The following is a 55,126-nucleotide window of genomic DNA, read 5'->3' on the forward strand; positions in this document are numbered from 1 at the left end:
ATGGCTGTAATTATCTACAACTCTAAGAGACTTAGACTAACCATAGAGGTGTAAATCGGGTCGGGCCACCTACAGCCCGGCATGAAAAACTAGGGGTCGTGCCAGGCCTGGCACGGAGGTCCATGTCATGCTGGGCCGGGGGTTCGAGGCCCATGGGCCAGCATGACACGGCACGAAGCACAGCCCACCCGGGAATATAGCCGTTGCCCCCCCCCCCCCCCAAAGGGGCCCAATGGTTAGTTTCAGCTTTTTGGGGGGGTTTTTTTACAGAAACACCCCCAACAACTATAAACAATCATATTAGGGGGTATTTGTGTATTTTGCTTATGGGGGTTGAAAAAATGACATAAATGCGCCCCTAACAACTATATAACAACTAGTTTAGGGGCATTTTGGGTAAAGTTATAAGTAACTTTACAATGACCAGAATACCCCTCACAACAACTAAATAATGGATAGCTTTTTGTGTATTTTGGGCAATTGAATTATGTTCAATTTCTATAAATATCCCATTAGCCCTATCCAGCTATGAACTATCCTCCACCATTCTCATCACACCAATTCAACAATCAACATTCAACAATTCTCCTATTAAGTTATTACTTATTCTCTTGACCTCTTTAGTCTTTCCTCTCTCAATCTCTTTCAGTCTCTCATACATTCTCTACAATCTGAGTGAATTCTGATTGGTTGATTGTCTGATTCTCCAAGTTAGCAATTTGGGAGGTTTGGAGCCTTGGACATTGTCACGTTGAAAGGCTTTAACCGTTGAAATCAAGTTGGGATTCTGAACCGGCAATTCGGGATTCCGGGATAAGTCCAATTAAATTAGTTTTATTTTTTAGAATTTGAAAAAAAAAATGGCTAGCTCTTCCCAAAACCCTAAGTTTAGTAGCCCAATTTGGAGAATATTTAAAATAGAGGATGTTGAGGGGAAGGGGAAAAGAGCAGTTTGCCAAAAATGTAGAAAAATTTTAGCTATTGTAGAAAGGGTGGTACTGGCCATTTGACTAGACATTTTCTCACACATGAGAAGGAAGAAGAAATAACCCACAACTTAAATGAATTTTTGAAATAATATTAATGAAAAATAAATTTTAAAAATATTGGGAGAAGTCGGAGTCTCGGAGAACATTTCTTGCCACCAATCCTGCCATGGCATGTGATCCGTGATCTACTAACCCCTCCGGTGTCTATAGGCTATAGTTCCATTGGAGTCTTGCTTAGTTGTTTTAGTTCAAGACCTACAGGTACCACACTACGACACTACCACTATACCAACCTACCAGGGTTGGGTAGATGCAGTCATGACTCATGAATCATGATGCAGAATATAGATTACAACTTTACAATTACAAGACAAAGGAGGGTATGATACTACAGACTACTACAGTACTACATACACCGGATATTTGGTTTTTCACCTGAAGTAGATGATGAAAGTGTGTGTGAATGCTTTCATCATAATGTATATGTAATTTTTGTTTAAATTGCAAATTTTAACAAATAACCCATAATTTTTTTATTTTGTCAAATTATTGTAAATTTTATTTTAATTTTATTTAATTTATTTGTTATTAATGTAATTTTGTATTTTCAATATGTAATTATATAGTCTATATAGTCTATAATTCTATATTGTATTTTTTATATTTTATTAATTTATTCCATTTTCATATTTCATTCATCCAACTATCCAAGTATGAAGTTTATGAAGTATCCAACCATTATGTATTTCATAACTTCAATATTTGTATAATTGTATGCTTTGTAATCTGTTTCATTATTCATTCAAATTTAAATAAAATAAAATTCTTAAATTCCTATTTGAATTGTTTTATACTTTTATTTATTTATTCTTTGAGTAATCGTAAATTCATTATTAATTTATTATTTGTATCTTGTCCTGAATCCTGATCCAATGATCCTAATATGACAATAATCCATTCAGTGAGTCTAGCCCGATTCGGCCCAGGCCCAAGGCCCGCAGCACGGCACGGCACGGCATGGGCCAGGCTAGGCCTGGGCTGTGGGTCGTGCCGTGCCGACCCCCAAAATTTCCACCGGGGAGGGTAGCATGGCCCATGACAGCCCGCAAGCCAACACGGTATGGCCTGCCTTTAGCGCGGGCCGCCAACAGGCTATGCCGTGCCAACTCAGCATGGCCCAATTTACACTTCTACTAACCTAATTAGGCAAAAACCCTAAAACATTTCCCCTTTACCTTTTCTAAAATCAAAAGGAACTTTTCGAAGAAAGATGCACCGACAAAACTGACATTGTAGTCTGTAGATCGGAGATACAGTCGCACATACCATTTTCTCAAGGCAAGCTCAAGGTATATACATTAATCTTTTTTCCTTTTTAGTTCTCTTCTTGTCTTTAGCTTTTCTTTGTCTTTTCTTTATTTTTGTTCTTGTCATCTTGATGTATGATTGTACTATTTTATTTATTTTTTTATTCTTGTTTTTCTTGCTTTACCCAAATAGTACTCTGTACTCATGCAGATGTAAAAGACTAAAAGTAGTTGCCTTGTTTTAAACTTGAATGGTTACATTTTTCATTTAAATGAAGTTCTTTCAACAGGTTTACAATAGGTGTAACGATTGATACTTGTTATTTCTTAATTTGTTCTTCTTCAATTTGAACACCACTTGATTTTCGTGTTTTGGATACATAATATCCAACACCATTTGCCTTACTCTAGTTACTTATATTATTCTATTTCTATCTCAAAATATAGTTCTTTTAGCCAATTTCCTTTTCTTTCGATTCTTAAATTATTAACTAGGTTGAAGTTTGATCACACAATGTTAATAATTTAATTTAATGTTGGCCGAGATGGTATCATTTTCAACACCAAAGCATTTTAGAATGCCATCCTCCACCTCATGTCATTGATCGGGTCAACTCAGGTTGGTATCGAGTTCAACCCTATAGGGTCGGGGCAGGCTCGAAAAATTGGCATTGCCCACTCAGGGCGGGGCGGGTTCGGGTGGAAGTAGTGGAGGATTGGGTTAAGGTTGAGGTAAATCTATTCTGAACCCAACCCATTGACATCCCTAGTTAAGTCTAATGTCCATTTGTAAGGGTGTCAATAGACCATGTTTGGGTTGAACCCCATAGAAATCAAAATCAATTTAAATGGATTAGACAAACCAATAAGGCATATTGAATTGAACTAGTTCAGACTTACTAGTCCAAAGTATTTATTGGATTGGATTGGACTTTGTCCATTTGAAATAAATTTATATTGGATTGGAGCGAATTAAACAAATATTTAGTCCACTATCATAAGGTGAGAATACGAGTGTTAATGAACCAAATTTGGGTTAGACCCAATCTAAATTAAGACCAATTTTAATAGTTTGGATGTGTCTAGACATTGAACTGAACTAGTCCATAATGGTACAAAGTATTCATCAAATTGGTTTAGACTTAGTCAATCTATAATGGACTCATATTGGATTAGACCAATATCTAATACATTGACAACCTTACCCATTTGTACCAACTATAATACCTATTAGAGAATTGAACTGTATCACTATCTCACATTGAATCAAAGCATGATAAATACTAGTCTAAATGAGTTGGAGACAAATCCTACATACCAAATTGAGCTACCTAGCACGAGTGGACATGCTAATGTTCACCCAAATGGAACCCATAGTGAACACTGGCATGTTTATTCGTAATAGGTAGCACAACCTGGTATGCATGATTTTGTCTCCAACTAATCTGGACTAGATAAATACATTCAACTTCTTTATTACATATTTGGAAATATGACTAGAACTAGAGCCATTATTACAAGTCCATTGGCAACCAACCTAATAAGGAATGCTTGCTAAATGAATGATTTTATTTTTAGAAAAGTTTATAATTTCCACATAAATTTTTAGAATTGATTTTGAATTCCTTTTAAGCTAGGCTCTAAGTCAAATTGTTTGTGTATGAGTAAGATTTCATTAAAAACAAAATCTTCAATTTTTCATAAGACAAATAAATAATCCTAACTCCAACAAGTAAAAATGGCCACTTAGAAGAGTATTTGGTATTGTGGAAGATGATTGTGATGACTTATTTTAATCCACGCCATGTCTTTATTGGCATTCATTTCACACTATAGTGTGGATCAAAGTAATCTTAATCCAAACAAACATAAATATAAATTTTAGAAAATTCTTTGGTAAATAAAAAAAAATTATTGAATCACATTTAGGTCACACTTCTTGGCATTATAGCCACTTAAGAAATTGTTTAGTGTTGTAGAAGAAATTGTGAATGGATCATTTCACTCCAAGTTATGCCCTTGTTAGATTTATTTGACACTATGGTGTGGATCGATCCACATTATCTTGCAATTTCTATATCTACAATAAAATCTTGTGCATTTGTTCATACCACAATATGTTCAATTATTCTTTCTCACACAGTTTTGTAATAAATGATAAAAATAAACTTTATTGACAATGCATGTACATTATAATACAAAGCACATCACAGAGTAACCACACTATAATGTGGCCCAATGATTACTGTAGTATGATTTCAAATGCACCACATAATATTTTATCCATATTTCCAATTTTATGATCAAACATTTGTTATATATTAGATTTATGCTAAAATCATTTGTCAAAGGTATTTATATGTCCTTTTATGATTTAATTAAAGACCTATTGTTAATTCAGAAATAACTTTTTAGCACTAATGCCTCATTCGTTTTTCAATAAATAGAATGGGGAATTTGGTTATTGGAAAAATTATTCCCATTAACCAACAATTCAATAACTGTTTTTTAATAATTATGGATCCTATAGTAAATTGTTTTTCCCATGTATATCATTTATTATTTCTAAGAAGATAAATCTGAAATAAGGAGAGAAGAAATGAATTTATCCTTCTCATATAAGTTTAAAATAGATTCCAGGTCTACAAGTATATAAGGACTTAACCATTTAAAATATTTATTTATTTTTTTCTAAAATACTCATATCTTACTAATATACACTTTGTTTATGGAATGCTTAATTAATTTACTGAACCATATGCTAATTTGTTGTACTACATGTATAACACATAAGCTATGTTACTATTTTACACTTTATTTTGTTTTCTTTATTTTTCTCTTACTTAAAAGGTAAGGGGTCTTGGTCGTGCCTTGTAAAATAAAGTTTGAAAGTGTGAATGGAAGAGAATAATTTGATAATAAGGATAAAAGAGGTTAATAGGAGAAAATGAAAACATATTACATCTTTAATATGATTTATTTATTTTTATTTTATTATATAATTTTTATACAATATATGCACTCTTAAAAGAATTCTCTTTGAAAGTTTAAGAAGCAATCTAAATAATTATTTAACCTATTAATTCTTAAGAGTTTTACTTTCTATTTGTAAATTTGATTATATTTGGTTTTATGGTCATTTCTTAATAAAATAGTTGTACGCGAATTTGATTTTGAAAATCATTAAAGCAATTAATGTTATATAAAAGCTAATGCATAATTATTTATTATTATTTAAGACACTTAGGTGTCATTAGATGCCAAATGAGATAAAAAAATATAAAAATATTTTTTAAGAGCAAAAAATGCTAAGAAATGTATTTCAAAAGATTACTTTCACATAACCGTAAAAGAAATAATCACTTTATTTAAACTAGTCAAAAAAATTATTTTAACAAAAATTAAAACATCTAAATGTCATTAATGTGACAATATTTCTATGTAAAACAACTATAGTACTAAACATATATATTGTTAAAAATGCCTCTAGTAAATTTAACTTTAGAATATTGTAATTCAATCTTTTAATCAAGAACTTTTCCATAAATTCATAAGGAATTCATGATCATTTTACCCTCATTAGTGAAAATAAATATAAATATCATTTACAAAAAACATATAAAAAATAATTACATTTTTATGATTGATTTTTATTCTTAAAATTTTCTTTTCTTTTTAATAATTATATATTTGAGATTAAATGGCTTTTTAACAAAAAAAATTGAAATAATGGGTTGTACTATCTTGATCTTTCTAAAGAATACATTATTATGTTATACAAGTCATTTGCCAGTATTTTATAAGATATTGTTAATACATTGAAAAAATCAATTCATATAAGGCCACACATTCACTTATGCCGTATTCACGTTTTTAATAAAAAAAGTATATAAGTTTATTGGCATGAGAGTTGACCAACTAACCTATGTTCATTTTGTAGTATTAGTAAGTTCCAAAGAAAAAAAAAATCTTGAGTGTATCTATTACTTAAGTAAGTATTACCCTTTGGCCACTTGAGTAAAATAAGGTGTAGTTTATTTTCATGTATATCTTATAAAAGAAAACTATTTTATTCCATCCCACGAGAGAACGATATATTTGACTTAATGTGGACGGTCTCCATCCACAATATTTCATTTGTTCAACACTGTCTATACATAATTGGCCAAACAACTTTTATATTTAATACATCATATATGTATCATAATTTCAAAATTTTAACCATAATAAAAAAATAAGACACATTTTTATAACTAATATGTATGTGAGATGTATAAAATCAAATCAATATTTATTTTATCTATTATTATTTTATATTATCTTTCTAACTTATTTTATCTTTAAAATATAAAAAAATCTTTCATAATCAAATATGTATATTATCTCACAAGTTGTATGTAACATATAAATAATCAAAAGGTATGATGTGACCACACCTTCCAATTTTTATCCATGTTACATAATACTCATTACTTTTCTACCTATATTTAAATTATTAATACATGATGAAATAATGTTATATTTCAAATAATAACACTTTATAAGTAAAATATATATTATTTAATTTTACTTAAGAAAACAAAAAAACACTAATAAATACACTTATCTAGGAATATGATCATTTCTTTAGATAAATGCAGTTACCCATATTCTTTTGTCATTATATTTTTTCTCTATTAAACTTTTACGATTGTCTCGATCATTTACATGTATTTTTATTAGGACATTTTAATTAATTAATTATGAACATTTTCATATTGGGAAAATAATTTATTTATTTAGGAAAAATGGTCAGTTTTTTTTTTTTTTAAATTTAACTACAAAGTTAATTTAAACAAAAGTAGAACCCACGTGAATTTTCAAATAAATGCAAGATTCCTATTAACCAAATTTTTCTTTAACTTACTGATAGGGGTGGATTCGAACCGAGCTTAGCCGAACCAAATAATGCGAGGCTCGAGACTATTCTACAAGGCTCGATATTGGTTTAAGCTAAAACCTTGAGCTCGAGCTCGATTTTGAGAAAAAATGTTTTATAAAAATAAAAAATTACATATAAAAATATTTTTTATTTGAAATTTTAAAAATTAAGAATTATAATATTTTTATTATACGAGCTGGCTCGCGACCCTTACGAGCTAAGCTTTAGTAGGCTCAAGCTCAATAGAAGCTAAGCTGAGTCGAGCTCGAGCAGCTCATGAAAAGCTCGGCTCATTGGCACCCCTACTTATTAATAAATAAATTAGACCTAAGTATTGTTAAAACTAATATTTTTAAGCACCTTATTCAAAACGACTCATTCCACCATATAATATGTTTTCCCATATCTAGTTTGATAACCATATATTTATCTCCCCTTAGCTTTTTTTAAATAATGCAAAGTTTTATATGTTAAATAAATATTATTATAAATTTTACTATTGAAAAATATATAAATGTATTTAAAAATGTCTAATTAAGGTAATGTTTGAAATTACAAATATCTTGTAAATTGATTACTTTGATCTACGCCACATATGTTTCAAGCATTTGATTGTACCTTAACATGGATTGATCCACTTTATATTGTGAATCAATTCAAACTAATGTATTCAATTCTGTAATTATTTTATGAATGTTATAATCATATATTCATTTTATTATACACTGCCCTCATCTACAAAATATCGTGAGTGAGAATGGTCTACACAACAAAATATTGTAATTGAGCCATTTTATGGTGTGAACAACCCATAAATACGATTCAGTGTAACACATACACTACCTCAATCACGTTTTACCATTTAAAACCCTAAAATCCTTAATTACTATTTTCTTTTCATCGTTACACAAATCAACTGCCATGCATAGATTTGTCTCTATGATCCATTTCACTAATAAAATTGATTACAACAAATATCATTCTCTTCCTCTATTTCTTCTATTATCATTTTTTTTATTTCATCTTTACTTCATTGTTTTCAATCAAAAGAGATGTTTTTGTCTTCAATATTTGTTCCATTTAACACATTTTATTGTCATTCATAATACATGCTCTTTTTTTTCAAATGTATATCTACCCTTTATATTTATTTATTTATGTTTTTCATTAGTGTCTTATATGAAAAAAAATTGTTTAATTTAACAAGTTTTCTTCTACAAAACGCCCCTTGGGGGTGTGGACATTTCTAGTCTATACATTTTTGTCAATTGTTCAAAACAATTATAAATAGTTGTGTGGTGTAGATTGGTCCTTGTCATAGAATGTAGTGTGGAGTAATCCATACTCATTAATTTCTTAACCACATTATAAAACAAGCCCTAAATCATAAAATACTATTAATAGATTTATTTTGTATATAATATAAAATAATTCTAGAGAATGATATGATGTGATGTTACATAGTATATTACACAAACTAATGGGTTAATACTAAGAAATCTTTAAAGCATTTGGTGGGTATATGGTAACCCCCTATGCTCAACACATGTAACATTTGGCTACCTTCCCCTTCGTAGCACACAACAAATCTTAATTCAAAAGAAATAAGCCTTCAACTTGTTTCTGGTCATAATTCAAAGGAAACAAGTAGGGCCTCGAGATGTGTAAAAACCCTAACATTTTTTTACAAGTTACGACAGACACAACGCTGAATCACAGCAATCGCCCCTTTTAGAATGGCTTCCTTCCTCCCCCTGCAAGCCCCGATTCAACATTGTGTCTGACAGACATAGTCTCTAACAAACACAAAGACGTGAGCCCCAATTTTGCCTCTCTCGAACTCTTTTTCTTTCCCCTTTCTCATAATTCTAGTTTTCTCCTTTTAACAGTAGTGATAGTGATGATGAAACTCCCCTTCTGGTAGTAGTGACAATGATGGTGAAACCCAATTCTGAAGAGAATTTGTTCTGTTCATGAATTTTTTTTCTTGTTGTTTGATCTGAATTCCAAATAATATTCCATTTATTATTTGCCCTCTTGGTTTTTAGCTTTGTTTTTATTGAGTTTTGTCTTGCAGGGTTCGTCTATGTTCTCAATTTCAAGTTACGTTCCATTTATTGCAAGTCCTCTTGGTTTAGCTTTAGGTTCCTAGTAATGTTCCATTTAGAGCCTTAAGTATTTTGGATGTGAAACAAAGCAGATGTAGATGTTTCTCTTACAAATGCTAAATATTCGCTATTTTTAATGTGAAACAGGACATAAGAAGCATCTCCGAACATTGGGTTTCTTCAATTTCCTTTTCTGATGTACTGGAGACGCTATTGATTTATTGCTATTTATTTTGTAGATGTATCGTAATCATTTAGGTTTTCGATTGGTTTTTAAAGTGTCTTCCTATTACTATTTTTTTTTTTGTGGCGGTTAACTTTAGGATTTTGGTTAAGCATCTCCCACTCTTTCCCTCCTCCAACTTAGAGACGGTTTTTTTAGATGACTTTGCATTTTTCATAGTTGTGTAATTTTTCAATTAGTGCTTGGTTTCTTAGCCATTTTTCATGGCTATTAAGAACCAATCTCCATGCTATTTTTCGAGTTTCTTTCTTCTTTAAGCTCGAGTTTATACTTTTACTGATTTCTTTTCATTTTTTGCATGATTTTTTCTTACTTTTTAGCTAGGATTTTTCCCTCTTTTGCAGGACTTGTGTTTATTGGGTGTGGTTGGATTATAGCTATTTCTGGCTTGAGCTTACAAGTTTTCCAATGGCTTCCTTTATTTTCTTGGTTTTTAGCTTAGATAGTAATGAAATTAGTAAATTTCTAATCTATAACCATTAATTTGCATAGCCCATTTATAGGATTTTTGCTTCATCGGTTGCCAATGATAGCTTCATTTGCTTTTCTCCATTTATAACATCTACCAGTGAGAACCGGTAGATTTAAGTGTTGCTTTAATCATTTCTAATTTTCACTCTTTAATAATCTCTAATTGTTAATACTTCCACCTATTATGATTTTCTTCCTCTCTATCTCCAATATTCTAAAAATAGAGTTGGCAAACTCTTCATCCCAAGAGAAGTTTAGCAATTTTTTTTTTTTTATTTGAGCTTCATGTTAAACTACATGCTCCATAAGCAAAGCCTTATTGATTTTAAAAAACCTAATCCACCTAAACCTCTTTATCCAAAACCACAGCCATCTCCACTGAACCTTTTTCTGCCACCTCTGGCTTTCGTTGGCCTTAGAGGCTTTTTCCCACTCCCGATCATCCTCTTCAATTATTTTGAATGCATGCTCTAATTTCTTCTTTCCTTCCACTTCTTCAACTCTCTTCTCTGTGTGTTCTAAACACTTTGTAAAGGTATATCCTGATTTCCTGATGCTATTTGTAGTGCTAACACTTTGTAGAATTATTGGTTTTTGGTATACACAGGTTTTCTCTTGGTGTTGTTATTACTCTTACAATAACCTTTACTTTCACATGTTTATTGTCTTTTCTTTAATGTTGGTAGTTGTTAATGCATTTATTTCATTTGTAGTGTTAACATTTTGTAGAATTATTGGTTTTTGGTATACATAGGTTTTCTCTTGGTGTTGCTATTACACTTACAATAGCCTTTACTTCCATATGTTTAATGTTTTTTCTTTAATATTGGTAATTGCTAATGCATTTATTTCTTGTATTTGTTCTTTTTTTTGTTGTCTTTTATTTTATTTTTGGTTGTGTTTTATTTTATTTTATTTTTTTATTACATGGGAGCAATGATGCAAAACTCTTTTTCTTTTGAGTTCTAAGTGTGTAGTCTTTTCTAACTTGTATTACATGCTACAAAATGTTTTTTTTTTTTTTTACTTGAACTACCTTCTATTAATTCTTGTTTCATAATCTTTTTGCACTTTTCATGTTCTCTTTTCCTTCATGTAACTATATTTGCATTTTTTTTTCACTTCTTCTTAAGTTTTTTTTTTTTTTTTTGCATATTTTCTCATGATTTGGGAACAATAATGCATTTTTTATTTTAGGGAGAACATTTAAAATATGATTTCCTTCTTATTTTTTATGAGTTTTTTGGGTCTTACTTTCCCCTCTACTTTGTAATTATTTTTAATTTTTGGATATTTGTTGAATATTATCCTTTTGTATTCAACCTGAGCTCCCATACTTCTATTTACTAGGACTATAAGTTAGTAATGCAAAGCTAACTTATAGTTTGGTAGTCCAAGTTGTACAAAGAAAGTTAGTTTTACATTTGGAGTTATCTTTCCCATTTAGTTTGATAATCTAAAGGTACTTCTTGCTTGAGATTTGTATGCACCGGAGAAAGTAGAACTTAGGCTTTTTTTATCCTCTCTATTTTTTTTTTTTTAAATCCACTTGCTATTTCAGTTTCATTGGACCTCTATAAATTCAGACATTGGTTGATTGTGTATTCTTCCAACTATTTAAGATTTAAAATCATGTCAAAACTTGATCTGAACTATGTATTCTAAATGATTATTTATCTTGTAAAAATAGAGAACAGAAATCTTAAGAGAAGTATAGAATTAAGAAAAAAAAAAAACAAAATGATAAACCTATTAGGTTAGGTTTCTCTCTCAAAGCTATCAAACCTCAGGAATTCTGAAATCAATGACATATGATATTAATGAATAACTTCAAAAGAGATTTTACCTGGATGTGGGTGATTGTGACAAAAACATTTGGGCACTTGAATCTTAGCTATGTGAGGTTGGTGACTTGGTTTCATACAGATATATGCTGCTGTTTGATCACCTCATTTTGCATTAGGCTTATTGATTCCTTTTGTGTCTTTGAGGCATCTTTGGTTTCAGCCTCTAACATGTTCTTTTTTTTTCTAGATTTTTTTTTGATAGGTTCTTTTTTCTAATAAATTCTAGGTATTCATTAAAAGAAATAGAAAAGTAACAAAGATATTTAAGTTTCATATTCTGATTACCAAAACCATGATAATTGGAGTTTACACCATTCAAGAAAATGAACAACATTCCTTTTTCTTCTTTTTGACCTATTTACTACAGGTATTTGTTCTTGTTTTTTTGTTTTCTTTTATTTCATTTCACTTTTGGTTGTGTTATTTTATTTTATTTTTATTACCTGGGAGCAATGATGCAAAACTCTTTTTTTTTTCCTTTGGAGTTCTAAGTGTTTATTGTCTTTTCTAACTTGTATTACGTGCTACAAAATGTTTTTTCTTTTACTTGAAGTACCTTCTACTAATTCTTGTTTCATAGTCTTTTTGTAGAGGTGTAAATCATGTCGTGCCGCTCGCGGTCCAACATGAACTTAGACTGGCCCGGCACAACGGTCCATGGGCCATGCCAGGCCTAACACGATCATGCGGGCCATGCTTTGCCTAGGGTTTTAGGTCCATGGGCCGGCATGTCCCATATATATTATTTATATATATTTATATAAATTATAATTATATAATAATATATAGTATATAATATATTAATAAAATAAATACTTTTTTTAATTTTATTATACTAATTTATTTAATTATTGTATACATAAGCAATTGTATACACAAAATTCATATAAAATTAAAATTTTAACCTGTTGTCATTTTTTTTAAATAAATAGCTTTGTTCTGATGCATTACCCATAAACGGCCCGCGGGCCAATACGACATGGTTCGCAATGCTGGCCCGGCATGACCCACTTTACACCTCTATCTTTTAGCACTTTTCATGTTCTCTTTTCCTTTATGTAACTATATTTGCATTTCTTTGTTTCAATTTATTTTTTTTCATGCCTTCCTAAGATTTTTTGTGTATTTTCTCATGATTTGAGAACAATGATTCATTTTTTATTTTAGGGAGAACCTTTAAAATATGATTTCCTTCTTATTTTTTTGAGTTTTTTTAGGTCTTACTTTCCCCTCTTTACTTGTGTTTGCATTTGTTTGCTTTCCCCTCTACTCTGCAATTATTTTCATTTTTTTTGGATATTTGTTGAATATTGTCCTTTTGTATTCGGCCTAAGCTTCCATACTTCTATTTACTAGGACTATAAATTATTGGTGCAAAGCTAATTTATAGTTTGATAATCCAAGCTGTAAAGAGAAAGCCCGTTTTACATTTGGAGTTATCTTTTCCATTTAGTTTGATAATCTAAAGGTACTTCATGCTTGAAATTTGTATGCCTCGGAGAAAGTAGAACTTAGGCTTTTTTATCCTCTTTATTATTATCTTTTTTAAATCCACCTACTAGGTTACTATTTTGATCTCACAAAAGAGAAAGTCCATTACTATGTTACTATTTTTTAAATCCATAATTTGGCTTTGTTACTATTTTGCAACCACTTGGATCTCACATTTTGATCTAAATATTTCACGATGGGTGAGGATTTTATCTATTTGTTTCACTACAACTGATTTTCCATGGATAAAACAATAGGCTGCTTATTATGCTTTTTGTATTTAAGAATTTCTTATTGAAAATTCTTATTCTTAATAAGGGTATTCTCAAATGTTTTTCCTTTTTAATTTCCTCAAGGTTGGTAGTTTATATACTAAACTTAGTGGAACCAGTCAATTGATTGACATGGATGTAATTGAGTTCTTACATAAAGAAAATTTACAATATTATTGATTAATCTTTTTATTAATATTATAATGTTTTATTATTTTATAATATTAATATTTTGTTATTATTTTTTAGTCTTTTATTATTTTTCTTTTTTAATATTTTATATAATAATTTTCATCATTATTATTTAAATAACAATTTAAAAAGTAAATTTATAAAATTCACATTTTACATTTATCATAACATTCATATTACTGAACAACTTCATTAAGATGTTTGCAAAGATGTAAAAGTAAATTTTTCATTGAAAGCTTTCAAAGTTTTGTCATCTAAGTTTTTTTGTTTTTTTTTTCTCTTTTGAGAATTTATATTTTAGATTTATCGAATGCCACTTATGTGACAACTATGTCCGTCTGGTCGGGATCAACCTTTGACGTGCTTAGACTTTAAACCGAGAATGACCCGAGTTGCACACAACAAGAGTAAATACCCTAATTAAAAGGGGCATTTCATGTAATTTGACACAACCAGAAGGCCAGAAAAGCCAAAACCCTCTCTTAAACCCCATTAGGCATTTACCCTACTCGCCAAAACATAGCGAGTGGAAGGTTCTAGTCGATTGGTTGCGTTCTCCCTCCTTCCGCCCTCGTTGCCGTCTGCGCTTTCTTCATCATGGCGAAGCGATTAGCTCCATTGTTGAATCGTGTCTTGGTCGAGAAAATTGTTCCTCCGTCCAAAACCAGTGCAGGAATCTTACTTCCCGAGAAGACCGCACAGGTGCAATGCTAGCTCTCTTTTGAACTCTGCAACTACTCGTTCCCCTCGATTCCTTTGGGTTTTGATGTTTTTCCTCGATGGATATGGGTCTTTTGGGGAAATTTTATGTGGGTCTCGAACATTTCACCTTTTGTTCATTGATTTGGTGAACTGGTTGAGCTTGCCATCTCTTGTGAAAGTTGATTTAGTAATTTTGTAGTTTCCCTTGTGAAAGTTTTATGTTTTCCCCTTTTCTTGGTTGACGCTTTAAGTTTTTAATATTTTTCTCTAAGATAATTCTCTTTTTTATCATTATCGGATTCAATAAATCTTTTATTAATCAGAATAAATGAGAAACTACACATCACAATGCTCCACACTGGAATACGCATCCATAAATGGACCTGCAACTTCCCTTTCCCCTTACACTATCCCTTTTCCCATACCCTGCTCTGCTTGGGAAGGTCTTACTGATCCACTTCATTTCTTGGGAATCAGCAATGGCATTAGCTGATCTTCTGATCCATATGAATGAGGTGTTCAAGACACAAGCCACAGAGCTAGCTTATCTGAATTGATGTCTGGAGACCTAAGGGTGGTCTGCGCCACGCCTCATTCACCCATGGACTACCTGTGAGTCTCCTTCCACTTATAGGCTCAAAGTATTTAAAGATGATGCACATTTCGGTCTATGTAGAACTATGGTAGAGATGCTTTCTCCACTCTAATGGAGTTGCCTTCATCTTTAGGACCTGACAATACCTAATAGTTCTAGGTCGGGGGTACTACTCTGCTAGAGGAGTAGGCAGCATTAGATCAATTTTTTACGATAGTCCGTTGTGAATATCTCAAATTCTTCCTGTGTGTGTTTTGGTTTGGGGGGCTGGAGTGGGCAAATATAAGGTCAATTTCTTATAATATCCTCTATTGTGAATAGGATAATTCACTCATTTACTGCAGGCATGTAAATGGAAGATATAGATATTTTTTACCCTTAGTTTGCTTATTTGAACTTTTCTGTCTTTTATTTAGCTAAACTCCGGTAAAGTTGTTGCTGTGGGTCCTGGAGCTCGTAACAGAGATGGACAACTTGTTCCTGTTAGTGTAAAAGAAGGAGACACTGTGCTTTTACCTGAATATGGAGGAACTGAAATAAAACTTGGTGACAAAGAGTAAGTATTGGATTCCTTCTCCACTTTCTGTATTTGGTTTGTCTATCTTTTCATTCTAAGTATCTGTTTAGACATTCAATGTTGGGTTTAGGTTTAGTGGTCACTTCTGAATGCATGTTAAGTTGTTATGGTAGAAAATAGATTCAACTGGCTTTAGGATTTAAATTATAGCTTCTTTAGAAAGGAGCTGCCTGTGAGCACTGAACACTTGTGAGTTGGAGAATTGTCAGACATGAAGATAAACTTCACTGATGTCTGAGGTTCTTGATTGATAGTAATTGGATTGAATGCCAATAAGTGATGCTTTCTGTTTTGTCTGCTTTTCATAGATTTTAGAAATTTGCACTGCTCTGCTTACCACTCCCCTTTTCTTTTGGTTGGTGAAGTTGGTGCGCCAATGTAAATAGAATTCTCGTACAGGTGGTTATTTATTTATTACTGTCATGAGGGCCTTTCCTAGGTCAGTGGTCCAGGTTTGGTTTCTGGCTTGAACCTCTAAGATATTGTGCATTGATTGACAGATTATCAAAATCTTGACTTCTTAATTTAGGGTTACTACTGTCTAACAAAGAGCATTTGCTGAATAATCAGAACGATGATAAAGAATCATTTTATTGTGGTGACTAAAAGTGCTTTAACCATGCTGTAATTTAGGGTATTCTTCTATTACTTAGCCTTTTTAATTCTCTTTCATTGGTCATAAATCAAACTATACACTGTTTAAATGGCCTTAATCATCATGATAAAGAGTCTTGTTGTGGGCTGGTTCCGGATTTCCCAGTCTTGGGGTTACCAACTCACCATTGCACTTATGGATGGTCTACAGAGTAGTTTTTTGACTTCTTAATTTAGGGTTACTATTGCACTTATAGAGGGATCGAGTGGTATTAGTATGGAAAGATTACATCTTTTATTATCTTGATTTTAAGAACAGACTAGAGTTTTTGCTGCATTACTAGATGACATTTTTTTAGCAAACAGAAAAAAATTATTGTAGTACTGTAAAGAGGGTGTGGAATCCTCAGAATTTACAAAAAAGTATGACTATAATATCCACATGACATATACAACATGTTCAAAAACTGATGGAGCTCCACTGATTCTGGAAACAATCAGAAGGAGCTCTCATGAACTGGTGCTGTACTTTGGCCCATCTCAGCAAGGTCTATCATTTTTTGCCATTTCGTTTTTACCCAACTTTCTGATTGTAGGTGACTTATCTAGAAACTTCCTGTGTGAATAAGAATAAGATCTGAGCTATTTCTCTTGGAACCATTTTGCGATTATATATATGATATCTAAAATTTCTTGCCTAATATGTTATTGTTTATATATATTTGTATGCATTTCCTTGGGATCTAGAATTCCCTCTTCCTCTTATGTTCTTTTTATTTTTGGGGAGGGGAATTTTTCACATTTATCAGTTACTCTGATTCTTAAGTTGCCATGATCATTGTTTTTGATTTTATTCTCTTTTTTTTTCCATTTTATATAGAAAATGAATATTTTTTTAACTTTGTTGTAACTTTTTCAGGTATCATCTATATAGAGATGACGATATACTGGGAACACTGCATGATTGATGAAGCTCACTCCTATTGTGAAGGTTATAAAAAAATTTTTATAACGATCCTGTAGGATTGAGGCAGCTTTTAATGTGTAATTGAAGAGTTAGGCTGTGAGACTGCAGCTAAACATTCTGCTTCTGTTTGGTGCCTTGAATTAGATTGGGAACTCATAGTTTGTCTTTATTGGACACAAGACAAAGATCTTATGGAGTTTAGTCATTTCCTTGTCTTGCTTCTGCTTATTATGCTTATATAATATCTATCTTATACGGGTTAGTTATTTTCACTTGGTAACTTGTTACCCTTTTCATGTTCTTTCTTTTATTTGTTTTTCTTTTGGCATCATCTTTAAATTTTACAAACTGGATAAATTCTTATTCAGCGCTTTTCTCTGCAAGCACTGCTTACCCATTTACTGTATTTGCATCATATCATTTAAGAATTGTCAGATAAAGTTCAAAACATTTATGAACTGCAATTTCAGAAACTCTAAGCTTATTAGCCACTCCAAGAGTTCCCAACTGAGTTGGCTGAAGTCGATCGGGTTAAACCTTAGAATTGGTGTGGGCTTGTGCAGATTGGCCTTTCTTTATATAGGTTAGGGTTGGTTTCATCCTAGGTCTATCTATTCTTTACTGTGAGGGGGAAAATTGAGTCATGCAATACTTATCCACTCGGTCTGATAAGGCAATGCTTATGTAATGCTCCAATTCCAATGGAACTGAAACCAATTCCTTGAAAAAAATCAGACCAACAAACCTCTATCCTCAAGAAGTAGGGTTATTTTCACTATTGATGTATGCAATATAAGAGATTTTTTATAGTTTTTTATTTCCATTCTTATTTTTGAAAGCACTGAAGTTTGAGTAAGTTCTATTTTGGGTTACCTAAATGTTTGACCATTCCTGGTCCCGGTTTGCTGGTTGCTCATTTTCACTATAGTTTGGGATTTACACAGTAAGCACCGATTGTCTTTCTTTAGTGGTAGGTGATGGTGGTTTAAAATGATAGTTTTTAAAATAAAAACGAATTTTATAGTATATAATTTATATGGAACATGAATACATGAAAACTAAACTTCATTTAGAAATATTCTTTTCAAATTAAAAATTCAAGAACACATTTTTGGCTTCTCTTTTTTTATTGCTGGGTTTGATTTGGTTTGGATGAATGCTTAAAAACCCCATACACTATTATCAACAAATAGTGTATAATTATGTTTTATATATAATATGCTAGTGGATCTGTGCAATGCATGGGTTTTATTATGTGAAATTAAATTTAAAGAAATTTCGATATTTGCCCATTGTTTGATGCATCAACAAAAAAAAGTCATTATAATTATATGCTATGGCACCTTGGGATGTATAGATTTTGAAAAATTATCTAAATTTAGAAAAAAGATCATCTCAATTGGATATTGGAGTGCAAAGTTATAATCTTCGAAAATTTGTATATATGTTGAGTGTGCAAAATATATACAAAAATGGTTAACATTGGAATTACTGCCCATTAGGCTAATCACCTGAGGCTTCATTTGAAAGGAGTACAAATGTAAATATTTCGAGTGCAAAACCTTCTATTATATATTATTTTGTTTGTATTTGTACAATATTTATACTCCTAAGCTGAGCCCAAAATATAAATAACACAAAAGCAATCCGAATTGAGACCATAAATCATATTCCCACCTCTATTACCACGTGGGCTGGAGCTTGGTGCCTTTTCCTTTTAAGCTTGGTTTGTTTATTGGTGCTCGGGTAATGCATATAACTAGGCAAAAGTTGTTCACTTAGTAACTTTTGGTGTCAATGTTTGATCGTGTTTTCATTTGGGAAAAAAATGGAGGTGGGAGAGGATTAATGTTTTTGGTGGTCGGTAAGCAACTTTCACTAGGAGAGTATTAATTATTTAGGTAATTGATACTCTAAAATATTCGTTTTAGATGAAATCCGTTTTGGTCAATTATCCATTAGAGATTGACAAATAAATGGAAGCTCAAAGTAAAAGATACTGTTGTTTCGTTATTTTCAAATATAATTAATGAAATAAGGCTTCATTAGGATTTCGCCTTTTTCACTAAAGCCCTGCACCCGCCTAGCAACTTGCAACCAAACCAACCAGGGCCATAACTCATGAACTCTTGGCAACAAACAACCGATTAAGCATTATCATCCTATTAATAGAGGCAATTTAGTGACTTCGGATCTCTTGCCCACAACGATTTTATCCATGTCTACCTATAATACACTTTCCTGTGCATTGAAAACATCTCCCGTACATGATACTATATAGGAGAATGAGATGTTTTTTATATGTGGCTGCTATGTTATGAGGTAGACATGAACAGAACAGAATTTTTGTGGGCAAGAGATCCTGCAAAATTGAGCATTAGTGTAGCGCTAATGTGCACCCGGAAGTTAACGCCTCCAATAATTTGATGAAATGCTTTCATTTCTCAGTACTTTTTCTTCGATTTACACATTTTTTGATAAATATTCTTACATCAACTAAACATTTAATTAGCACCTGAAGATTTTTTTTTTTTGTAAAGTAAATAATTAACAAAGATATGCATATATATATATATATATATATATATATATATATATTAAGTCTTTTCTTCGACTATCACCAAAAAAATGATTAGTCTTGTTTAACTATACACACACACACAAAAAAAAAAATCATTGTATGAATGTGGGCTGACCATACAACTCCACGGAAAAATTTCACCATTCCCACCTCCCAAAGTTATATTGGCTTAACTCTTCACCATCCCAACCATCCCTTAAGGCTGTATTTGGAAATGATGCAAATAAGTGCGAATGCAAATATGTAGAGTGTAAAATGGTTCATATAAAATGTAAAATTGGGTTACTTTTGCACTAACAAATTTACCTTCTTACCAAACATACTTTTAGCTATAATGGATGCAAACATGAATTCCAATAAAGAATATGCTTTTTGGTAAACATACTTTTACCAAAGGCCCACTTGAATGCAAATTTACTTCTTCTTTATTGATGTATTTTTACATCTTATCAAGGTTCAAAATATCGATATGCCCGATACGTCAATAGGGGCGTATTGGGCGAATCGATACACATTTTGGTCCTTTTTTTTGCAACTGGTTCAGGGGGGCCGGTTTAGGTCTCCTCTACCCCCTGAACCAGTTAGACCTCCTATACACCCACTATAGGGGCGTATTGGAGGGGTCCCGGAACAATACATATCGGCCAATACGGGTCGATATTTTGAACCTTACATCTTATTATCAATGTAAATATGCATTGATCTGTCATTTGTCAATGCATAAATGTAATGCTACCAAAACATAGGCAAAAGTGAACCAGAGTGCAAATTTACCCTAAACTGGGATTTACACTCCATTTGTATCGTTCCCAAAAGCAGCCTAAAAATCTTCTTTTGAATACAATTAAGTAGAGAAACCACAGTATCTTCTTCCCTCTCGTTGGTTGTTGTCAAGACTTAAAATTTGGGGTAAATTCCCACTATTGTGTTTTACTGTTTTTTTTTTTTTTTTGGGGGGGGGGGTATGGGTATCAGGCTAATGCTGGAAGCCCCCCCCCCCCAAAAAAAAAAAAAAAAAAAGCTCGTCCAAGGCTTAAGGGGTGCAAATTGGATACTCAATTTGAAGAATTATTCATCCTATACAAGGTTCAAAGTATCGACCGATATGTATCGTGCCGATGGTTTCCCAATATGCCCCTACAGGGGTTGTATCGGGTCAGACCATAGTTCAAAGGGTAGCCGGGATTTAAACCGACCCCTCTGAACTGGTTTTGAAAAAAAAATAAATAAAAGATAAAAAAAAGCACCAATACTACTAGCATATCGGCCAGTATTGATACTTTGGACTTTGATCCCATAATTCACACCTCATAAATTATTAAAATCAAGGTTCAAAGTATCGACATGTATCGGCCCATATCGGCCGATACGTATTGTTCCGGGACCCTCCGATATGCCCCTACAATGGGTGTATCGGAGGTCTGACCGGTTCAGGGGGTAGAGGAGACCTAAACCAGCCCCCTTGTACCGGTTATGAAAAAAAATAAAAAAGGGACCAAAATGTGTATCAATTTGCCTGATACGCCCCTACCGGCGTATCGATATTTTGAGCCTTGATTAAAATATGTATTCTTATATACCTTATTTGTAGTCATTTGAGCTTACATTTAGTGTTTTTGATGTGTTGTAGGATTTATAATCATTCCATTATATCTATATTTTTGCCAACCATGTCCCATACAAAACTTAAAATTGCCTTTAAGATACTCTTTAAATTAGTAATATTTGGAATCTAGCTATTTGTTTATCGTCCGAACATAATCGTCAGGTGGTTATCATGGTGTGCTTGCTCTCAAGATTATGGTGGGCTCAGAGAAAGAAAATGAATTTTGATAGATTCCACTTCTCGTATGGTGAAAGCCCATTAATGGATTCAATTGTGTAATGCATTGACCCTGCTTCATGATTTGTAATCATGCAATGGATGGTTACAGATGGATGAATTCCACTCTCTCTCTGATTCATAAGAGAATTGAGAGTGTTCTCTTTATTGGACTCGGTATCTTGTTGAAGACTGTCTAGCTTCAAGTTTCATGACATTGCTAACAACTGAAGATAAAACTACATAGATTATTTTCTTCTTTTGTTTATTACATATGGATGCATCGTTCAGTTAAATAATTTCTACTCCCTATCGATTAATCAGTTGATCAGAATGCCTCCGGCAATGGCTTTCCTTTCAGAAATGAATTGAACAATACAAGTGATCTCTGTGGTTGGGAAAATGGAGCTTCATGAGAACCTCCTCTTATGGTAGCAAAAGTCAGGATATCACCATACACTTGTGTCCATCCACCAACCTGGAAAATCCATTAAAATCCTTTAATAAATGGAATGAAAAAAGAAACCCATGTTTTCAAAATAACCAGGGGGAGAAGTTCACCCACCTCCTAATGGCAGTCTGGTCTGTGAAATCTAGACTATTTTTGTTGGTCGAAACTTTCGCTTCAAGATAACAACCAGGGGGAGAAGTTCAGGTTACCTTGGTCACTTTATCTTAGTGAAAACTGAAATGGATTGGCTGATTTGGAAATTTTGTACAAGAACCATTTTGTTGGCCTAGTTTTTTTGGCAAGCTTGGACCAAATTTCCTATATAAAGATGCCTTTGAATTACCTTGGTTCACTAATTGGCCAACCCAACATCTTGTATGGTTCTGATAACCATGATGCCTAGCTTCTAATGTCATTATTTAAGTAATCTCTTGCAATGAATTAATTTACTCAAAGAAGCAAATCTAATGAAAGTGGAATGGAGCAGAAGACCCATAAAATACTTTAATTACAGATTCAATCTAGATGCAAACCTGTTTTCCCTCAAACCAAATTCTGTAAGGCACGGTTGTGTTCAATCCCAACTCATTTGCCAACCTGTGGACTAGTGTCCGAGTCCCAGTCGGTGGGATGATAGAATCTTGGTCTCCACTGCAATAGCCAATCCAGACATGGTTATATGCAAACAAGAATCAAATGGTCTCATAATGAAATCAATTCATGCTTGTCCAGAATTTCCTTACTAAGTTGTCTTTTTTCAGCTACTATAATGTTCTGTTTTTCTTTCTCAGTGTTCCCAGAATATATCTATTAATTAATTTTCTTTTCAAAATTTTAATGCATCCAAAAATTTGGTTATGCATCACCATGGTGCAAAAGAAAAAGATGGTGATCAGTATAACTCAATGGAAACAAAAGAACTTCTGCAACAATGCTTAAAAGAATCCATCATTTCCTGGTTTGTCAATTTACCTGTAAACCAAGATCTTAATGCCAGACCTGCTAAGTGAGCTCAAGACAGGAATTGTTGACACCTCTAAATTAATCATATCATATTTGATGACTCTAAGAACAACAAAATAGAAGACTCAGAATGAGCTGCAATAATAAAGCAGTTAAGGCCAATTAAATCCAAACTCTGACAGAAAAATAGGACACCTATCGTATTGAAGAGATACCTATAGTTAGTGCAAGCAATCCAGCCGCTGACTCCTACAAGATGGGCATGGAGAGACTTCTGTACATCATCCCGGTTCAAATAATTATATGTTTCATCTTCAACACAGACGTCTGTACTTTCTACAACTTTCTGCTGATTCAAACCCATCAAACCACCAAGTTCAAACTCAATTCTGCAACAGAAGCAGTGGAAAAAGAACAAATGATCAGGTGTAAAACATACCTGGGGAGTCAGAACCTTGGATTGTGAAAGAATGGACGATACACAGACGCTGAGTGTGACATCGTATTCATCTATGAATCTACTAATTTCTCTGTTGACCTGGCTTACAACTCTTAAACAAACAGAAGAGACAGAGCCTCTATAATACTCACTTAAGAACCGAGAGTAGTTGCAATCAGAAGTGAAGAAACCGTAGGTTGAATCTGATATCAGTCCATGTGACCACAAAAATTCAGCTCTTGAATTGAAGCCGGTTGTGAATTCTAAAAGAGGGTTCCCCAGCTGAAATAGAAAAAACTCTCCACTTTCAGATCAAGCGGTGCAACTACAGAAAACTTAAGTAATTTTTATCATGATAAGGAAACAATAATAGAGACCAGTCCATTTTGATAGATATGCCAAGGCCCAGGTGTTATATTGAGGCTAAGATAAAATATATAAAACTTACAGCTATTCCCTTTAGATTGAACAATTTCTGGTCGTTGAACTGATTCATGAGCTGTGCAAGTTGTGGAACATAATGACCTGGTAATGAAAAGGGAAAATTTCAGAATACTCTCTCTCTCTCTCCCTCCCTGTAGTAGGTAGTAGTTTAGTTACATACCAGCATAGCTTTCTCCTGTGATGAAAAGATCTTTGTTCTTGTGCTCTGGGAATTTGTCAAGCCATCGCTGCATGAAGACGAGATTATCTCTAGCTTAAAAGAAGAAAATGAACAATATTTTAGAAGAAAAGAACAATTTGATTCGAATCATAGAGAGGGCATAGTTCCACAGTTCTCAAAATGGGAAGTATAAAGGAAGGCATATTGCTATATAGACACTATACAGAAGAGGTTCTTAGAAACCATGATGTGTAACTATAACTCTTCTGTGCTTCAATGCTATAATTCTTCCCAGGACCTGAGCATAATTGGAAATTATTGCCATTTAGTTCTTCGAAAATCCCACATTTGATCAGATTTGCCTGGCTAATTGCTCAGGGTAAACCAGGGTTGAATTTCATTAATCCAAATTTAGGACTTGAGTTATGGAACATACCAGTCATCTCGTCATTCACACCATAATAGTAGGAGGTATTGGTGGAATAAGAGAACCCAACACCTGCTGGAGTCTCCAAGTATAGCATGTTGGCCTCTGTAAATCAATTCAACAAGATAATATTTAAACTGTTTGGTTGATCCTTTTAATGACTGCTACCTGCAAACCACAATTGAATTACCTTTATTCCAGCTATACTCATTTCTGACCAGATTTTTTCCACTTGGTCTAAAAGGCCCATGCTCAGAGAATGCTCCTGTTCCAATGGAGGAACAACCGGGACCTGCAAAGGAAAATCAAGTGAAACAGGATAGTACATCATAAACTCAAAATTCAAACCCCATAAAAGAAACAAGTCTTGATAGCCTTTATCAATAGCTTCTTTGGAGTTAACTACCTGTACTTGATTAAATAAGGTGAAAATTTTTTAACTGTACCTCCATTTACCCAGAGAACAAGAGGTTTTGAAGCTGGATTTGTTTCTGCTTCAACAAAGTAGTAGAAAAGAGCTCTTTGTTGCTCTTCATCCACAGTTATGTATCCACTATACTGCTGGAAATTGACCTCTGGTTGTCCAGGCAACTTGATGATTCTGTCAGCCTCCTGGGTTGCTGTATTTGTTATCTTTACTGATGAGCATAGTTGAAGGAAGGTTGTAGCAAGTGCTGCAACAGTAATCCAGGATAGAGAATTCATGGCTTCAGAAGGAAGGGGGTGGGATGGAGTTCAGTGATAAACTACTGGAACAGAGAAAGAGAGTAAAATGCTTGTTCTGTAAATTTCCTTCCCTGGATAAACCTCTTCTCATGTGTCATATCTGATCCAATATTCCTTGTCACCTGTGAAAATGTTTATTATAATTGCTCTGTGTCTATAGAAGACCAACCACTGAATTAGGTGGGAGGAAGATCAGCATAGAGCAAGATTGGAGGTTAATTGTGTTTTTCTTATTTTTGGTTTAGGTATATTCCAAAGTGGGACCCACCGAATAATGGGTCCTGATCCTCTGAAAATGCAGTCATGAGACCTGGATCAAATCACTGTTAGTGGTCTGGTAGCCCTAGATACAACCAAGAGAGTCCTTATTCTATATTAATGACCTTTGTTCTGGCGTTCAAGCATTTCAATTCAGGTTGATTTGCTCATCACTTCTAAAGTTATAATGTTCAATCCATTTGGCCTTTCCGGGGTAAATCAAAACGTAGCAGTTAATACCTTCTCTGATTGAGTGTTTCTAGATGTGTTTGGATAGAAAAGTATTTCTGGGGCAGAGTTGATTATGACCAAACAGGTTTTGGGCCCTGTGTTTACAAACAGCCAAACTGCACTCACATGTTCTTGTCTCTTCTTTCCACAGGAAAATTTAAAATTAGTCCTAAACTCCTAATAGCTCGGCTAGTGGCAATTGACAAACAGAGAGTTTGACAGCCTCAACTTAACATCTATTTGGAAATTCAAGACAAGCATGCAAAAATGAAATGGGCACTATATCCGGTACATGGGTTAAGTTTGTTATATCAGCTGTTTCGGATTCGGATGCAGTAAGTTGTAAGTACGTTGAATGAGCACTTGAAATTTTTTTGACACCTGTTCCTTAAAATGCCCTCACCCCACCTTTGAAAAATATTAATACTTACTTTTAACAGTTGTCAAAATATTTATTAAATTCTCATTTAACATGCTTACTTTGTTGTGCCTACTAAATCAGGCCACCATCCCGCTGTTTACATGATAGAAGGTGCCTATAGCTCAGTGGGTAAGGTCTCTGGTTGATTGTAAATTGAAATGGAGACTTGGGATCAAATTCCTCCTTCACCAGGATAGGGGGTGTTATGATTTTGGGCCTCTGGGGGATGGGCTACCCCTGTGGGCCACACAAGAAGCAAGCCCATGAGGTACAGGGAAGCTTTAGGCTTTGGAAAGGAAATAAAGCCCATGGGTCAGATTCGGATGATTTTGATCTTGATTCTTCTTTTGTTTGGGCGATTTCTATGGTGCCGAAAAGTATGGTACCTGAAAATTTTAATTCTGTCCTATGGGGCTTACGCATACTAAAATCTCGGGCTGTCAAGCGAAGCTGTGCAAAAGATGCCAAATGTTAAGATCGTACTGAGCACACTTGACGCAAAGACCCCAAATAGCTGGGAGGATCAATATTGGGTAATGACATTTGTTTTTCTTTTTATATTAAATTTGTTTTCAACTTCTACATCTCAAATTCATAGATAACGAAATCTCATATTAGAAAAGGTAGCAATAATCAGCTATGTGGCACAAGGATCAAAATTTCGCGATCTATCCGTATGTACTAGCTGATTAAGGCTTCGCTCGCTTTTTGGTAAATTATTTATTCGGATAAGTGTATTTATATATGTTCTTTTACTTTCCATGTAAATAGGACAATAACCATTTTAGTCATAAAAATCCATTATTACAATGGACGTTTTTGTCCTATTCAAGTATTGTTAACTTTTCCCCAAGGTGGGAAAGTTATTTATCCACCTAGGAGATGCGTATCACTTACCTAAGAAAATAAACTTTCTTTAGTCTCCACATAAATCTGAAAAAAGAACATGAAATTCTTGGTCAATGGGACTTTGACCAACTTTCCCCTTCTCAAAATCCAGAAAAAAGAATGCCCCCTAAGAGCAACCCCCTACCTAGACTAATTTTTGAAAAAAAAAACTTAAAAAAATAAACACACATGTGGTCAAAGCATGATACACATCGTCTGGCATATTAGGATGTATCGATATTTTGAACCTTGGCACATGCATACATATTGATAGGAGAATAGGGGTGGCAATTTATTGGGCCGGACCGGACTAAGGCTGCATTTGACATTTCTTATTTTAAGGATTTATCTCCTTTTTGAAATTAAAATGCTTCTATGAACATTGAGATTTTAACAACAAAAACAAGATAAATCCTTAAAATAAGGAATGCCAAATGCAACCTAAATCCAGGATAAACATATCATAATAGGAGTCTTGACAAACCCATGCAAGGTGGGACTTGTTTTCTGGTTCTCGATGCAAATACAAGACCGAACTAGTGGGGAACTTACCTAAACAAGCCCATCTATTTCTGCCAGGTTGAGGGATCATAAGGCTGATCTAAACCATCCATGAGATTGGAGAACCACTGGATTGGTTTCCATGTTCAGGGGTCCATTTCAGCCATATGTCCTATCATGTAGGGGTGGTTTTCACAACTTGCCTGTGGAACCGCAAATGAGAGGAATGACTTTACTACCGTTTTTTTTGTATTTCTTTATGCAATCTCACATTTTGGTTAGGGTTGAAATCGAAAAATGGAGCCCAATTTCCTGCAAGCAAAAACTCTGCTCATATAGCATCTTGCCACACATTGTGAATATTTTATGTACATGTATGTTAAATTCATGGAAGATGTTTTCTATGTGCGACTGGATTCCCATACTTTCAGAGTGTGTGCAGAGTTTTTTCTTGGAGAGACTCTTCACCCAAAAATGTGTTTATCCAAAAAGTTTAATTTCTAAAAGCACAAAATCAAAAATACATGTATATGTATGTATATATGTACATATATACAGGTACATGCTTGTATATATATGTATAGGTGAGATGCATGTAAATATGTATATATACATATATGCTTGTGTATGTGTGAATTCATTCTTATAGAGACTAGTGCAAGAGCATGTGTTATGCACGTGTGCAAATAGGGGTGTCAAAGGACAAGTTCTGGGTTGGACCCTGTCCAAATAAAAATCAATTCAGATGGGTTGGATGGGTCAATAAGGCATTAAATTGGACTAGTTCAGACTTAATGGTCCAAATTATTTATTGGATTGGATTGGATTAGACATGGTCCATCCATGATGGATTTATATTGGATTTGGTCGTATTTAATCAATATCTGGTCCATTGATAGAAGATAAGAATATAGGTGTTCATGGACCAGGTTCGGATTGGAACCAATCTAAATTAAAATCAATTTGAACAAATTAGATGGTCGAGACATTGAATCAGTGTTTTCGAACTGTCGTTGACCCGGACAGTCGGACCATTCGGTCCAGGAACCGTCCAGGCAACCAGTTCAGTTTTTGCATAAGCCCAGAATATGGTAAAAAAACCATTGAAAAAGTCAACAAAATGTTGACTCGGGTGGTTGAACCGTTGAATTGTCAACCCATTCGATGGTTTTTGACCGTTTTTTTTTTTAATTTTTTTAAATTCTCTTGTTAGAACGTGCCATCCATTCGAATCGAACGATCAGACCATTGACCTGGAAACCGACGACCAAAACAGTTATGTTTCCGGGTCATTTCTTAAAACATTACATTGAATTGAACTGGTCCAAAATGGTCCATAGTATTCGTCAAATTGGATTGGACCTGGTCCATCTATAATGGACTTGTATTGGACTGGATCAGATTGGAACAAATTCGGTCCAACTAACCATATATGATATATAGGCTCAATTTGGAAAGAGTACAAATACAAATATGTACAATATAAATAGATACAAAATTATATAAAGGGAAAATTCCCGATTAGTACCTTGCACTTTGGGTTTAGTGTCACTTTGGTCCTTGAACTTTAAAATGCAACAATTCAGTACCCAAACTTTTAAAACGTGTCAATCCAGTACCTACCGTTAACTAGCTATTAACCAACCGTTAAATGGCATTTGGAAAAGACACAAATGCCCTTCAAGTGTTATTTAATTTTCTTTATCAACCATCTAAATGTTGACAAAAAAATAACAGTCCCAAATCCTTGACTTTTCCATTCAAGAAAGTTAGGGTCACATTTGTGTGGGTATTCTGGTGACCCCAACTTTCTTGAATAAAAGAGGCAAGGATCTGAAACTGTTAATTTTTTGTCAATATTTGGATGACTGATAAAGAAAATTAGATGATAATCAAATGGCATTTGTATCTTTTTCAAATGACACTTAACAATTAGTTAACGTTAGGTATTGGATTGTCATGTTTTGAAAGCTTAGGTTTTGAATTGTCACATTTTAAAGCTTGGGGACCAAAGTGGCACTAGGCCCAAAGTACAGGGTACTAATCGGGAATTTTCCCTTATACTAAATACATGATTTTGCACTTTACGATCTACATATTTATGCTCTTTCCAAATTGAACGATAGTATTTGAATTTAACTTTTATGACATGCACGTACCAATACCAAGACATGCATTTGCTTTATATAGTATAGATACATACATACATAAGGATGTATAGTGTATATGCTTATACATTTAATGTATGTATCTATTGGGCATGAATGTAAATAACGTTATTTATAAATCTAAATTAGGTGATGACTTCTTAAGGATAAAGTCCAAACACCCCCAGTTTGGGGAGTCTGTCACTTTAATTCTTTTTTGAGAGATTCCCTCTCCCAAACTTTCACAGGAGGATCACATAAACCAATCTGTCACCATTAGAAAAAAGAAAAGAAAAGAACATGCCTACATCCCTTGTCAGATATTTATAAAGCTCTAATAATCACATCACTCTATCACCATTTTGTTAGAACAAACGAGTGGAATGTGCCTATATTTCATTCAGATACCTCTAAAGCCCTAAAGTGCCGTTTTCTTGATTTATAAATGTTTCAACGAATCCAGACCACGGGAGTGGAATGGCTGATGAAGCCAAAGATACGACCCACCAATGTGGTGTGGTGTCCTAATGCCGTTAGTCAAATGATTTTGTTCTTCAAAGTGTTGTACCAGATCAAGGTCATGTAATTGATATTCCAAATTGAACCCAAAGATCTTGGGCATCAAGTGGTTGCTTAACATCTGTGGATTAATCTCAAGCATTCAAGTGATGCACCAAGATCTTAATTGATCTGGGCCATCTAAATAATACAATAAATCAACCCAAGAATCTATGCTATCAAAGGGGTCTCTTTGAGAGTGATGAATTAACCATGGCCATCTGAACATGTATCGATATTTCGATTGATGTCAGGCTGAATATTCAATTCATCATCATCATCTAAACATTGTCCCAATCATTATCAACTATCTTAATCTTAATCCTGTTTTGCCATTCCTTTCTAATTAGTGGATCATTCAATTGATGCTTGAAATTTTCTAAAGAAAATCCAGGCTACGTAAATGGAGTCTAGATTTACTATCAACAGAGCTTCCAACGGGATTTATAACCACACATATCAAACATGTTTTGAATTGATTGATGGAGTCATACTTTCGAGAAAGGATTAAAATATCGATGTGGTACATCTACATATCCGTATTGGGGTATAGCTATAATGGGGTATATCCATATCAGTGCACCCAAATATGCATGGATACACCTATACCAAGGCCTTTCATAAGATTTGATTTTATAGAGATGTGTGCTCCAACCTTCTAATGATTATAAAATAAAAAATATCAATACACACCAACATCCAGTTTTGGATATCATGCATAGATATTTTGATACTTGCTTTTGAGACAACAATCATGTCTGAGATGTGAGGATATAGATCATGTGGTAGAAGATCCAGACTCATGTGAATGACTATATAGAAAAACATAGTCACACAGTGGATGAATAAGATTCTGTTTCTTTTCTTATGCTCATTATTTGCATTTAAATTTCTTAATTTTTTTTTTTATTTTGATCATCAAATTTATCTCTTAGAAAACTGATATAGGCTATTCAACTATAATATTTTCTATTATCATCTAGTTTTTAGTTTCATGATGATGAATTTCACAGCATACAAAAGTAATACCGGTTTCTGCTCTGTTTATCAAATTAGGGTAAAATATTTTATTCAGTCAATTTCTTCTTATGCTTGTTTAATCAAATTATCAGAATGCTTCTGGTAGTGGCTTGTCTTCTAGAAATGCCTTGAACAACAGGAGTGACCTCTCTGGCTGTGAGAAAGGAGCTTCATGTGAAGCTCCTCTGATGGTAGCAAAGGAGAGGATATCACTGTACACTTGTGTCCATCCCCCTACCTGGAAAAAACACCCATCATAATTTTTTAACCAATGGAACAAAATCAAAGACTTAAATCAGAATTTCATTCAAAACCACATCCCCCACAAATCTACAATGGCACCTAGTCTTCCTCCAAAGCATTTCTGATGCTAAGTTACTGAACAATCCTCAAGAGAATAAATCATAAGACAACCCAAGTATACAAATGGTAAGACCCATGGAATTTATTACAAATTTCACCAAGTGACTAACCTGTTTATCCTGAAACCAAACTCTGTAGGCAATAGTTGTGTTCAACCCCAACTCATTTGCCAATCTATGGATCAGCATCCGTGACCCAGTTAATGGAATAACAGAATCTTGATCTCCACTTCAGTAGACAATATATGAATAATTAGATAGAAGTGGGCGTTTGAATTGCTTTTCCAAATGAAATCATGATAGAAATCAAGAAACAACATCTATTTCATTATTTCTCTCAAGTGAGCATAGAAAGTGACAATCTATGTCTCTTGAAAGAAGGTAAGTAGATTGAATTCTGAAACCAAACACCACCCAAATTGTAAAATAGAAGTAACGGTTTAGCTTAATGATTTACCTGTAAACTAAGACTCTAACACCAGACCTGGTGAGTGAACCTACTACATGAATTGTAGGCACCTCCAAGTTAAGCATGTCATAGTTGAGGACTCTGATCACCAATGTAGAATGTTTTAAATGCATAAAATGAAAGATCCACACTGAAGAAAGCACTAAACTCCAGTAATTCGAAAGCAATAAAGAAAACTCGGAAAAGGGATAGACACATTGGACTTCACTGAAGATGTTTTCTGCTAAATAAAGGATAAGCTAAAAGCTTGATAAGTTTTCATAAGAGTGTCATTAGATACTTACTCACTGCAAACTTCCCAACTCTTGACACCCAGAAGACGGGCATGTAAAGCCTTCTGTACATCAGCCCGGTTTAAATAGGCAAATGTTTCATCACCCACACATACATCTATCTTCTCTACAATTTGCTGTGGGTTCAACAAAATAATAAAAGAAAAAGAGTTAAAAGAAAAGACAGGGATGAATCAAGGATATGATGGCAAAAGAAAACGATTGTTAACCTACTGGTCGAGTGAGAGACTTCGTCTGTTGAACAATGGATGATAAACATATATCGAGTGTTACATCATATTGATCAACATATTTACTAATTTCTTTTTCAACCTGGCTGATCACTCCCAAACAGATAGGAGAAACAGAACCTCTATAGGATTCACTCTTGTACTGAGAATAGTTACAAGATGAAGTGAAGATTCCATATGTTGGATCAGATATCAACCCATGTGACCACATAAACTCTGCCCTTGCATTGAAGTCAGTTGCGAACTCTAGAAGAGGATTTCCAAGCTGTAGTGACAAAGAGAATTTTTACACAGATCAATGGTAATTGGAATTATGGAGTCCCAAGGAACCATTCAACATAAAAGCTTAAGCTGTTAGGTGAAGTCCCTGAATAGTTTTTTTATTCTCTAACAGGCCTCTCACGCAAAAGCCAATTGGGCTTGAAGCATGGACAGGCACAGGCCCGCCCATATCTCGTGCTGAAATTTAATTATGATGGGGGTGATGAGGAACAAATGCCAAACCATTTGGTCAAACAGGCTCCAATACCATTTCCAGGAACTATTCAGCCTAAAAGCTTAAGCTGTGAGATGAGGTCTCTAAATAGGCTTTTATTCTCTAACACAGGAAAATAAAAAAGTGAACAACACCATTTTGATGGGATGACCAAGTTATCGTAAAATTTCGATTAGTTGATTATTTCATTACTGCAGTTAAACTGGGTTTGAACAAATTCACCTCTGGAAAATCATTTGATAACTGTGAAAGTATTCATTTAGTACTCACAGCTATTCCTTTGAGATTGAACAGTTTCTCTTTTTCGTCGAACTGAATCATGAATAGTGCCAGCTGTGGAACATAATGACCTGGAAATTAAAACAACTTTCATCATGCTTTCTCTCTCTCTCTCTCTCTCTCTCTCCTCCCTTTCTTTCTCTACCTATGATGAGATATCAAGAATTCTAGTTGTTTAACAATACCTGCATAGCTTTCACCTGTGATGAACAGATCCCTATCCCTGTACTGTGGGAACTTAATGAACCACCGCTGGAGGAATATGAGATTGTCCATGGCTTAAGAAAACAAAGACAAACAAGGATTTAAAACTAAAATAAATTTATAGAGACACCATGACCCTGGATACTACCTGAAGAAAATAAAAAAAGGAACCCACTGATCTGTGCTATAAAATTCAGTGAGTAGATGAATCATTCTTTTAAAAATCTCAACATAGTGATGATATTTTACATTTAGTCTGGAAAAATTATATTTATTTTCTCAATCAATTCCTGATCAGTACAATTGTTTGGAATATTGAAAACCATAGTCACAATCTATAAATTCTGAAGCTACATCTATCATCAAGGAAGAAAATACAGAGAACCCAAGTTGAATTGAGAGAAAAATGAATACTAATGCTTACCAGTCATTTCATCATTAACGTTTGAATAGTAGGAGGAATTAGCGGAATAAGAGAACCCAACTCCTGCTGGTGTCTCTAAGTATAACATGTTTGCTTCTGCAAATTAGAGAGTGAGATTTGTCTGATGCTTAGGCAACAGGGTCTGAAAAAAACTCTACTCCAAACAGCTGATTTCGGTACCTCTGTTCCAGCTATAATCATTTCTGACCAAAATGTCTCCGCTTGGTTTGAAAGGCCCATGCTCAGAAAAGGCTCCAACTCCAACGGAAGAACAACCAGGCCCTATGAAAGAATATCAAACCCAAAATCAGTAGATAATTTCTTTTTTCTTCTCATATTTTAATTTCAATTCACCCATGAATTTTCAGTTCTATTTAGACGATTAAATCAAGAACCGAATTTCAGAATACCTCCATTTAACCAGAGAACAAGAGGCTTTGAAGCTGGGTCTGTCTCTGCTTCAACAAAGTAGTAGAAAAGAGCTCTCTGTTGGCTTTCATCGACTGTGATGTATCCAGAGAACTGCTGAAAATTAACATCTGGTTGACCAGGCAACTTGTTGATTCTATCAGCCTCTGAAGAGGAATTCTGTGCCATTACCACTAATAAGCATAGTTGAAGGAAGGTAGCAGCAATTGCTGCCATATTCATCCATGACACAGAATGCATATTTTCAGGAGAGAGAGAGAGAGAGAGTCTCAATGGTGGTTGTGTTGAACTGAGCGTAGACTTCAAAGGTGGGGTTGTTGGCTTGCTTGTAAACCTTGTAGTAGTATAGTGTGGTGTACCTCTAACTCTATATTCTTCATTTTTAAATCAGGGAGCGCCGGAGCGGCTCTCCACCCACCTCTCCGCTCTTTGATCACATGATTCATCCATGGTCTGGCCCCATATCACCACGGATGGCATAATCAAGGATCATAATGTACCCAACCATATAGACTGGCCCCACATCGAGATTGTTTATATTCAGAATAAGCATGATCAGATCAGAAATGAGACTTCCAGCTAATCATCTTATCTATGCGTCCCGGTCGGGCGAAGGCCTGAAAATGAGTGGACCATGCTTTCTATAAAAAAAGGGAAAATTCCAGATTAGTGGATCTACTTTTACTTTGGTTTTCCAATTTTAAAAGGTGACAATTCAGTACCTGAACTTTTAAAATGTGTCAATCTAGTATTTATCATTAATCAGCCTATTAATTAGTCATTAAGTACCATTTGAAAAGACACAAATAACCTTTGAGTGTCATCTAATTCTCTTTATCAACCATCTAAACATTGATAAAAAAAAAAAAGTCCTAAATCCTTACTTCTTTTCAAGAAAGTTGGGATCACAAAATGCTCATTTAGATGTAACCCCAACTTTTTTGAAAAGAAGAGACAATGATTTAAGATGTCATCATTTTTATCAACATGTGGATGGTTGATAAAGAAAATTAGATAACACTCAAAGGGCATATGTATCTTTTCAAATGTCACTTAACTGTTGGTTAATGGATTAATTAACGACAAGTATTGAATTGTCACATTTTAAGTTTGAGGACCAAAGTGGCACTAGGCCCAAAGTACATGGTACTAATCAGGAATTTCCCCCAAAACAAAGTGGATCATGCTAAAAAAGTGAAAATGACCCTCCTACCGAAAGACCATTCAATGGTGGATCCAGCCCCCTCGTCTAACCATGCAGTTATTCAAACATATGCTCGATTTGTTTTGAGTCCGATCCAACACTCCATTCACCAACTTTTCCCCCTCTCAAAATCCAAAAAATGAATGCCCCCTGAATTAAAAATAAAAACTGTGACTATTGAAACTCACCCACAAGCAATTCGGTTTCTTTTTTATTAGGAAAGCTGAATGTATCACTCCTTGTTTTTGTAGATAGGCAGATAGAGCCTCCACTTCAGTCAAATGTTCTTTATAGAACAATAATCTGAATAAATCCTTATCTTAAATACTATCTTCTCATCAAGGAAGGGATTAGGAAGTAATTGCTATTAGACCTCCTTTGAAACAGTGCTAACTAGGTTTCTTTTCTTATAGAGATCAATGCTTGTATACAAAAGGGTTGTGGTCCTTCAAGACAGTTCAAGCAACAAAAGATTCGACTTTATTTTGGAATTCAGATATTGATTATTGATAAAAATATTATTCAAACTAAAAACTATGGTGACAAGGGGCTGGTTTGGTGATGTTCGTTTATTTATGGAGAGCCAAAATTTGCAAATTAAGAATTTATGCAAAAAAAAAAAAAAATAGTTAGATTGGGATTTTAATATGATTTTCCATTTTGATGAAATCCCTCTTTGTGGAGCTATATTAGGAGGAACCGAATATACCTGGTCAAATAACATAAATGGGGATGATAACGTTAGAGTTAAACAGGACAAAGAAGCAGCATAGATTGGCAGGAGGCTTTTCCAAATGCCAGTGTTTTTGTTGTCCACATCTTGCCATTTGCTTTAACCTATTCCCCATTAGTAATAAAAAGAAAAAAAAAAACCTTTCAATTTGAAGAAATGTGGATGATCCACAAAAGGTGTGAAGAAGTTACCAAAAGGTCATGGGGAAATGTCCCAAATAGTGGCTATAGAAGGGATATTAGTGCCATAAGGAAGAATTTGGCAAAGTTCAATATTATATTAAAAAAGTCAAGGTTGAGCTAGTGGAGGAAAAAAAGCAAAAACAGGGCTTTAACTTCGATGCTATTAAAGTTAAAAATCTTGAAGAGGAGTTGGATGTTTATTTGAAAATTGAAGAAATTTTGTAGATAGAAATATAAGATTCTTTCAGAATGCAACTATATCATAAAGAAAACAAAGTAGTATTTTCAAAATTAAGAAAGAATTTGAAGAATGGGTTAAAGGACAGGAGCATATTAAAAAAAAAAAGTCTTTACTAATCATTTTGAGAATATTTATTCCTCCTCTTGCCCAACCAATATACACACTACCTTGGGTAATGTTAAAAAAATATTGGTGAAGAAGATTGAAGAAATTGAAGCCGCTTTCTTTCAAATGGCCCCAAAAAAGCCCCGAGTTGGAATAGCTACCTAATTCTTTCTTTCCCAAAAATACTGGGAAATAACCATAACCGAATAATAAAAGAGGTATCCTGAATTGGAGATTAAATCAAACCTTTTATAGCCTTAATTTCCAAAGTTAAGCACTCGGAATCTCCTTCTCAATCTCGGTCCATTAGTCTTAATTTGTAACTCTGTCTATAAAATCATTGGAGAAATTTGAACTAAGTAATTTCCCGATATCAAAGTGCCTTCCTCTCTAGGAGAGCAATATCTAAGCAAGTTTACCCGGGCTTCTACTCCCTCGTGCAAGTTCACAATCAAATTAGCCTACAATTTAGCTTTCAAGGCCTTGTACCCTTTTCCTAAAGCTATTGATCGTGTGTCTCTTCCAAAGGAGGCTTGAAACCTGATCTGGAAGATCCCCATTGAGCCTAAAATAAAAAAAATTTCCTTGGCAAATCTGGAAGATCCCCATTAATGGTTTGCCTGTGAGAGAAAACTTAGCGAAAAAGGAAAGTTATCCAATCAACTGAGTGCCTAAGATGTGGAGTTGATCGCATCAGGAATCCTCCCTCCATTGTCTTGTTCATTGCAACAAACCTAGATGCATTTGGTTTGGATTTGGGCTAAGGTTGAAGGCTCATATGGCGAGTTTGTGTAATGATTTTGGTAGATGGTTCTTGGATTCCATCTCTTTAAATGGAAAGCTTGATCCTGATATTGCATCTAGGATGGCTATTTGTTTATGGTTGATATAGAAAGACACTTTTTATTTTGAGAGCATTGACTCTGATCCCTTTGTGATTATTAATGATTTCAACAAGTTGATAGTGGAGACATTTTAGACATTGTCTTGGGGATCGGGAAATTATTCTAGATCAGATGTTATAAAAGTTCGTAATCAAGGATATTCTAAAGCCTTGTGAAGAAGGTCGTTCACTGAGGTTCTCCTGTGATCCTCTAGTCGTTCTCTTCTGCATGTTTTTCTTATGTTTTGCTTTTCTCTGTCTCTTTGATTTGCCTATTGTTTTTCTGCCTGTGTTTGATCAATCAATATTTCTTTACCAAAAAAAAAAAAAAAAAAAGCTTGCATGCAAATTTGTCTTCTTGTACTACATATTCGATCGTTGTGTCATTTCGAAAGACTCTCTAACCGTTAATGTAGGTGGGTCCCACACAATATTCCACATATGTGGGGAAAGAGTGATTAGCTTACTAGTACTCACTGGCTTAGGGGATATTTGGCATCGATGCCAATTTCCCAATAATCACTACCATGTCGAAGCCACATCAGCATTAGAGGAATCAATACTGAAGTTTCTATTTCGTTGGCTGATTTTGGTGATTTTCGGGAAATTGACCAAAAATCAATTCTTAAAATCAACCCTTTTTCAGGATTATCATTTTCGATGATTTCTTAATTTCTAATTCATTATAATTTTTTAAGGATGACATGCAATTAAGTAATAACTCTAATGCAAAAATAATCGGTCCTTGAGAATCAATACCAAATAGACTTAAAGTTGATTTCTCAAAAATCGGCTTATATGGCAAAAACGATACTAAATAACAAAATTTACCAATTTTTCAAAAATCGGTAAGATTGATGCCAAACATCACCTTAACTAGAAATAAATAATAAATAATTGTTGTATTTGTTGATTTACTTCAATTTATACAACTTTCCGTCTAGGCTTAGGCAATTCAATTAAAATTTCCTTTTTTCTAAGTTCTTCATTTGATCCCACAAATGAAATCAAGGGGTGGCGGTGAAACCAAGATTCTATTAGTGAACAATTTATTAAATAAAAATTGGCAGTGTTGCTTTGGTTTATTTGGAAGAATAGAAATGACAAGTGCTTTAACAATAAATCTGCTCATCCCCAAATTATTGTAGGAAGGGCTTTTTGCTTATTGTGGAAATATCAAATCTTGTTTTTCTCCTAGTCACAATGGGATTTTTAAAGAATGGAATTTTATAAGATGGCACAATCCCAATCCTAGTACTATCAAAGTTAACTTTGATGCATCTTGCAGGTCGGATAGTTGGTGCTCCATAGAATGCATTGCTGGGGACCATATGGGTTTTATTTTGAACCTCAAAGCCTATTGTATTGGGGTCTCTTCAATTAAACAGGCTTGAGGCTTGGGTTGCTTGGGAGGCCATCAACATTGTTTTGAATTTTAAGTATTCCCCTATCATTATTGAAGGAGACTTGAAGCTCATGGTTGACTGCCTCAAGGATAGAGTAAAGCCCCCATGGAGATTGGAAAGCATCATCAATGAGTGTCTCTTCCTTAAGTCTGAGTTTAGTTCAAGCATTTCCTTTCGACATTCATATCGCGAAGCAAACTAAGCGGTTGATTGGCTAGCGCACAATGCCCCTTCCTATCGTCCAGTTAATTTAGGTTCAGTCCCAAATGGTCTCAATCAGATTTTTTTTTTTTTTTTATTCCAGTGTGGGTGAGGTGGTGGCTAGGGAGGTTTTCTCTTTGAATGACAGAGGAAGGTTGGAAATTGGGAATTAACCAGGAGGCTAGGGAAAGAGGGAGTGATGAGATGGCTTTTAGCTGGAAGATTAATGATAAGGGTAATCAAGGATTGAGTGAATGAATTTCATTATGAGAAGGATATCTATTTATGGGGGAGATCCCAAGATCCTAAAAGGAAGGAGCTAGAGGTGTTCGTTTTCTACTAGGAAAAGGAATATTGGATTTGCTGTTAATCATTAAGAACACTACTGGGGTTTTGCCACGTGTCCGTATAGGGATCTTTTCAAAGATTGATTTTCCTTTCACTCGGAGATCCTCATAACCCATGTGTGCTACTGCCCTTTGTGCGACTTACTTAATTAGCATGGCGTTAGTAATGTCACTGTCTGGCAGACAACGTCTTATTAGACCTACATGGCACCTTGTCACGTTCGTCCCTTCAAAGTCACACGTGTAGGTAACATCCAGGCTCTATTCTTAGTGAATCGGGATGTCCTAGCAATTAAGGGTTTGTTGCAGGATCAAGTGCATGTGAACCTCATCACAGGTTCATCATGAGTTCATTTTGGTCCTACGCTAAGCATAGGTTCATCGCAAGTGTGTGGTGAACCGCGGGTTCATCACATAAAAAAGATGAGCTATTGGGTAATCGCAAGCATCCATGTGGTATCAATCTAATGTCAACTGTGCTTTGAGGGACTTAGTGAGCACTATGTACCTACACCTACAAAAGGGCTACCCCCTATCTTGTGTAGTCCTTCAACTTTTCCTATAAAAAAAGAGTTAGAAAGCGAGAATCCCAAAGCAAAAAAAAAAAAACAATACCTTGTGGTGTGCCTTCATATACCAAATGGGGTTTTTCCTACTCATTTTTCCTACCCACTCTCTACCCAGCCACACATCTCTATTATGAATTGAGAGATGTGTGGCTTCCATACAACGGGTATACGTAGAGAGTGGATAGGAAAAGTGAATAGGAAATTTAAGAACTGGTAGGGGAGTTTTGTCGTGTCCTCACTTTGTGGGACACATGGTGCAGTCTAGGGTCATCCCCAACCGAGGTTATAGGGATGGTTCTGTGCTCCCCACATGGGGAGGTTAAGTCAATCTTGACGTTTGCCATGTGTCCCTCTTTGTCTGAAGTCCACAGTGTGCACCATAGGCATGCTTCTTGGCAAGACCAAATCTGCTCCTCACACATGGTGCCTCACACCAACCTTACATATACATCCCACCGTGCATTGGGAACATCTCCCATATTTATATATCTCAAATAAACTGCCCGTTTTCCTTATCTAACTTTTATTCTGTCCTTTGTTTGTCTCAATTTTAGCCATTGGTTTAGACTTTCGTATATTTATAATACCCCTTCTATTTAGGTAATTTTCTATCCTATCCTTGTAACCTATTAGTTCATTAATAGGTGTATCTTCAAACTTTTATTTTTATTTTTAAAATATCTTGTTGTTTATATAATTTCTTATTTATGTCCCAATTTTAACCAATGATTTAAAGTTTTGTATATCTAAAATACCCTTGTTATTTGTACAATTTCTGATTCTATCCTTAATTCTTGTTCACTTCACAACATTAGTATATGTTTGGCATTGATGTTGCAGTTGCAGGACCATTTTTGGATGTGTTGCTTGGAACATTGTTTTTTTCAGAAAATGGTGTCTTTGTTTTTGTTTGGAATCGCTGCTTCCAGATAGGACGTTTCCTGGAGCAACAACAACTTTTTCTGTTTAGTACCATTGCTCCAGAAAGCGTTTTCAACATTGGTACTCATTATCCAATGCCACATCATTGCCCTGTTGGCAGCAGCGAGCTACAACTCCAGAAAACACCAAATTTGGCTTTGCTCCAAGCCATGGCTTCCCGATTTCCGAGGTGTGGCTTGAAGCACTGTTTTTTATGGAAAAACGGTTCCAAACAAATGTCCATTTCCCAGAGCACCATTTTTTTCGATGTGGCATTGTTGCTCCAGGAAACGGCAACCATGCCAAATAGTCCCTTAGTCAATGATTAAACTACACCCAATACTTTGATCCATTTATTTTATTTCTACAGTATCTCCTCTTACTCATACAAATGCACATGCCACTATTCTTTCTTTTTTCACCTGCAATGCAATGCCACGCCACAAGTATATAAAAGAAGTAAAAGAGTGTATATAAAAGATACAGTTTTCACGCCCATTCCCTTTGGTTTAACTTTTATATACCTATAATACCCTTTCTATTTAAACAATATTTCATTTTATTTGATTCTACCATTTTTTAAGACAACTGATTCCATGAAAGAGAGAGTAGGATAATGCAGCAAGAAAATATGAAGATGGATTTATCAATCACAGAAGTGGATCAACGCAAATCAAAGTTATTGCCTCCTTTTGAGACATTTGCAATGGCATGGATGCACTTCACGTGATAGATATATCATATATCCACCATTAGTGCACCAATCAACTAATGGAAACATTATAAAACAAAAAAAAAAAAATCGTTTATAAAAAAATTTGGATACATCTCTAATATGAATCCAACTATGGTGTATTTTGATATCTGTGGTACATTAAATAAAAAATTTAACCAATTAAGACATTGTATAGTTTACTTACTTTTCATTTCAGAAGGTTTACTTAACACTAATGGCTTTAACAACATTAAAGATTCATTTATATGATGCATTGATTTATCATTGGTTCAAGTTTCTAACATGAAGGACAGGTTTTGCCTTTTAATGTTGTATTACTAATTATTGAGATAAACATGAAGGACAGGGTTCGAATCGAAGACGAAAAGTTATGTATTTTGAGGGTTTTTCTCTTATATATTTGGGTCATTGTCTTGTCAAAGAAGTCCTGAGACTTTGGGTGTATTTGGGATTTAGGGTTTCATGTGAGTGAGATTGTTTATGCACATTATGTTGTATGATCCAAGGTGGGATTAACCGAATATGTAGTAGATAAAATCCTGCCAATTAGACGAGACTGAGGTGGAAGAATAAGTCATGCACCGAAGAGATCTGCAATCCCAAAATGAAATAGAAGCCCGAGGAAATGATCCCGTGGAAGGCACTCCGATGCTCAAATTAGTAGCAGGAGGATGAAGTCGGTCGGGCCGAGCTTTAGAGGGTGAGCTGGACCGAGCTGAAGTAAGGTAGTTAGGGAGCTAGATCATTAGGGGAGTTGAAAGTCCTTTATCTTGAGGGGGAGATGCCTTTAAATAGGTGAGTGCCCGTATTATAGTCAGACAGGTTCTTTGTAGGGTTATTGAGATGAGGCTGCCTACCAAGGTTCTCAAGAGACTCCGTCTTCCCTGGTGGGGGCGCATCTCCTTATCCGTATAGGACTTCGCTTCCTTATAGAGTCTTCAGTGGCAATAGCTGCTTGGACGAACACTTCCATGGCCCGAAGACGTTGGCCACAGAAGCGATCACATGGCAAATTCGGCCAGTTTGGGTACCACTCGAACACACAACTCTGTATTCTTCTCCGTTGTTGTTTTCATAGTAGACTTCTACTCCTCCTTCATTGGTGGACATAGGCTATAAACCACATAAATTTTTGTATGCTCTCTGTTTACTTCTCTTTATCTCTATCTTTCTTTCATTTTTTTAGGATGCCATTAAAATCCGCATTTCTGAGTTTTGCGCAGGGTCCTCATGTCTCTAGAGGCAACCCTTTTCTCTACAACACATCCATTCGGGTCCTATGCAATGCCAATGGCGCCTCTGAATGGTTTGTCCCTCAGAAGGATGTCAGCCTCCCGGAGATCAAGCTCTCCAACGGTAACATCTCGCCCAAGCTCCTCACCCCAACCAAACGACATCCCAAGACCATATCTTGCATTCTTTGCCAGCGGTCTCCATGGCCCCATACGACCTATACTCCAACACTGGAAGAGCCAAGATGAAGACATCCAAGTATATGAATACCTACCAAAGGAGCTTGACTACCATACGTTCATGCTCCAACCGAAGTTCTACTTGCACCCGACACCCGAGTGGGAATTAGGTTGCTAGCCCAAGAATCGTCGAGGCCATCTACGCCAAGTGCGTGCCAGTCATCATATCGGATAATTACGTTTTGCCATTCAACGATGTATTACGGTGGGAAGCGTTTTCGATCAAGGTCGAGGTGTTGGATATTCCAAGGTTGAAGAAGGTGTTGCAGGGAATTCCAGATGAAGAGTACAGGAAGTTGAAGGAGGGTGTGAGGGCTGTGAGGAGGCATTTCGTTCTGAACCAACCAGCTAAGTGGTTTGATGTGCTTCATATGATATTGCACTCTGTATGGCTTAGGAGACTTGACGTGAAGCTAGGTGGTTGACTGATTTAATTGTTTGTATCTGTATGTAGTCAGGAAGTGTGGAAGAAACGTTAATTGACTACTTGGGCTTATTTGACCAACAACTTAGTTTTGTTGAAGGTTGTGTGTCCAAAGAGATTAGATCTTATTTATGGGATTGTTTAGAGTTTGAAAAACAAGTGTTTGGAGTGTTAGGTAATATTTGCTTTAAAAAACACTCTAGTGTGAAGCTAAGACACCTTTAAGCCCTAAAGTATAAAGCGTAAGTGCTCATTTGGCCCCAAACCAGGACTATCTCCGCGTCGTCCCTGGCCCGGACTAGAGCCTATAGCATAAATATTAATTCTGGCCCGACCCCATGACCCCTACTATATTGTAATTATAATTGAAATATTAGAATGATAGGAAGGTAATCAAAAGTCTTTTAAGATAAGTAAGACTAGGGCCATGTTTGGAAGTGTTTATGTTAAAAACAAATGTGTATTCGAATAAACACTTATTTGTATTAGGCACTCAGCTTTTTCAAGTATTTATTTTAAAAAATAAGCACTTATTTCATATTAGACATTTGATGATCTTTTTCTCTAATAAGCACTTAATCAAGCAATTTTGACTCTTTTGTGCTTCATTTCTTTCAAATTTTCAAAATATTCAATCCAAAGTAAATGAATAAAAGTACTTTGATAGAAGTGATCTTATAAAAGTACTTTTATAAAAGTGCTTTGATAAAAATACTTTGATAAAAGTACTTTTTTAAGTGTTTTCGTAAGTATTTTTACAAAAGTGCTTTCATAAAAGTACTCACAAAAGTTCTTTTATAAAAGTGCTGTCATAAAAGTCCTTTCATGTAAAAGTGCTTTCGTAAAAGTACTTTTCATAGCATTACTTTTATAAAAGTGCCTTTGTAAAAAGATATAATTGGTATTTTAAAAATTTTCCGAGGACAATTTTGGGAGAAAGTTTTGAACAAGTGCTTATTGTATAAACACTTAAAAAAGATGAAAATTTGGGCTTAAAAAATAAAGCATTATTTTTAAAATAAACACTTATTTCAAGATTATTTCCCAAACACCAATAAGTACTTAATGGTGTGGTCCCACCCAAATAAACACTCACTTTTAAGCACTCCCAAGCATAGCTTAAGGCAAAATATATGTAAAATAAATTCAAAGAATATACCAAAAAAAAATTCAAAGTTATTGTTAGGTTATGATTTTGATTTATTACATGGAATTTGTAAATATGAGATACTTTGTGGAGTATGAATTTACACCGAGTGGTGGCCAGTTGGTACGTTGGCTGGGTAACCCTACGGATATGCGGAAAATGCTGCTGATTTTGAGGCAGCATTTTGATAATTAAAATTAGTAGGTGTTAGTAGGCGTAAATATGCATGGGACACTTTATGATGAGCACAAATGCTCTCTCGTTCAATATTTCAATCAATTCAACACCATGCTTTGCTGCCCGAACAGTAGATCCATACTCCTTTTTTGTGATCGGTGGAAGATAGGCGTGACTCTTCTAACCATGTTTTTTTTACATTTTCTTTTCTTATTTTTTTACTTTCCTTTATTCTACACTATCCATTGCAATAAACTTGATTCAACTGCTTTGAAGCTCCCCCATATAAGCTATTAAAGAGACTGAAGCTAACAACTCTTCAAATGATTGATTGATAGCTGATTTGGGCTCTCTATCTTTTGCTAAACATAACTTATAAGCTGGCAGTTCTTCAAATTCTTGATTGACAATTAATTTGGGCTCTTTGACCTTTTGATACAAAACAAAAAAGAAACATGTGAGAAAAGCTTCAAAGAAAAGAGAAGAAGTCAAATTTTAGGAAGAAGAAATCTTCACTAAATAATTAAGAAAAAATCAGCATCCCCATTTCTTACAACTATTAGTAGATGGTTCCAAAGAATTTTAACTTGTTCACCTCACAAAAAAATTCAGAAAAAAATTTATACCTTCAGGGCTTCACTGTCGAGTGCCATTAATTGTGGTGTGATAGTGGGCTTGCCGCCGGTGGGCTCAAGCTTGGTCGTAGGCAACTTACCATTGCAAGTGCTGCTCCAACTTGCAGAATTTCCAATGCCCAATGCTGAGTGCCGAGTGCCGAGTGCTGCTACAAACTTACCAGACATCCGCTGCAAGCTCGCCATCTACTGTTGTAAGTGTTGGCCACCGCAACTCTTACTACTACCTGCAAGTATTGGCCGCCACAACTCTAAATACTATAAACTCACCGTCGCTAGTCGCTGTAGCTCGGTGTGTGTCATCGTCGGACACCGGAGGTGCTGGCCACCACAGGTGGTCGGTACTCGATAGGGTGTGAGGGTTGAGAGGAGGGAACTCAGGAAGGATTAGAATGAAAAGGGGTTCTAACCCTAAAGCTAAAGGGACAACATTCGAACTGGGTTGGGAATATAGAAGGTATTTTATTTTTTCTTTTTTTTTTATTTAAAACATTGAAAATAAAAAGACTAACCCACAAACCGCTGCCCGGGTCAAACGGTTTAGCGGTCTGACTGCCTGGGTCAGCGGTTTTTTGATCTTTTCAACAGTTTTTAGAAATTTCTGATTTTTAGTAAAACCGAACCCGGGGGGCTGACAGGTTACCGATTTTTTCGGTTCAGTCAAGTTTTGAAAACCATGTCTATATCGGTAAATATTTACTAAGATTAGCTAGTGACATCATTTCTACTTCTTATGTGTCTTGGAATGGTCCCAACTTGCATAGAACTTATCAGCTTCCTTTTGTGTTGCATCATCCTCTCCCTATATGTACTAAGATGGGTTTTCGAAAAGTAACATTGTAAATGTTTACTCAATTGATCCGAATCCTGTATTGCATTATCCTCCCTAGGTTAGAGAGAATCTGTCCTCGGATTCATACTATCATGTGAGAGTCCTCCAACATTATGTGTTGTGCTTCGTTTGTGCTTCTCTGTTTCCAACTTTCTAAGAGACAATTGGTGGTGTAATCCTCCAATACAAATTGGAATGTATTCATTACATCTCTTAACTTTCGAAACACAGTTGTTGATTTTCAAATAATTTAGTTCTCCCTTTACTGACCATTCTAAACTTTGCCAAAAAGATTGCCAATATGGATTCTCATAGACTTGTATGAAGACTGTGATATCAAAGCCTCTAAAATGAGAAATATTGTCTCCATCTTCTTGAAAATCATGATGAAGAATAACATATTCTTCTTGAGAAATGGGTTCTTCTTCATAGATTGGAGGTTTGTTCCAATCAACATGTTGTTCATCAATAAATGTTGTTGAGGAGAATGGCCACGCAAGATTTTCGTAACAATCCTCAACAATATTAAAGCAATCTACAAAGTCATAAAATTTGAGATTTGCTTCCCATCGCTTTTGTTCACCACTTGCAAATACAACTAGTTTGGTTGCTTGCCAAGTAGAGAAACCTCCATGAAACTTTGGGATCTCAATATTGAAACCCGTTTCCCACTATTTCTAGTCACCACTCGCAACTACAGCTGACGTGGATGCTTGCTTTGATGATGAAAAGAAACGAATAGAAACACTTGCATTGGAGTCGCTGTCCCCTTGCAACGCTTTCAACTCCTGAGCAAGTTCCTCAACTTATCTTCTCAGCTCTGCTATCTCTCTTTGCATTTTGTTGTTGGTTCTTGCTCCATGAAGTGAACTACTTGTTTCTTCTTAGGAGCCATAATCCAAAGAAGGATCAAACATGAGCTCTGATACCAAATGACACATAATGGAAACAAAACACGTGAGAAAAGCTTCAAAGAAAAGAGTAAGAGTCGAATTTTAGGAATAAAGAACTACCTTAGCCTTCCCCTAGCCACTCTTTATATAGGCATACACCCTTATATCTCCTAATCCTAATCTAAAAACACTCCATAATAGAATCCTACTAAAACTCCTTAAAAAATAAAATCCTAATATAATAAAACACTCCAAAATAGAATCCTACTAAAATCCTTCCAAAGGAAAGCCCTAATTAAATATAAATTCAAAATAATGCTATCTTGGAAAAATGAACTAAGATGGAAACTTTGAGATGGTGTCAATTTGGTAAAAACGTAATAAGATAGAATTCCTATGATGATGCTACATCGGTTATTATTTATTAAGATGGGCTGGTGACATCATTTCTGCTTTTTATGTGTCTTGGAATGATCCCAACTTACATAGAACTTATCAACTTCCTTCTGTGCTGCACCATCCTCTCTCTATATGTACTAAGATGGGTCTTCAAAAACCAACTTTGTAAATTTTTACTCAGTTGATCTAAATCCCGTACTACATCACCTTTTCCTAAACATAACGTATAGTCTGCATCGTGGCCTCGTTGGGGTAAGTTGGTCAATTAGGTAATTAATTGATTAACTTTCCCACATTCTTATATTGTTAGAATGGGTTTCACAGCAAGCGAATTTGTAAGTAGAGAGTATGTTACCCTTTTGCCTTACCACCACTCACATTCAACCAATTCAACACCCTCTCTTTCCTAGACAGCCTTCTCATTAAGCCACATGGCATGTTAGAGATTAAAAAGTATATACCTAAGGAAGAACAAAATATATATGGAAATTGTTTAGTCAGTGTAATCATATTTTGAGTTCAGATCTGTGCCCCACAACGTCCCACAGCACATCCCCGTCATGAAATCATCTCTCAATGATGACATCATCATTTCTGGTACTATCATCATGAGATGTTCTCAATACACGACAGAGATATGCTGTGAGACATTGTCGGGCACCCCATTATGGGGCGCAGATGTGAACTCTTATATTTTAGATGGAAGAAGTGTAATATTAATGGAAAGAAGAGAACGCATGATGGCAGGATTCATAATGTTCTTCCCTTTTCACAATCTTCTTCCCACAAAGATTTCTCTTCTATTCCAGATCAAGTATCCGCCTTTGCTCCCAATAAACGCGCCCTTGTTTCACATTGACCAAACAATTGTTTTGGGGCCTCTTATCCCGTTCAAATTAAGGCATCTTCTTTAACAATCCATTTTCCTTGGGTACAGGTAACAGTTAATCACATACAGTTGTTATTTTGCTCTGTTTTGGGGTCTACCAATAGTCCTTACTTTGCTCTGTTTGGGGTCTCAGACCCGACCAACAACAAGTGACTACAACAACTGTTATGTTACTCTCAATCTCTCAAACATCAATGTCATCTCTTGTGGTGTTGTTATTTTGCTCTGTTTTATGGCCCGCTAACCACCATTATTTTGCTCTGTTTTTGGGTCTTAGTCCAAGAAACCACAATTGATTGTTACAAAACGTTCTTTTACTCTCAATCTTTCAGTAAACACTCTAGAGTTTTGGTCCAAAACATTTGGTTAGTTTCTCGATCCTAGCTTTTGCCTTCTATGAGAGAGAGAGAGGGAGAGTCCTAGATAGCTTTTTGTCTTCCACAAAGAGATTGAGGGTAGGCAATGGCAAAGTTGTAGTATCAAAAAGCTTCAAATAGGGTTTTGTAAGAGAGGCTGGAAGAGGCTAAGGGTTCAAGGAGGCTAAGATAATTGAATTTGGACTATAGGTTTTTTCATCCAATGAGAAGATCTAGAATGGAACCTTTATGTGTTATAGGGGGTAATTGAAGGAGTTTTGAATTGAAACTTTATAGGTAGGTATTTTATAATATCTAGAGTTTCACTCAAGTGTGGGTTCAGGGATGTTGAGATCTTGGGAATCTGGGTTGTAGGTGTTTCAGTTAATGAGAGGATTTGAAATAAAATCTTAGTTTGATAAAAGGGTAAATGGGGGAATTTTGCCATGAAATTTGGTATGTTAGTTGTACATAGGAGTTTTGGACCTAAAGATGGGGTTTGATGTGATTGATGGAAGGCAACTTAGGATTTTCAAGGTTTAAAGGCATCGATTAATCTGGACCACAAAAAATCTTTAGTTGATGGTGGGTGAAATCTCAAAGTTTGGAGACAAATTTTGATTTGAATGATTATTTCAAGGTTCTAAGTTATACGGTTGTGTCTAATTTAATGGTCATGGTGTAGGTGGGATTCGATCATGGTTATCAGATTGGGATCAAACAAGTTTAATAGTGAATTTTGAGGATTTTGGGTTAAGATTTGTGTTCTTTAGTCTTTTTTATTTTTTTTTTAATGTTTTAAAGAGATTAGAATGGTCTGATCGGGAATTCAATTGTTTAAGTTTAATTGGCACTTGTAAATCTAGCTATGTAAGGTTTTGTTAGCATTCAAAAGTCTAATGTTATAAGATTTTGTTGACACCTGAAAACTCAGTTGATTTAGTGGAAATTATTAAGAAGTTGCTTAAGGGAGGATGTAAGCTTAATTTAGATGAACCTCTATAAATCTATATGCCCATTACTATATTGTAGTTGATTTACCCTTCTTTTCACTAAATAGAGAATGAGCTATGTACTAAGTACGGGGCTAGCATTTTGATATTTTTTTATTCATATATTTTGATAAAGTTTGTTTGACACACCGTATTAAGTATAGGGTGTAATTTTGCTTAAAGTTTACTATTATTTGGAATATCTAATTTATGTTTGTTATTCAACATTTAATTTGTAATTGACAACCTATTTCAGACCAAAAAAATGGAACGTACACATTTGAGAGTTTCTTATTCAAATTGGAAAAATAATAATAAATAAAAAAGATTATGGGCCTACATATTTTGAGGTGAATGCTTTTTCTTAATAAGTAGTCGTGTTTAGGGTCATTAGTTTGATCTATTTTGTTTGATAATCGTACTTAGTACGGGTCAAGCTTTTTATTGATTTAAAAGATTAAATTGGGTTTTATTTGTAATTAATAGTCCATTTTATCTAAAAGAATGGGCTCCACACCATTTTATCTAATAGGCCATTTTATTGGTTTGAGATGCACTAATACTTATGTGGAAAATTTTATTTACGTTTCTTATTTAATTAACTTGATAAGTTAAATTGGGTTTACTTTTTAATTGATGATTTAGGTTCTTATTTAATTAATTAATTTGCTGTATGACCTATTTCTAGATTTTCAGTTTCTTCTGTCAAAACGTAAAGGCAGAAAATGAAAGTGTGAGACATGCCTTTTTTAGCATTGTAGGATGCAATTGTGAAATTTATAATTGCTTATTTTGCAATAAAACAGAATGATATATATGTTATATGTTATGTTTGGTCTTATTATTATTTTTCCTCATTTTTACTTTGAATTTGTTTTACATGTTAATTTGAGCTAACAAATTTTGAAAACATTTTATTGAAAATTGAAGTTTGTATTTTTAATTAATACTGTTTTATGTTGATTTATTTTAAATTCTGAACAATTTTTTTTTTTATATATTTTTTTACATTTTGACTTCTTTTTAAATTTTTGTGCCATATACTTCAAAAAAAGGCACATGCCTTGCGTTGTTCCTTGAGTGCAAAAAACCTTTTGCGCTTTTTCTGCACCTTGTGCTTGTAAAACACTAGTACCACTTAGGAAGCTTCTGTGTATTTATATGTTACCAATAAAATTACTATTATTTCTAATAACTACTCAAAGTTTGCTCCCTAACCAACTCAAATTTAGCGTTGAGTTCATACAGAAAATTAGGTATACAAGTCTTCTCAGTTTCGTGCTTACAAGTGACTGTATCTTTCTTACAATTCTTTTTTTTTTGAAAAGGTAAAGTAAGGAAATTTATTGATAAAAGAAAACACGGTACAACAGGGTCCTGCTAGAACAACAGACCACTCAGGAGAAGAAAAAACAGCTTACAGCTCCCACAAGGACTGAGAGCTAAGCAACAGGGAGGTTCTGATGCTTAAACTCTTTAACAACGTAACAGAGGCCCAGGACAACAACAATTCTAATTAACTCATCCACACTTTTCCTTTTTATCACAGAAGACACAGTTATTCCTTTCAGCCCAAATAATTGCTATAATAGCTGTAGGAATAAATTTCCACGCAAGACTTCCTTTTTTGCTCAGGCCAGGAAGCTTCTAGCACCAGCTGGTTAGATCTTTAACTGATTACCCAACCTAGCCAGAAAAATGCTCCCAAATTTTGGCTGAGATGGAACAATGAATACTCAGGTGGCCAGCTGATTCCAATGCCTGTCCTTTTTATTGTGTTTGGTTGTCACCCATTTTCCTCCTGGCATTCTGCATAACTAGCACGAGTAACATTTTATGAGTCAGATTTTCTCTGTATCAAAGTTTTTTTTTTTTGGCCATTCCAGTCTGTCTTATTCACTCTTACACCCGTCCAAGAGGAAACTATAGTTTCATCCTTGGCTAGCAATACAAAAGCATTTCTAAACAAATCCCAACTCAGCTAATTGCTTTCATACATTGGCCAGGAAAGCAGTGTCCTATTGCTTCCATAGTTGGTTTCATCAAAAATAAGAAAAAAAAATCAAATTTCTGTTGCCTCCTGCACAGTAAAAGGGGTCACTTTCTTCTAATAATCAGGTTCAGAAAACATTAAACATGGAATTTTTCCAATGAAGATTAACTCTTCATAAAAAGGATTAATCTTGCAATAAGCATAGTTACTTAAACAGATTCATCAAAAGGTGTTGAAGGAGAGCGGTTTGAATTGTTTGGCAACAACGACCAACGAGCTACTGATTAATCTATTGATTTCAGCCTCCTATGACCAAAGGCTAAAGAAGAGGAGCTTCATGTACATATGTGATCAGTTAGTCAGCAACCAAAAGACCACAAAGAAGGGACTTAGAATAGCAAGTTAGTGACAAAAACAACGACTTTATAGTTTGTGAAGCAAAACCTATCAAACAACTCAAGAACCTTTTTTTCTCTATTATAAATTTCCGTGGAGTTTGGAGTAACTGGACGGTAATTATTCTATAGGTTTTCTCAATTCAAAGTCCAATTGGTTTTCAATTTCCCCTTCACAAACAAGAATTATAAATCATTATCATACTTCCGCTCTATGATCTTCATGAGTGTTATTGTCATTACATTTTTTCTTGGTTGAAATTCTAATAGGAAGGGTTTGGTTCTTAAGGCTGGGTTTGGTTGTAATGCAAACACAAATATGCACACTACATATTTACTTATTTTTCGGTTCATGAATGCAAATACGATTCACATTTTAAATCATTTTTGTATTCATCTTGTTTGTTCCAAATAGGTGCAAAAGTGTAAGCCCATCATTAAATGCTCTACATATCTTATGCTCCAATGCATTAGCTTTGGTCAAAAAGTTAATTATCAAAAGAATACAAAATTGTATCCAAAAGATAAGTACAATAATACTCTCTTTTCAGAACATAAAAGTGTCAGAAAATACATTTTTACTCTGATAATCAATACTTTTTTAAGTTTCAAACAAACGCTCGCGAATACGAGTTAGGATACATAAATGCCCTGATTCGGCGTTTGTATCGCAAACAAATGGAACCTAAGGTTTTGCAAAAGTGGAAGCAAATTGGTTAAATTATTAATTATGAGACATTAGAGAATCACCCCAACACAAACACTTTATAGATTTTTAGAGGCTTTGAAAAGTAGAAAATTAAGTATTCTACAACTTTTCAGATTCAAATTCAACTATAAAAAAAGCTCTTTCACTTTTTATACTGCAGATTTCAGGATTATCAAACACCACTTAACCTAAACCAAGTTGCGACTCTCAATACAGTCCTGTGTATTTTGAGACCCATTAATGAAATGCAGACATGCCTACTTAGCATCACATCAGTTGCTATTCAAGTTTAAAATATGGTGTGTTCGCATTGAATCTGGAGTTCACAGAGCGCTCCAAACATGATTTTTTTTTTTTGTGCTAAAGCATCAAATTTATTCATCTCGTTGAAATATCAACAACTAAAGCATTAACAATGAAATCTGAGCTACTTGCCCAGGAACAAACTTTGGAAGAAGTCACAACAAATAGAGCCAAAGAGTGAGCCACTTGATTTGCTGTTCGCTTAACATGGTTGATCGAGATGAACAAAAAAGCTTGCTATAAGACTCTTGTAGTTTGCAATTACCATATGAATGGGCCAAGGTAGAAACAAAGACTCCGCTAAAAAAAGATTTGTTACTTGTAAAGCATCACATTCAATAATAACTGGACTAAATCCAAATTTAACACATCAACCTCACAAACATTGGAGTGGATTTTGAGTCGATGTGCGGTTCAGATGTGGCATGTGGAGTGGTTGGAGAACTTTTTCTCCAAACATTGGAGTCCAGATTTGCTCTTCACACCAACCTCACAACACATCCCAACCATACATGGGGAGCATCTCCTTTACTTTGTATATAGGAATGGATTTTGAGTCGAGTCAAGGTGAATACCTACCTATTTGAGCTTAACTTGTAAAAAAATGTTCGGCTTAAGCTTGAGCTCGAGCATGATTCGAGTTAGCGAATTGAGAATGAATTCGGCTTGGCTCAAAAGCTCACAACTTCAACCTCACAACACATCCCAACCATACATGGGGAGCATCTCCTTTACTTTGTATATAGGAATGGATTTTGAGTCGAGTCAAGGTGAATACCTACCTATTTGAGCTTAACTTGTAAAAAAATGTTCGGCTTAAGCTTGAGCTCGAGCACGATTCGAGTTAGCGAATTGAGAATGAATTCGGCTTGGCTCAAAAGCTCACAACTTCAACCTCACAACACATCCCAACCATACATGGGGAGCATCTCCTTTACTTTGTATATAGGAATGGATTTTGAGTCGAGTCAAGATGAATACCTACCTATTTGAGCTTAATTTGTAAAAAAATGTTCGGCTTAAGCTTGAGCTCGAGCACGATTCGAGTTAGCGAATTGAGAATGAATTCGGCTTGGCTCAAAAGCTCACAACTTCAACCTCAACTAGGCTCAAGCTCGACTATGAGCCAAGCCTCCTATTAAAAAATAATAATCATACATATAGAGAAGTTTTTATTTTACATACAAAAAATTATTTATTATTATATATAAAACTATATATATATATATATATATATATATATACTATTATTACTTTTCACCTCATTTAATCCCCTCTCATTATGCCTCATATTTAAGGTATTAACTCATATTATCTCTTTTTAAATCCTATATTTAAGTTATTTTCAACTAATTGGATCTATGTCCAATACTTTTAAAAATATAGAACCATACATTTTAAAACTGGCTAGAAAACAAAATCATTATTTATCCGAGTGATGACTAAGCAATCCAACCATCCAAATCAAATTAGTCAACCCAT

At 34.6% G+C, this 55,126-nt stretch overlaps 3 protein-coding genes and 1 pseudogene across 7 annotated transcripts; 2 read left to right on the forward strand and 2 right to left on the reverse strand.

Moving 5' to 3' along the window:
• The first annotated feature begins 14,278 nt into the window (after positions 1-14,278).
• Positions 14,279-17,549, forward strand: LOC148845366 (10 kDa chaperonin, mitochondrial-like). Its single transcript, XM_088955750.1, has 3 exons — positions 14,279-14,544; positions 15,556-15,695; positions 17,230-17,549. The coding sequence occupies exons 1-3, from the start codon at positions 14,440-14,442 to the stop codon at positions 17,276-17,278; spliced, it is 294 nt and encodes a 97-aa protein (XP_088811876.1). The 5' UTR covers positions 14,279-14,439; the 3' UTR covers positions 17,279-17,549.
• A 4,244-nt stretch (positions 17,550-21,793) lies between these two features.
• On the reverse strand, positions 21,794-25,507 carry LOC148845367 (serine carboxypeptidase-like 45). Of its 4 annotated transcripts, none has more exons than XM_088954516.1 (10): positions 25,011-25,507; positions 24,755-24,856; positions 24,574-24,669; positions 24,138-24,230; positions 23,982-24,058; positions 23,534-23,815; positions 23,310-23,440; positions 23,104-23,196; positions 22,665-22,782; positions 21,794-22,158 (listed from the first exon to the last, which is right to left on the reverse strand). In XM_088954516.1, exons 1-10 carry the CDS (start codon positions 25,267-25,269, stop codon positions 22,009-22,011), a joined length of 1,401 nt encoding a protein of 466 aa, XP_088810642.1. In that variant the 5' UTR covers positions 25,270-25,507; the 3' UTR covers positions 21,794-22,008. The 4 variants fall into 4 exon arrangements, with proteins under 4 accessions (XP_088810642.1, XP_088810641.1, XP_088810644.1 ...); XM_088954515.1 differs by having other exon boundaries at positions 23,310-23,443; XM_088954518.1 differs by lacking the exon at positions 23,104-23,196.
• A 5,732-nt stretch (positions 25,508-31,239) lies between these two features.
• LOC148845368 (serine carboxypeptidase-like 45) lies at positions 31,240-34,969 on the reverse strand. Of its 2 annotated transcripts, XM_088954519.1 has the most exons (10): positions 34,482-34,969; positions 34,252-34,353; positions 34,072-34,167; positions 33,629-33,721; positions 33,435-33,514; positions 32,652-32,933; positions 32,430-32,554; positions 32,134-32,226; positions 31,788-31,905; positions 31,240-31,552 (listed from the first exon to the last, which is right to left on the reverse strand). In XM_088954519.1, the coding sequence occupies exons 1-10, from the start codon at positions 34,738-34,740 to the stop codon at positions 31,403-31,405; spliced, it is 1,398 nt and encodes a 465-aa protein (XP_088810645.1). In that variant the 5' UTR covers positions 34,741-34,969; the 3' UTR covers positions 31,240-31,402. The 2 variants fall into 2 exon arrangements, with proteins under 2 accessions (XP_088810645.1, XP_088810646.1); XM_088954520.1 differs by lacking the exon at positions 32,134-32,226 and having other exon boundaries at positions 34,482-34,899.
• Positions 34,970-41,189: 6,220 nt separating this feature from the next.
• On the forward strand, positions 41,190-43,925 carry LOC148845369 (putative glycosyltransferase At5g25310 pseudogene; annotated as a pseudogene).
• Positions 43,926-55,126: the final 11,201 nt, after the last annotated feature.

Source organism: Nelumbo lutea, chromosome 7 (assembly GCF_056320005.1).
Source record: "Nelumbo lutea isolate HS-2025 chromosome 7, American lotus-T2T, whole genome shotgun sequence".
NCBI classification, from domain to species: Eukaryota; Viridiplantae; Streptophyta; class Magnoliopsida; order Proteales; family Nelumbonaceae; genus Nelumbo; species Nelumbo lutea.

Coding starts and splice junctions, on each gene's coding strand:
- LOC148845367 (XM_088954515.1), bottom strand. CDS start 25,269: ATGAATTCTCTATCCTGGATTACTGTTGCAGCACTTGCTACAACCTTC. Junction 24,059..24,137: donor CACAGGAGAAAGCTATGCTG/GTATGTAACTAA, acceptor TTTCATTACCAG/GTCATTATGTTCCACAACTT. Junction 23,197..23,309: donor ATTGCTTGCACTAACTATAG/GTATCTCTTCAA, acceptor TGTTGTTCTTAG/AGTCATCAAATATGATATGA.
- LOC148845366 (XM_088955750.1), top strand. CDS start 14,440: ATGGCGAAGCGATTAGCTCCATTGTTGAATCGTGTCTTGGTCGAGAAA. Junction 14,545..15,555: donor TTCCCGAGAAGACCGCACAG/GTGCAATGCTAG, acceptor TCTTTTATTTAG/CTAAACTCCGGTAAAGTTGT. Junction 15,696..17,229: donor ATAAAACTTGGTGACAAAGA/GTAAGTATTGGA, acceptor TAACTTTTTCAG/GTATCATCTATATAGAGATG.
- LOC148845368 (XM_088954519.1), bottom strand. CDS start 34,740: ATGCATTCTGTGTCATGGATGAATATGGCAGCAATTGCTGCTACCTTC. Junction 34,168..34,251: donor TGATTATAGCTGGAACAGAG/GTACCGAAATCA, acceptor TCTAATTTGCAG/AAGCAAACATGTTATACTTA. Junction 33,722..34,071: donor CGTTAATGATGAAATGACTG/GTAAGCATTAGT, acceptor TGTTTTCTTAAG/CCATGGACAATCTCATATTC.